The 54094-nt window shown below is 39.8% G+C and overlaps 2 pseudogenes; both read left to right on the forward strand.

Moving 5' to 3' along the window:
* Nucleotides 1–4714: 4714 nt before the first annotated feature.
* Nucleotides 4715–6107, forward strand: LOC132226491 (polycomb group RING finger protein 6-like; annotated as a pseudogene).
* Nucleotides 6108–14431: 8324 nt separating this feature from the next.
* LOC132226492 (polycomb group RING finger protein 6-like) lies at nt 14432–50306 on the forward strand (annotated as a pseudogene).
* Nucleotides 50307–54094: the final 3788 nt, after the last annotated feature.

Consider the following 54094-nt stretch of genomic DNA (forward strand, 5'->3'; position numbering starts at 1 on the left):
ATATTACAGAAGTTGCACTACATATGTACAAACATACCCAAACACTACACTAAATATGTATTTTTGCTTTTACAAATTGATCTTTCTATGTCTCTGTCTTTTTTCTCCATCAAGGAACTAAGAAATTTATAGGTCTTATTTGTTCATTTTCATTTTTGTGTTGTATTCTATTGTGTCCATATGCAATGATTTATTTGTCCATTTTATAACTAATGGGCATTTATATGATTCATCAAATTGAGCATTTATATGAATCCTCAATTTCAGCTACTAAGAACAGTAGTAACGTCATATTTTTGCATGTATATTCTGTTAAACATGAACGAAAAATTCTCTAATATAACAAGAAGGAGTGCAATTAATGGGTCTTAGGATATCCATCTTCACCTTAAATGCATATAGCCATACTCTTGAACAAAGTTGTTTTACCAACAAATACCAGTAATCCAAGAAATATAGTATGAAAATTCCTATTATTTCAGAACGTTTACAACATTAGAAGCATCACACTAATATTATCACTTTTATATTTATATAATATATTATTACACTTAACCTTTACAATTCTTTTTGAATTCTACTTTCAAACTTATATTTAGTTCGAAAAACTTCTGTTACTTTTTCCCTTTCAGTGACTGTACTTCTATATACAGTTATTCATATTGCATTGTACATTGTTTATACATTTTTCAATATTTCACTATAGACTTTTATAACCACACTTCTTCAGGTGTAAAATACTCTACTGTGACCAGAAATTGTTAATAAACTGGAGACATGTCCTTTAGTCAAATATTATGTCATATCACTTTAAGAAAATATAATTACTTAAAGGCGTGTTGTAGGGAACTTTTAGCGCTGTTTAACAAACCCTGATATAAAGAAATGATGAAAGGTTAATATTAAAGTATTTTCCCATAAAATGCACAAGGTTATTTCAAATTCTGCCAATAATGTTAATGTTTCGCTTTTCTCAGAGAATTTAAGTGCCAGAGTAGTCTCAAGGCGATCTGTCTTAGCTTGCTGTTTCCAAAAATTATAAAAAAAGAGTGGCCTGAGGGAAAGGTAGCTGAAATCATCATGACAAGCATCTTGACCTGAAATGTCAGTACCTTAATGGAGATCCAACTTGCTGTTACAATAGAAATAATGTAAATTATAAAGAGGAGGAGGAACGCTGTCACCATTTTCATGGCCCTTCTATGGGCCTCTGTGTTTGAGTCTCCTGAGCCTGCCAGGTTGAGCTGAAAATTCTTGGTGTGTCTCACCAAGGAAAGAAATAAAAGAAGCAAAGAGATCAGGGATAGGAATAAGGGGATAACATAGGTCAAACTAAGAGGAAGAAGACTTTTAAGATAGAAAATTTCATTTACCTCTAACTGTAAACTCATATTTATTCCATATACCCTGTAGGTATTCAACGAATATTTACTAGCAGCATTATGCATAAAGATATTAAAGGAGAATAGGAAGAGAGACCCCAGGAAAAGCAGAAGAACCACCCTATTGACTCTCCACTTCAGCCACATGAAAAAGGAGTGGGAGAAATTGGCTATCTTAAGGAAGTAGAAAATGCTGAGGCAGGTGGCAAACCAGATAGTTAGGTGGTTAGTTAGTGCCCAAAGAATAGTAACCACCTTTGCTAGTTTACCAGTAGCATAGAGATGTGGAGCCAGCCCTACTATAAATGAATCCAATAGTGTTAGCAACAGATGGATGATTCTGGCCAGAGCCAAGTTGGTGAGGATGAAATCAGCTGAGGAAACTTTCCCAGTCTTGACCCACTCAGTGCAGTTCACCAGTCCGATGAATCCATTTCCTAGCACTCCTAAGATGAGTATTCCTGTTGCCACAACCAGAAAGGCGACTTTTATTCCAATGGACATCTGTAAAAGACTGCTTCTGATGTTGAGCCTCAATGAAAGCTTTATAGTGAAACAGTTGCAGATGGACATCCATTTATGATGCTTTCTATAAATATTTTCATCATAATTCCATAAAGTACATCCAAAATTCTGCTTTGAGATATAGTTCCAGAGACCTTCACTAAAGAATAGTGCATTCTATTTGTATTGTAATTCCAGTGCTAAACCGAACATTTCTGTTAAGACACACACATTTCCTGAATAACTGTAGTTTCCTTACAGTCAGCTATCATATAAACGCAAATATTGTGCACTTATCTTGATACCAGCTGCAAATTTTCATTTGTGCCACTGACTAAATGGTGAAGTAAAGTAAACATGCAAAACTGAGAGAGATTATTTTCCACCAGTGTGTATTTTTATCTCCTTGGAGCATACACCTAAATGCAAATATTTTAAATTTTGAATAGCAATTGCTAGTGTGAAAACTTTTATATAATTCTGTTATTATTTGTTGCATATCAATAAGATTCTTGTACATATCAAGTATTTTTGTTGATGCAATTTAATTTATATAATTTCTAGTTAAAAACCACACCCAAGTACTAGAAAAAAAATAACTAAAAATAATCATGGAGAAATATTATAAAAACTAAATCAGAACTTACCAGCAAAGTATACCAGGAATACACACAAGGCAGCTACAAATGCTACAATGCAAAATCAATGATAGTTTTGTGAAGACAGAAATATTTAGTGGGAACTTGAATCATTTAGAATTTTTGAAGAAATACAGAAACAAATTCAAGAATGATGTAATGGCATGTGAAATTATCAGTAGCTTAAACAAGTATGACTCCCTTTTAAACAGAGGACATTTTTGTTTTACATTCTATTGGCTTTTCAATTGAAAGGTTCCTAAGTGCCCTCTAATATCCATGTCCTAAATGAAATGCCTTCATCTTTCTGAGCAATAGAGTGACTATGTTTTTCTTTACAGATGGTGTGGCAAAGTGAATAATGTTGATCAATGATTTGTGAGTGACAATTAAGTCACCAGAGCACCATTTACAGGCTGACCCCTAAAATGCTCCCCCATATATCTACCTTCTCCCTGCTGTCTGGAATGGCCATGATTCCAAGGCGATCTTGGAAGCCACATGTTTAAGGTGGCATACTTGTCATCAGCCTTCTTCACTGGATAACAGTATAGAGGAGGCTCTTCAAACACATCAAGACTGCTAAAAAGCAGCACAAAATTTAGATTATGTATGGAGCACTTTATGTTTTGGAGCCTATCGGTGACCGATGTTCATTCGCCCACTCTAAGGCAATAGTTGGAAACAACTACTTGCGGATTTGTTAAGAGCTATTTGAATGTTGAAGAAACAGAACCAGGAAGTCTATGCCATTTGCAGATTTTGTGATAGGCTTTGATTTCATTGGTTTTCCAGTTCTAATGTGGTTTATTCATTCATTTATTTAGTATTTAGAATGTCATTTTCTCCAACTATCCCATGGGCTGGGTTTTATGTACTGGGGACTTCGCAGGAAACAGGAAAAACATCATCCCAAATTATATTTTTTATATTCTACTGGGGCAGACAGGCAATGCAATGCAAAACAAATAACTAAATCAGATCTATGAAATATATACATTAAGGTATAAGTAATATTGTGAATATTTCATAATATTAAACTTTTAGTTGTTAAACAAGGTTATACATTTCATTATTATAATAGAACTTGCTACCAAAGGTCCATCAACACTCTTTTAGTTTCATCATTTTGCATAAAATTATAATAAAAACAGATCTTAAAGACAATTTTAATGATTATTACATAGACATCATGGATATCAATTTTCATGTGTGCATAAAGGTCATTGACTTATATGTACTATAATTATATACTACACTTATTGTCAGCATATATTTAAGATCAGAAAATTTTGACTCCTTTTCTGTGAAATTTAAAGGGAATGTTTACTAGCAGGTAGCAAGGTAGAGAAGATGATTAGCAGTTCAGAGACCCAAACATGGTTTAGGGTCAACTAAATAAATTGACATTATTTTTGTATTTTTGTCGTTGTTGTTGTTAATCTTTGCTGAAGATATTTTTTCCTTGATTTTTAAAAAGTATGGAAACATGGAAAGGAGACAGAGAGCAAGAAATATCAATCTGAGAGAGAGAGATCCAGACCCAAGTAAGGCCAGGGAATGAGCCTGCAACCGAGGTACCAGCCTGCAACCTAGGTACGTGCCCTTGGGATCAGTATGCAATAAATGGTGCTGTCTCTCCAGTAACCAGGATTCACAAGGGCAGGAATCAAGGGGTGAAAATGTGTCACCACTCACTATGGCCCCTAGGAACCCAATAGCAAAATTTGTTTCCTCCTCCTATGACCTTATGTTCTGCTGGCCTAGCAGTCGTTGTACAAAGTGAGGAACTGTTCTACCAGGAGATACAACAATGATTTTATCAAACTGGAAATAAGGCTGCCATCCAGCCATTTTGTACTCCTTGGGCCTCTGAATCAACAGGAAAGAAGGGAGATACTGTGCTGTCTGGGGTAACTGATCTTGGCTCCCAAGAGGAAATTGAACACCATTCCCTTAGGAGTCCTAGGATTCATATTGGAAACAATCTTTGGTTCTTCTTCTATAAATCATCCTCTATGGGGAAAATAAATACAACACATAACAACAAACACTTCAAGAAAGCATTTTCATTTTTATTAGTGTCAATAAGGAAATGTGTCCACACCCTTCTCTTCCCAACTCTGGTCACAAAATAGTTATATTCATGAACTAGTCAACCTCCAGCAATTTGAACGAAACTGGTCATGGATGTCTCATGGTGACATTTTCCTTGATGGCAGCCTGTCTATTGCTGTGCCATTACCACAGGCTTTCATTATAGGGAAAGTTAAGGAGCAGAATTTGATCTCAAAATATATTCAAGAACACAGGTACTGCCAAGGAGGAGGGACCACAGCCATGCTCCCCCATCCTCCACCCCTCTCCTCCACACACACAGCTCATTTTCTCTTCTGCCCTCACCCTGGTGAGGATCCACCACCTTTGCCAAAGGCAAGAGCTCCTGGCTGCTCATGCTCTTGGCCCCCTGAGGTGGACTAAAGTACAACCTGGGCCGCTTGAGGGTCCCCTTCTAGGAGGAGGAGGAGGAGTTGGAAGAAGATGAGGAACTGGAGGAAAAAGAAAAGGAAGAGGAGGAAGAGGTAGAAATGAGCCACTTCTCGCTGAGGCGGGAGGGGTACGGGCCACATCAAAGGTTAAGAAAGAGCACTTAAGAGCAGATTAATCCCTCTGAAGTGACGCCATACATCTTGTGTTCCATTTGCAAAGGTTACTTAACAGTTGCAACTACAATTAAAGAATGTCTTAGTACATGTTGAAAAAGCTGCATTGTAAGACATTTTTCCTACAGCAACAGATGTCCAAAATGCAACATCGTAGTTATTGAGACACAAGTTCTTTATAACATAAGGTTGGACTAACAGTTACAAGACATAGTGTACAAATTAGTAATCAATCTAGAAGAAAGAGGGAAAAAGCAAATGCATGAGTTTTTAAAGAAAGAGGTATAGAAGTAGCTCAACCTGCTTTTCTACAACCAGTCCCTTCAAGCAAAGGATCTAAGAAAACCTTAGAATCGGTGTTTCAGATTCCACCTGACCTTAATATGTCTTTATTACTAAAATTCATTGGTGCTAATGAAGGCAGGGGATACTTTAAGTGATTGGAAAATAAGTTTCTCCAAGTTTCTGGAAAAGCTCCTGGGACTGACCAGCAGACCCTGAGCTATAGATGCATGGATTACTCTGATACACTTTTTTGTGAAAGAGAAAGCTAAGGGGCTATTTTGCTTTAGGGACTAAGCAGCCTCAGTTGCCTGCCTCCTTAGGCTTTTATTGTAACAACAGCTTGAACTAAAATTAACCTCTAGATACAATCAGCAGGGTAAGCACCCCTGAGAAAACACATGTGTCTGTAGTGTCCCTTAAGGAAGGGCGTGTCTAAGTAAACTCCCAGGGCTCAGACTTGTTTGGAAATGTCATGGCAGGGGCAGGTGCCTTCAGTAACTCCTGTCCCATGCCTCCCCACAAAAAGAAACTATTGGGCACGTAGAAAACTTTCTGAGAAGAAAAATGGGTCTTGACCTAGTTTGTCAGGTAAAATCATTTCTGACCATCACTTGTTGGAGCGATACAAACTCTAAGGGAATTTCCACATGCAAAGGTGATGCAGCAATGCAGGCTAATTGGCCTAGAGCAGATCTGATGGTCCATGGGCTAAACATAGACGGTCTTTGCTCATTCATTCTGGTCTTGTGGCTTCTCCTCTGAAAATTACTTGAAGATTCTGAGAGTATCAGGAGGGAGGAGAGAAAGAAAATAAGGTGGTTTTTCAATGTTATTTTGCATCTCACCAAAGAGTGCATCTCACTAAAATCATTTACCAGAAGTAACTGCTGCCATTTTGTGCTAAGACATAATATCTATTTTCAGCACCAAGCATCATATTTATAAGTACAACTTGAAATGATAGAAAGCATTTGTTTTACTAGCAACTATGTACAAAATGCATCAATATCTCAGGAGGGAAATTTCAAAGTACTGAATTTTTAAAGTTCTTGTGATTTCAAATACTTTGATAATGATTTTGCTTCCTAATCTTTGATGTGAATCAGTAACTACTTTCTTCATTGAGCCATAGTGTATTTAACTTGGAGGTGTGGATTCTACTCTCTGAGATGGTATCAGTATGGCAGAAGAGAAGTATGCTTTTGAAATGAAGAGTCAAAGCCAGACTTTGTTAAACTGTGCAACTATACTGCTCTGACAAAGACAAATACGATTGACCACTTTTGTGTGTTGCCATCATATTTTAAATTTGCATCATTTTTTTGTTATTGTTGTTGTTTACTTCTAAAAGAGATAAATTATCATTATTCTGCATGACAAGACTGTCTCCTATATGCTTTATGGTCAGTACCATAAGCCTTCAGTACAATAAAGACTTTACTGACATAAATATATCCTATCTAATAAAAGAGAAACATGGTAATTAGCATACGACCGCTACCCTTCCCATTGGCTGATCAGGGCAATATGCAAATGAACTGCCAGCCAAGATGGCGGCCGGCAGCCAGGCAGCTTGAAGCTAACATGAGTCTTGCTTGCTTCAGTGACAGAGGAATCCAACGTTCCCCGCCTGCCGCTGCTGGCCTCTGAGCTTGCAGTTTGAAACATTGTTACAAATATAGAAGCTAAACAAAACCCCAGAAACCTGCTTTCAGCCAGCTGGGATCTCAGACCTGGAGTTGAAACAGTGTTTCGATTATAGAACCCAAACAAACCAGATACCTGCTTTCAGAAGCAGAGGCCTCAGAGCTGGAGCCAGAGCTAAAGCTGGTCCAGAATAAAAAAAAGAAAAATGAAAAAAGGAGCAGTTGGGAGCTTCCGTCACCTGCCAGCTTGAAAACAGCCCTCAGCCCCTCACCCAGACTGGCCAGGCACCCCAGTGGGGACCCCCACCCTGAAGGGTGTGTGACCAGCTGCAAACAGCCATCAGCCCCTCATACAGGCTGGCCAGGCACCCAAGCGGGACCCCCACCCTGATCCAGGACACCCTTCAGGGCAAACCAGCCGGCCTCCACCCGTACACCAGGCCTCTATCCTATATAGCAAAAGGTAATATGCCTCCCAGCACCAGGATCAGCGGAGCTGAGAGGCCTCCCGGCACCGGGATCAGCGTGACAGGGGCCAGCGCTCAAACCCCCTGATCGCCCTGTGGCTCTGTGTGTGACAGAGGGTGGGGCCACAACCTTTCTATCCGCCCTGCTCTGTTCGTGACAGGGGAAGGCGCCCCAACCCCCAGATCAGCTCTGCTCTGTGCCTGATAGGGGTTAGCTCCCCAACCTCCTGATCGCCCTGCGGCTCTGTGTGCGACAGGGTGCGGCACCCCAACCCCCTGATCGGCCCTGTTCTGTGTGTGACAGGGTGCGGCGCCCCAACCACGCCCCCCCCCCCACAGGCCCTGCTCTGTGTATGACGGGGTAGAGCCATAACCTTCCCATTGGCCCTGCCCTGAGTGTGAGAGTAGTGGCGCCCCAACCCCCTGATCCGCCCTGCTCTGTGGGTGATAGAGGGCGGCGACCAACCCCCTGATCAACCCTGCTCTGTGGGTGATAGAGGGCAGCGCCCCAACCCCCTGATCGACCCTGCTCTGTGTGTGACAGGGTACGGAGCCCCAACCCCCTGATGGGCTCTGCTCTGTGCATGACAGTGGGCAGTGCCCCAACCCCCTGATTGCCCCTGCTCTGTGCGTGACAGGGGGTGGCATCGCAACCTCCCAATCCGCCCTGCTCTGTGCATGACAGGGGGCGGCGCCCCAACTCCCCAATCCGCCCTGCTCTGAGCCTGACCAGGGGCTGCACCTAGGGATTAGGCCTGCCCTCTGCCACCCGGGAGCAGGCCTAAGCCAGCAGGTCGATATCAACCGAGGGTTCCCAGACTGTGAGAGGGCACAGGCCGGGCTGAGGGACCCCCCCTCTCCCCCAAGTGCACAAATTTTTGTGCACCGGGCCTCTAGTCCTATATAATAAAAGGCTAATATGCAAATGACTCAATAGCGGAATGACCGGTTGCTATGACATGCACTGACCACCAGGGGGCAGACTCTTAATGCAGGAGCTGCCTTTGGTGGTCAGTGCGCTCCCACAGGGGGAGGGCCACTCAGCCAGAAGCCAGGCTCACAACTGGAGAGCACAGTGTTGTTGGTGGGAGAGCTAAGGACATCCGAATGCCAGCTCGGGGCTCAGGCCAGGCTGAGAGACCCCTCCCCCCCTGCCCCCCCCCCGCTTCTCCCAGTGCACGAATCTCGTGCACCAGGCCTCTAATATATATATATATATATATATATATATATATATATATATATATATATATATATATATATATATATATATATATTTGAATATATATATTTGAATATATATATTCAAATATTCAAAATATAAATACATCAATCAAAGAGACACAATGCTATTCCATGAGTTATTTTTTACGAGTCATTTTTCATTTACTTCATTTCTAATGTTAGAAATGGATCTCAATTGCTTAATTCCATGATTTTAAGATCATCCGTGAATTATTTGCTCAAGTAATACATTTAAAATGAAAGAACAGTCCATTTCTAAAGCTTTTCACTTGATTTTAACTTTGCTCATTACTAACATAATTTAGATACAATGATCATTAAGAAATAATTTACACATTGCCCAAATTATGTGTGTAAACATTTGAAATATAAGTCATTTAATAAGATAACAGGATGATGAAGAAGAAGAAGAAGAAGAAGAAGAAGAAGAAGAAGAAGAAGAAGAAGAAGAAGAAGAAGAAGAAGAAGAAGAAGACAGTTAAATGGGAGATCTCTAAATATTGTGACTTCATCCAGTTTTCTAAGAAACAGAATTCACTCTAATGAAAGAACATTACTGATATATTTCATGGCCTTATGACACATAACTTTCAGTACCAGGTCTAACTTGAAAGAATAACATCACCTAAAACTTCATCAAGAGTAAGTTACAAACAAAATATTTCTGATACTATATTTGCTATTTTTTACTGCATTATAAAATTTAGGCACTGTGAATCAAACAAAAAGAACTTTGCTGTTATAGAATTTTCATATGGAATACATATGACTTTTATATAAAAATATAGCATATAAACTGTATTTCATATTTTAATAGCATCATTACCAAGCAAACTTCTCTTCTCTGCTTATTACATGCACAGCTATTGTTATTAATCAGAATCATTATATTACAGAAGTTGCACTACATATGTACAAACATACCCAAACACTACACTAAATATGTATTTTTGCTTTTACAAATTGATCTTTCTATGTCTCTGTCTTTTTTCTCCATCAAGGAACTAAGAAATTTATAGGTCTTATTTGTTCATTTTCATTTTTGTGTTGTATTCTATTGTGTCCATATGCAATGATTTATTTGTCCATTTTATAACTAATGGGCATTTATATGATTCATCAAATTGAGCATTTATATGAATCCTCAATTTCAGCTACTAAGAACAGTAGTAACGTCATATTTTTGCATGTATATTCTGTTAAACATGAACGAAAAATTCTCTAATATAACAAGAAGGAGTGCAATTAATGGGTCTTAGGATATCCATCTTCACCTTAAATGCATATAGCCATACTCTTGAACAAAGTTGTTTTACCAACAAATACCAGTAATCCAAGAAATATAGTATGAAAATTCCTATTATTTCAGAACGTTTACAACATTAGAAGCATCACACTAATATTATCACTTTTATATTTATATAATATATTATTACACTTAACCTTTACAATTCTTTTTGAATTCTACTTTCAAACTTATATTTAGTTCGAAAAACTTCTGTTACTTTTTCCCTTTCAGTGACTGTACTTCTATATACAGTTATTCATATTGCATTGTACATTGTTTATACATTTTTCAATATTTCACTATAGACTTTTATAACCACACTTCTTCAGGTGTAAAATACTCTACTGTGACCAGAAATTGTTAATAAACTGGAGACATGTCCTTTAGTCAAATATTATGTCATATCACTTTAAGAAAATATAATTACTTAAAGGCGTGTTGTAGGGAACTTTTAGCGCTGTTTAACAAACCCTGATATAAAGAAATGATGAAAGGTTAATATTAAAGTATTTTCCCATAAAATGCACAAGGTTATTTCAAATTCTGCCAATAATGTTAATGTTTCGCTTTTCTCAGAGAATTTAAGTGCCAGAGTAGTCTCAAGGCGATCTGTCTTAGCTTGCTGTTTCCAAAAATTATAAAAAAAGAGTGGCCTGAGGGAAAGGTAGCTGAAATCATCATGACAAGCATCTTGACCTGAAATGTCAGTACCTTAATGGAGATCCAACTTGCTGTTACAATAGAAATAATGTAAATTATAAAGAGGAGGAGGAACGCTGTCACCATTTTCATGGCCCTTCTATGGGCCTCTGTGTTTGAGTCTCCTGAGCCTGCCAGGTTGAGCTGAAAATTCTTGGTGTGTCTCACCAAGGAAAGAAATAAAAGAAGCAAAGAGATCAGGGATAGGAATAAGGGGATAACATAGGTCAAACTAAGAGGAAGAAGACTTTTAAGATAGAAAATTTCATTTACCTCTAACTGTAAACTCATATTTATTCCATATACCCTGTAGGTATTCAACGAATATTTACTAGCAGCATTATGCATAAAGATATTAAAGGAGAATAGGAAGAGAGACCCCAGGAAAAGCAGAAGAACCACCCTATTGACTCTCCACTTCAGCCACATGAAAAAGGAGTGGGAGAAATTGGCTATCTTAAGGAAGTAGAAAATGCTGAGGCAGGTGGCAAACCAGATAGTTAGGTGGTTAGTTAGTGCCCAAAGAATAGTAACCACCTTTGCTAGTTTACCAGTAGCATAGAGATGTGGAGCCAGCCCTACTATAAATGAATCCAATAGTGTTAGCAACAGATGGATGATTCTGGCCAGAGCCAAGTTGGTGAGGATGAAATCAGCTGAGGAAACTTTCCCAGTCTTGACCCACTCAGTGCAGTTCACCAGTCCGATGAATCCATTTCCTAGCACTCCTAAGATGAGTATTCCTGTTGCCACAACCAGAAAGGCGACTTTTATTCCAATGGACATCTGTAAAAGACTGCTTCTGATGTTGAGCCTCAATGAAAGCTTTATAGTGAAACAGTTGCAGATGGACATCCATTTATGATGCTTTCTATAAATATTTTCATCATAATTCCATAAAGTACATCCAAAATTCTGCTTTGAGATATAGTTCCAGAGACCTTCACTAAAGAATAGTGCATTCTATTTGTATTGTAATTCCAGTGCTAAACCGAACATTTCTGTTAAGACACACACATTTCCTGAATAACTGTAGTTTCCTTACAGTCAGCTATCATATAAACGCAAATATTGTGCACTTATCTTGATACCAGCTGCAAATTTTCATTTGTGCCACTGACTAAATGGTGAAGTAAAGTAAACATGCAAAACTGAGAGAGATTATTTTCCACCAGTGTGTATTTTTATCTCCTTGGAGCATACACCTAAATGCAAATATTTTAAATTTTGAATAGCAATTGCTAGTGTGAAAACTTTTATATAATTCTGTTATTATTTGTTGCATATCAATAAGATTCTTGTACATATCAAGTATTTTTGTTGATGCAATTTAATTTATATAATTTCTAGTTAAAAACCACACCCAAGTACTAGAAAAAAAATAACTAAAAATAATCATGGAGAAATATTATAAAAACTAAATCAGAACTTACCAGCAAAGTATACCAGGAATACACACAAGGCAGCTACAAATGCTACAATGCAAAATCAATGATAGTTTTGTGAAGACAGAAATATTTAGTGGGAACTTGAATCATTTAGAATTTTTGAAGAAATACAGAAACAAATTCAAGAATGATGTAATGGCATGTGAAATTATCAGTAGCTTAAACAAGTATGACTCCCTTTTAAACAGAGGACATTTTTGTTTTACATTCTATTGGCTTTTCAATTGAAAGGTTCCTAAGTGCCCTCTAATATCCATGTCCTAAATGAAATGCCTTCATCTTTCTGAGCAATAGAGTGACTATGTTTTTCTTTACAGATGGTGTGGCAAAGTGAATAATGTTGATCAATGATTTGTGAGTGACAATTAAGTCACCAGAGCACCATTTACAGGCTGACCCCTAAAATGCTCCCCCATATATCTACCTTCTCCCTGCTGTCTGGAATGGCCATGATTCCAAGGCGATCTTGGAAGCCACATGTTTAAGGTGGCATACTTGTCATCAGCCTTCTTCACTGGATAACAGTATAGAGGAGGCTCTTCAAACACATCAAGACTGCTAAAAAGCAGCACAAAATTTAGATTATGTATGGAGCACTTTATGTTTTGGAGCCTATCGGTGACCGATGTTCATTCGCCCACTCTAAGGCAATAGTTGGAAACAACTACTTGCGGATTTGTTAAGAGCTATTTGAATGTTGAAGAAACAGAACCAGGAAGTCTATGCCATTTGCAGATTTTGTGATAGGCTTTGATTTCATTGGTTTTCCAGTTCTAATGTGGTTTATTCATTCATTTATTTAGTATTTAGAATGTCATTTTCTCCAACTATCCCATGGGCTGGGTTTTATGTACTGGGGACTTCGCAGGAAACAGGAAAAACATCATCCCAAATTATATTTTTTATATTCTACTGGGGCAGACAGGCAATGCAATGCAAAACAAATAACTAAATCAGATCTATGAAATATATACATTAAGGTATAAGTAATATTGTGAATATTTCATAATATTAAACTTTTAGTTGTTAAACAAGGTTATACATTTCATTATTATAATAGAACTTGCTACCAAAGGTCCATCAACACTCTTTTAGTTTCATCATTTTGCATAAAATTATAATAAAAACAGATCTTAAAGACAATTTTAATGATTATTACATAGACATCATGGATATCAATTTTCATGTGTGCATAAAGGTCATTGACTTATATGTACTATAATTATATACTACACTTATTGTCAGCATATATTTAAGATCAGAAAATTTTGACTCCTTTTCTGTGAAATTTAAAGGGAATGTTTACTAGCAGGTAGCAAGGTAGAGAAGATGATTAGCAGTTCAGAGACCCAAACATGGTTTAGGGTCAACTAAATAAATTGACATTATTTTTGTATTTTTGTCGTTGTTGTTGTTAATCTTTGCTGAAGATATTTTTTCCTTGATTTTTAAAAAGTATGGAAACATGGAAAGGAGACAGAGAGCAAGAAATATCAATCTGAGAGAGAGAGATCCAGACCCAAGTAAGGCCAGGGAATGAGCCTGCAACCGAGGTACCAGCCTGCAACCTAGGTACGTGCCCTTGGGATCAGTATGCAATAAATGGTGCTGTCTCTCCAGTAACCAGGATTCACAAGGGCAGGAATCAAGGGGTGAAAATGTGTCACCACTCACTATGGCCCCTAGGAACCCAATAGCAAAATTTGTTTCCTCCTCCTATGACCTTATGTTCTGCTGGCCTAGCAGTCGTTGTACAAAGTGAGGAACTGTTCTACCAGGAGATACAACAATGATTTTATCAAACTGGAAATAAGACTGCCATCCAGCCATTTTGTACTCCTTGGGCCTCTGAATCAACAGGAAAGAAGGGAGATACTGTGCTGTCTGGGGTAACTGATCTTGGCTCCCAAGAGGAAATTGAACACCATTCCCTTAGGAGTCCTAGGATTCATATTGGAAACAATCTTTGGTTCTTCTTCTATAAATCATCCTCTATGGGGAAATTAAATACAACACATAACAACAAACACTTCAAGAAAGCATTTTCATTTTTATTAGTGTCAATAAGGAAATGTGTCCACACCCTTCTCTTCCCAACTCTGGTCACAAAATAGTTATATTCATGAACTAGTCAACCTCCAGCAATTTGAACGAAACTGGTCATGGATGTCTCATGGTGACATTTTCCTTGATGGCAGCCTGTCTATTGCTGTGCCATTACCACAGGCTTTCATTATAGGGAAAGTTAAGGAGCAGAATTTGATCTCAAAATATATTCAAGAACACAGGTACTGCCAAGGAGGAGGGACCACAGCCATGCTCCCCCATCCTCCACCCCTCTCCTCCACACACACAGCTCATTTTCTCTTCTGCCCTCACCCTGGTGAGGATCCACCACCTTTGCCAAAGGCAAGAGCTCCTGGCTGCTCATGCTCTTGGCCCCCTGAGGTGGACTAAAGTACAACCTGGGCTGCTTGAGGGTCCCCTTCTAGGAGGAGGAGGAGGAGTTGGAAGAAGATGAGGAACTGGAGGAAAAAGAAAAGGAAGAGGAGGAAGAGGTAGAAATGAGCCACTTCTCGCTGAGGCGGGAGGGGTACGGGCCACATCAAAGGTTAAGAAAGAGCACTTAAGAGCAGATTAATCCCTCTGAAGTGACGCCATACATCTTGTGTTCCATTTGCAAAGGTTACTTAACAGTTGCAACTACAATTAAAGAATGTCTTAGTACATGTTGAAAAAGCTGCATTGTAAGACATTTTTCCTACAGCAACAGATGTCCAAAATGCAACACAGTAGTTCATCAGACACAACCTCTTTATAACCTAAGGTTGGACCGACAGTTATAAGACATATGGTACAAATTAGTAATCAATCTAGAAGAAAGAGGGAAAAAGAAAATGCATGAGTTTATAAAGAAAGAGTTTTAGAAGTTCCTCAACCTGCTCTTCTACAGCCAGTCCCTTCAAGCAAAAGAAGATCTAAGAAAGCCTTAGAATCAGTGTTTCAGATTCCACCTGAACTTGATGTGTCTTCATTACTAGAATTCATTGGTGCTAATGAAGGCACGGGATACCTTAAGCCAGTGGTTCTCAACTTTGGCTGAACATTAAAATCACCTCGGAATCTTTTTAAAATCCTGATTTCTGAGCTTCATCTTCCGGAAATTCTGTTTCTTTGTTATGGGTTGAGGCCACAACATTAGTAACAAAGAAACAGAATTTCTGGAGAATGAGGCCCAGAAATCAGGATTTTAAAAAGATTCCCAGGTAATTCTAATGTGCAGCCAAGGTTGAGAACCACTGAGTTAAGCAACTGGGAAAAAAAGTTTCTCCAAGTTTCAGGAAAAGCTGCTGGGACTGACCAAAAGACCCTGAGCGATGAATGAATAGATTACCCTGACACACATTTTTGTGAAAGAGAAGGCTAAGGGGATATTGGCTTCAGTGACTATGCAGCCTTGATTGCCAGCCTCCTTAGGCTTTTACTGTAACAACAGCTTGAACTAAAATTAACCTATAGATACAATCAGCAGGGTAAGCATCCTTGAGAAAACACATGCATCTGTAGTGTCTTTTAAGCAAGGATGTGTCTAAGTTAACACCTGGGGGCTCAGACTTGTTTGGAAAGTCAAGGCAGGGGCAGCCACCTTCAGCTAACTCCTGCCTCATGCCTCCCCACATCTCCCCCAACCCCCTTTTTTTCTGGCTGCAGAAGACAGAGGAAGCTGGTGAACTTTCTGCTTTGAAATGCTGTGTCGGCAAAGCGTGTTTATTGCTCAAGGTCCAATTTTGTAGATTATAAGAAAAACAAAGAGAATTATAATGACAGCAATGGTTAGCCTAATTAAGAAGACGGGTTAGTCTAATTAAGAAAAAATATATATTTACAAGTATTAAATCTATACTTCTAGCAAGGTGTAAGGGACAGGATTATAAAGGGGAGGGGACTAGGGTGAGGAATGTAGCTATGTGAAGGCCTGGGGTCTGTAGACATCAGCTATTGTCTGGTGATAAGATGATGTTGACAAGATAAGGCTTTGACTCCTGGTGGGCCAGTTTGACCATACTTACCGGTTCCACTTGCTGGACTCACTCACAGCTGAGTTATCTCACTAATTACTTCGTAGAGGCCTTGAAAAGAAAACTTTAAAAAAAAGTTAACGCCATACTCACATAAATATATGAGTTCTATGATTTAAGATAATACGATTACTTTTCAGATTAATTCCTGTGCTCCATCTATTAAATTTATGATTCAGTATATTTAAAATTCCTTTTAAGATTTCTCTTTGCAAATCTTCTATGACTTTTATAAACATTCTTCTAACGTTTACAATTATTCTTAACTATTCCTACTCTATTTTCTTTTCTTCCAGTTATATTCCTTTCTTTATATCCCTTCTTACAATTTTTACTTCCTCAACTCTTGTTCTTCTTTACTTGTGCAAACCCACTTCAACTTATACATACCTTCTGGAACTTACACATACCCTTTTAGATTCTTATTTCACTTTTTTTTTCTTGATCTCTATACCTTCTATTACATGAAAACTATAAATTCCTTCTAATTAGTTTGAATAAAGGTTAGTTCTACACAGGCTCCTCTATTCCCAGCTTCAGAGCAGTTGGAGTGGTGAAAAGTATGTCTCAGAGTTCTATTTCTCCTCTAGTTGGCCTAGCATCTTTGCTCTGCTCATGTCTGTCTAACTGCCTACTATATTCCTTCAAGGATCTTGGCTCTGAATTCTTTCAGGGAAAGGGGATGCTGGATTTCTTCTGTAACTGCTTCGTGCTGAGGCAGGTTGAAGGTTTCTCTCAGAGCTCTCTTTCAGAGGGAAAATGAGGCCTGGGTGCAGAAAGAGTTGGCAATGGTGCCTAGAGGTAGTATTCCCTAGGTGAATGTAGGGCTTGTAATCTGGTATAGAAAACTATGATATAAAATTCAGTATTATTGGGCAAAACTTAGAACAGTGTCTAATAATTTCCTGTTGAAGCAATTTTTCTCCCTAAAATCACCGTATTTTTATGAAAGACTAATTTACCTACTATAGTAAGTCTAGTTGTAATTTGGCTGGATTGTTTGCATAAACACAACAAGAATAACAGTTGATTACATAGGCTATTTTTGTTTTTAAAAGTATGCTTTGCTGGAATCTCATGGGAAAGTTTACTCCCAGGGCAAAGAAGCCAAGCCACACAGTTGCATCAGGCTTTGCCTGAAATACCTATAGAATTGGGGTGCATTCCTCAAGTTGAGGTTCATACAAGTGTCCTGGGGTTTCTTTCATGCCATCTCTCAGGAAAGCAACCATCATTCCTTTCCTGGAAAGACTGCCATGAACCACATGACCAAGCCAGGTACCAGGCTATTTACCTAAGGGGCTTATCAGCTCCAAAGTCCATCTTATTCCTTAGAGCTTCTGGTGACATCCAGAGTCCTGGCATGTCTCTCTTTCAGACATGATATTTCAGCAAAGTTTTGGTTAATAAAACTATAATTGGAAACTGACTTATGTCCTGTTATGAAGAAATCAGACTTTTATTGGATTCATGCAAACAAACATATTACTATGAGAATAATAACTACAAAAACTATAATTATTTTTTATTCATCTAGTCCTATAATCAACTTCTTTTCTTCCTGATTTTTCTTGCCAGCATTTCTGTACATTTAGATACTCTGTAGAGTTCTAATAATTTTTATCCAATTTGAGGGGATGATCTGAGAGTTTATTCTTAGAGATACGTAGCTTAAAATAAATCAAAGTCCTTTACATGGATCCCTCAGGAGATGTAACTTTTTTAAATGTATTATAACAAAACAGTGACTGTCTCCAAATAAGAAAAAATTTAAAATGATATGGTTATTGATTTGATTATAATGTAAATAACATGGCATCCTGTCCTTTCTGAAAAACACAATATTTCACAATATTATAACTTATAACAGTTATAAATGAAAGCATATTGGAATATATTTAATATGCATATGTAAATAGAATATAATTATTATTTCTTTATTTGACAGAGCTTCCCATATACCTTAAGTAGAAAATATCCTTCATAAAGAGAGAAAGCAAATCTTAAATTTTAAACCCTGCGGAGGTAGTCAAACACATTCTATTATTATATTTTACTAGAGCCAGGTGCACAAAAATTTGTGCATTCAGGGGAGAGAGGGGTCCCTCAGCCTGGCCTGTGCCCTCTCACAGTCTGGGACCCCTCGGGAGATAATGACCTGCTGGCTTAGGCCTGCTCCCGGTGGCAGAGGGCAGGCCCAATCCCTAGGTGCAGCCCCTGGTCGGGCTCAGAGCAGGGCAGATTGGGGAGTTGGGGTGCCGCCCTCTGTCATGCACAGAGCAGGGCCAATCAGGGGGTTGGGGCGCTGCCCCCTGTCACGCACAGAGCAGGGCCCGTCAGGGGGTTGGGGCACCGCCCACTATCACCCAGAGAGCAGGGCCGATCAGGGGGTTGGGGTGCCGCCCCTCTCACACTCAGGGCAGGGCCAATGGGGAGGTTAGGGCTCTACCCTGTCACACACAGAGCAGGGCCCATGGTGGGGGGGGTGGTTTGGGGCGCCTCACCCTGTCACACACAGCAGGGCCGATCAGGGGGTTGGGGCGCCGCACCCTGTCACACACAGAGCCACAGGGTGATCAGGGGGTTGGGGAGCTCCCCCCTATTAGGCACAAGCAAGGGCTGATCAGGGGGTTGGGGCGCCTTCCCCTGTCACAAACAGAGCAGGGCAGATAGGGAGGTTGTGGCTCCACCCCCTCTCACCCACAGAGCCGCAGGGCGATCCGGGGGTTTGGGTGCTGCCCCGTGTCACGCTGATCCCGGTGCCGGGAGGCATCGCGGCTCCGCTGATCCTGGTGCTGGGAGGCATATTACCCTTTTACTATATAGGGTAGAGGCCTGGTGCATGGGTGGGTGCCGGCTGGTTTGCCCTGAAGGGTGTCCTGGATCAGGGTGGGGGTCCCCACTGGGGTGCCAGGCCAGCCTGGGTGAGGGGATGATGGCTGTTTGCAACTGGTCACACATCCTTCATAGTGGGGGTCCCCACTGGGGTGCCTGGCCAGCCTGGGTGAGGGGATGATGGCTGTTTGCAGCTGGTCACACACCCTTCAGGGTTGGGGTCCCCACTGGGGTGCCTGTCCAGTCTAGGTGAGGGGCTGAGGGCTGTTTTCAGGCTGGGGGTGACTGAAGCTCCCAACCGTTCCTTTTTTTCTTTTCTTTTTTTTTTTATTCTGGGCCAGCTTTAGCTTTGAGGCTTGGCTTCAGTTCTTAGGCCTCTGTTGCTGAAAGTAGGTTTCTGGCCTTTGCATACAATGTTGCAATCCTGCTGGCTGAAGCCCGTCAGACTAAAGGAGGTTTCTGGGGTTTTGTTTAGCTTCTATATTTGTTACATAGTTGCTTAGAGTTGCAGCTCAGAGGCCTGCAGCGGCAGGCGGGGAATGTTGGAGTCCTCCGTCACTGAAGCAAGCAAGCCTCATGTTAGTTTCAAGCTGCCTGGCTGCCGGCTGCCATCTTGGCTGCCAGTTAATTTGCATATTGCCCTGATTAGCCAATGGGAAGGGTAGCGGTCGTATGCCAATTACCATGTTTCTCTTTTATTAGATAGGATTATTATTAAACTAGTGACCCAGTGTATAAAATTCATGTACAGGGGTCCAGAGGGAGGGTCCCTCAGCCCGGCCTGAATGCTCTTGCAATCCAGGACCACTAGATTCTAACCACTCGCCTGCCTGCCTGCCTGATTGTCCCTAACCACTCTGCATGCCTGCCTCATAGCCCCTAACCACTCACCTGCCTGCCTCATCACTGCTAACCACTCTGCCTACCTGCCTGATCACCCCTAACCACTTCTGCCTTGGCCTCTGCTGCCACAGCTACATCCAGAAGGATGTCTGTAATGATGTCTGGAAGGTCCCTTGGTTATCTGGTCTAATTAGCATATTATGCTTTTATTATTACAGACAGTATTAAGTAATTTATTCATTTAAGATAATCAAGTTCCTGATTAACGTAACTGTTTTAGTAATATATATAAAACCTTTACTTTCTAGGTAAATTGGCTTATTTTTCCAATGGAAAACATACTCACATTCTCAAGAAGTATAACAGAGATAGTGAATTCCTTAGCTGAGAAATAGTTCCCTTGAACTTGGAAATCCCAAGAGTGCTCCAATGAATTATTGCACAGTTACTTTCATTTTCTTACTTGTAGTTTTTGAGGGTTCCATCATGTTTTGTTGCATTTCTGGTTCCTCACACAGGGAACCACTTGCTGGGACTGACCAGCAGACCCTGAGTGATGGATGAATAGATTACCCAGTGGTTCTCAATCTTCTGGCCCTTTAAATACAGTTCCTCATGTTGTGACCCAACCATAAAATTATTTTTGTTGCTACTTTATAACTGTAATGTTGCTACTGTTATGAATCGTAATGTAAATATCTGATATGCTGGATGGTCTTGGGCGACCCCTCTGAGAGGGTCATTCTACCACCAAAGGGGTCGAGATCCACAGATTGAGAACCGCTGGATTACTCTCACACACGTTTTTGTGAAAGAGAAGGCTAAGGGGCTATTTGGATTTAGGGACTAAGCAGCCTCGATTGTCTGCCTTCTTAGACTTTTACTGTAACAACAGTTTGAACTAAAATTAACTATTAGATACAATCAGCAGGGTAAGCATCCCTGAGCAAACACATGTGTCTGTAGTGTCCTTTAAGCAAGGACGTGACTAAGTAAACACCCAGGGCTCAATCTTGTTTGAAAAAGCCAAGGCAGGGGCAGGTGCCTTCAGCAACTCCCGTCCCATTCCTCCCCACAAAAAGCAACTATTGGGCACGTAGAAAACTTTCTGAGAAGAAAAATGGGTCTTGACCTAGCTTGTCAGGTAGAAATCATTAGTGGTGATCACTTGCTGGAGCGATACAAACTCTAAGGGAAATTCCCCGTGCAACAGGTGATGCAGCAATGCAGGCTAGTTGGCCTACAGTAGATATGACAGTCCATGGGCTAAATATAGATGGTCTTTACTCATTCATTCTGGTCTTGTGGTTTCTCCCCTGAAATTATTTGAATATTCTGAGAGTATCAGGAGGTTGGAGAGAGAAAATAAAGTGGCTTCTCAATGTTATTTTGCGTCTCACCACAGAGTGCATTTCACCAAAGATATTTACTAGAAGTAATTGCTGCCATTTTGTGCTAAGACATAATATCTATTTTCAACACCAAGCAACATATTTACAAGTACAACTTGGAATGATAGAATGCATCAGTTTTACTAGCAACTATGTACTAAAAGCCGAGATACCTCAGGCGGGAAATTTCAAAGTACTGAATTTTTAAATTTCTTGTGATTTCAAATACTTTGATAATGATTTTGCTTCCTAACTTTTTATGTGAATCAGTAACTACTTTCTTCATTGAGCCATAGCCTATTTAAGTTGGAGGTGTGGATTCACTCTCTGGGATGGTATCAGTATGGCAGGAGAGAAGTATGCTTTTAAATGAAGAGTCAAAGCCAGACTTTGTTAAACTGTACAGACTGTGCCCCTCCGACAAAGACCAAACTATTGACCACTTTTGTGTGTTGCCTTCGTATTTCAAACTTGCACCTTTTTTTTTCTTTTTTGTTGTTTACTTCTAAAAGACATAAATTATCATTATTCTGTGTGGAGAGACAGCCTCCTCTATGGTTTATGGGTAGTACCATAAGCCTTCAGTACAATAAAGACTTCATTGACTATATATATATATATATCAAAATATAAATAATCAAATAATCAAAATATAAATACATCAATCAAAGAGACACAATCCTATTCCGTGAGGTATATTTTAGTAGTCATGTTACAGAAAAACCGGAGAAGAACCAAGCAACGCTTAGAGAGATGGAGTTACATTTATTACGCGCAGGCCCAGAGGAAAATGTCTCTCAAATTTTGCGTGAAATCACACAGGAAGTTTCCAATATTAATACTATCTTAGCCTCTTTGTCTCCCAAATATGAGGTTTTTCCGGTTCCCTTTGCAAGTTCTTGAAGAGCCCTATGTGCTGGGGCTTTGAGACCTCAACCAAAGGATTGGCCTGGTGCCAGCACTGATAACTTTGTCTGGGGAAGTTTTAATGGCCTCTCTGAAATGGGAGTAGTCTTATTTTCCTTATTATTTAAGCCAGCAAGCATTTACAGGAGCCAGAAATAGCAGGGTTAAAATTTCAAACAGCAGTTTTTATATAAAATGGATGCTTCAGTCATTTTGCCTTTACTTTATTTCTAATATTAGAAATGGGTCTCATTAGCTTAATTCCATGATTTTAAGATCATCCATGAATAATTTGCTCAAGTAATACATTTAAAATGAAAGAACATTCCATTTCTAAAGCTTTTCACTTGATTTTAACTTTGCTCATTACTAACAATGATCATTAAGAAATAATTTACACATTGCCTAAAATATGTGTGTAAACATTTGAAATAAACATCATTAAAGAAGATAACAGGATGATTATAATGAAGATGATATGATGATGGAGGCAGCTAAATGGGAGATTTCTTACTGATCGTTGTGATGTCATCCAGTTTTCTAAGAAACAGAATTCACTGTAATGAAAGAACATTACTGATGTATTCCATGGCCTTATGATACATAATTCTCAGCATCAGGGCTAACGTGAAAGAACAACTTCACCTAAAACTTCATCAAGAGTAAGTTAAAACATAATGTTTCTGATAATATATTTGCTATTTTTACTGCATTATAAAATTAAAGCACTGTGAATGAAACAAATAATACTTTGCTGTTATGGAATTTTCATATGGAATGCATATAACCGTTATGTAAAAATACAGTGTATAAACTTTCTTTCATATTTTAATTGCATCATAACCAAGCAAACTTCTGTTCTCTGCTGATTACAGGCCCAGCTATTGTCAATAATCTGAATGATTTTATTACAGAAGTTACACTATATATGTACAAACATACCCAAACACTGCAATAAATATGTATTTTGCTTTTACAAATTTACCTCTCTATGTCTCTGTCTTTTTTCTCCATCAAGGAACTTAGAAATTTATGTCTAATTTGTTCATTTTCATTTTTGTGTTGTATTCTATTTGTATTATATTCTATTGCCATGATTTATTTGTCCGTTTTATAACTAATGGGCATTTATATGATGCCTCAATTTGAGCATTTACATGACTCCTCAATTTCAGCTATTAAGGACATTAGTAATGTATACATTATTGCATGTATATTCTGTCACACATGTATGAAAAGTTCTCTAGTATAGCAAGGAGAAGTACAATTAATGGGTCTTAGGATATACATCTTCACCTTAAATGCATAATGCCATACTCTTGAACAAGGTTGTTTTACCAATACATACCAGTAATCTAAGAAATATAGTATGAAAATTTCTATTATTTCAGATCAGTTCCAACATTAGAAGAATCACACTAATATTAACACTATTATATTTGTACAAGTGGCCCGGTGCATGAAATTTATGCATGCGGGGGATGGGGAGTTGTTCCTCAGTCTGGCCAGCACCCTCTCCAATCTGAGATCCCTCTCATAATCCAGGACTGCTGGCTCCTAACTGCTCACCTGCCTGCCCGCCTTCACCCCTAACCACTCTGCCTGCCGGCCTGCTCACCTCTAACTGCCTCCCCCTGCTGGTCTGCTCGCCTGCAACTGCCCTTCCCTGCTGGCCTGCTCGCCCCCAACTGCTCTCCCTGCAAGCCTGTTCACCCCTCTTACTCCCCCGCCGTCCTGATCATCCACAACTACACCCCTGACAGCCTGCTTGCCCTCAAATATAGACCCCCACCCCTCCTGGCCTGATCACCCTAACTGCCTCTGCCTTGGGCCCGCCACCAAAGCTTTGTCTGGAAGGATGTCCAGAAGGTCTCCTGGTCTAATTAGCATATTACCCTTTTATTAGAACAGGTAAATTGTTATTACATTTAAACTTTACAATTCTTTTTTTATTCTACTTTCAAATGTACCTTTAGTGAGAAAAATTTGTGTTACATTTTCCCTTTCGGTGACTGTAATTTTATATACAGTCGTTCACATTGCATTATATATTGTTTATACATTTATCAGTATTTAATTATACACTTTTATAATCATACTTCATCAGATATAAAATACTCCACTGTTACCAGAAACTGTTAATATACTGGAGACATGCCCCTTAGTAAAACATTATGTCATATAACTTTTAAGAAAATATAATTACTTAAGGGCATGTTGTAAGGAAATTTTAGTGCCATTTAACAAACCCTGATATACACAAATGCTGAAAGTTTTCTATTAAGTTATTTTCCCATAGAATGCACAAGTTTTTTAAAATTCTATCAATAAAGTTAAACTTGTGCTTTTCTCAGAGAATGTACGCGCCACAGTAGCCTCAAGGCGATCTGTCTTAGTTTGCTGTTTCCCAAAATTATAATAAAAGAGTGGCCTGAGAGAAAGGTAGTTGAAATCATCATGACAAGCATCTTGACCTGAAACGTCAGTACCTTAGTGGAGATCCAACTTGCTGTTAGAATAGAAATAATGTAAATGATGAAGAGGAGGAGGAACGCTGTCACCATTTTCATGGCCCTTCTATGGGCCTCTGTGTTTGAGTCGCCTGACACTGTCAGGTTGAGCTGAAAATTCTTGGTGTGTCTCACCAAAGAAAGAAATAAAAGGAGCAAAGAAATTAGGGATAGAAAGAATGGAATAATATAGGACAAACTAAAAGAAAGAAGATTTTTAAGATAGAGCATTTCATTTACTTCTAACTGCAAACTCATATTCATTTCATGTACCGCATGGGTATTCAACCACAATTCACTAGCAGCATCATGCATTAAGAGGTTAAGAGACAGTAGGAAGAAAGACCCCAGGAAAAGCAGAAGAACCACCCTGTTGACTCTCCACTTCAGCCACATGAAAAAGGAGTGGGAGAAATTGGCTATCTTAAGGAAGTAGAAAATGCTGAGGCAGGTGGCAATCCAAGTACTTAGGTGATTAGTTAGTACCCAAAGAATACTAACCACCTTTGCTAGTTTAAAAGTAGCATAGAGATGTGGAGCTAGCCCCATTATAAATGACTCCAATAGTGTTAGCAACAGTTGAATGATTCTTGCCAGAGCCAAGCTGGTGAGGATGAAATCAGCTGAGGAAACGTTCCCAGTCCTGAACCATTCGATGCAGTTCACCAGTCCGATGAACCCATTTCCTAGCACTCCTAAGATGAGTGTTCCTGTTGCCACAACCAGAATGGAGACCTTCATTCCAATGGACATCTGTAAAAGACTGCTTCTAATGGTGTGCCTCAGTGAACGCTTTTTAGTGAATCCGTTGCAGATGGACATCCATCTATGATGCTTTCCATAAATATTTTCACCATAATTCCAGAAAATACATCCAAAATTCTGCTTTGTGATATAGTTCCAGAGACCTTCACAAAAGCATAGTGCGTTCTATTTGTATTGTAATTCCAATGCTAAAACTAACAGTTCTGTTAAGACATATACGTTTCATGAATACCCATAGTTTCCTTACAGTCAGCTACTATATAAATGCAAATTATGTCCTCTTATCTTGACACCAGCTGTAAATTTTCATTTGTGCCACTGACTAAATGGTGATGTAAAGTAAACATGCAAATCTGAGAGAGATTATTTTACACCAGTGTGTATTTTATCTCCTTGGAACATAAACCTAAATGCAAATATTTTAAATTTTGAATAGTAATTGCTAGGAGGAACACTTTTATATAATTCTGTTATTATTAGTTACTTATCAATAAGATTCTTGTACATATCAAGTATTTTTGTTGATGCAATTCAATTTACATAAATAATTTATTACAATTATTTCTAGTTGAAAAACCACACCCAAGTCCTAGAACAAATAACTAAAAATAATCCCAGAGAAATATTATAGAAGCTAAATCAGAACTTACCAGCAAAGTGTACCAGGAATATACACAAGGCAGCTACAAATGGTATAATGCAAATCAATGATAGTTTTATGAAGACAGAAATATTTAGTGGGAACTTGAATTATTTAGAATTTATGAATAAATACAGAAACAAACTCAAGACTAATGTAAAGGCATGTAGAATTATCAGTGACATGAACAACTATGACTCCTTTCTAAACAGAGGATATTTTTGTTTTACAATACTTTATTGGCTTTTCCACTGAAAGGTTTCTAAGTGCTCTCCATGTCCTAAATGTAATGTCTTCATCTTTCTGGGCAATAGAGTGACTATGTATTTCAGACTCCCTTACAGATGGTGTGGCAAAGTGAATAATGTTGATCAATGATTTGTGAGTGACAATTAAGTCACCAGAGCACCATTTATAGGCCCACCTCCCAAATATCCCACACACATGCTCCCCCATATATCTACCTTCTCCCTGCTGTCTGGAATGGCCATGATTCCAAGGCGATCTTGGAAGCCACATGTTTAAGGTGGCATACTTGTCATCAGCCTTCTTCACTGGATAACAGTATAGAGGAGGCTCTTCAAACACATCAAGACTGCTAAAAAGCAGCACAAAATTTAGATTATGTATGGAGCACTTTACATTTTGGAGCCTTTTGGTGACTGCTGTTCATTCACCCAGTCTAAGGCAATAGTTGGAAACAACTACTTGGAGGTTTGTTAAGAGGCATTTGAACGTTGAAGAAGCAGAACCAGGAAGTCTATGCCATCTGCTGATTTTGTGAGAGGGTTTGATTTCATTTGTTTTCCAGATCTAATGTGGTTTATTCATGCATTTATTTAGTATTTAGAACATCGTTTTCTCCAACTATCCCATGGGCTGGGTTTTATGTCCTGGGGACTTAGCAGGAAATAGGAAAGACATCATCCCAAATTATATTTTTTATATTCTACTGGAGCAGACAGGCAATGCAATGCAAAACAAATGAATAAATCAGTTCTATGCAAGACATACATTCAGGTATAAATAATATTGTGAAGATTTCATAATATTAAACTATTAGTTGCTAAACAAGGTTATACATTTCATTATTATAATAGAACTTGCTATCAAAGTTCCGTCAACACTCTTTTAGTTTCATCATTTTGCATAAGATTATAATAAAAACAGATTATGAAGACAATTTTAATAATTATTACATAGACATCATGGATATCAATTTTCATGTGTGCATAAAGGTCATTGACTTATATGTACTACATTATATACTACACTTATTGTCATCATATACTTATGATCAGAAAATTTTGACTCCCTTTTTCCGAAATTTAAAGGGAATGTTTAAGTAGCAAGGTTGAGAAGAATACTAGCAGTTCAGAGACCCAAACATGGTTTAGAGTAAACTAAATTGACATTATTTTTTTATTTTTGTCATTGTTGTTGTTGTTAATCTTAGATGCAGATATTTTTTCCTTGAGTTTTAGAAAGTGTGGAAGGATGGAAAGGAGACAGAGAGTGAGAAACAATGATTTGAGAGGGACACATCAATTGGTTGCCTCCAGCATGCACCCGGACCCAAGCTAGGCCAGGGAATGAGCCTGCAACCTAGGTATGTGCCCTTGGAATCGGCATGCAATAAACGGTGCTGTCTCTCCAGAAACCAGGATTCACAAGTGCAGGAAGCAAGGGGTGAAAATGTGTCACCACTCACTATGGCCCCTAGGAACCCAGTAGCAAAATTTGTTTCCTCTTCCTATGATCTTATGTTCTGCTGGCCTGGAAGTCATTGTACAAAGTGAGGAGCTATTCTACCAGGAGATACAACAATGATTTTATCAAACTGGAAATAAGACTGCCATCCAGCCATTTTGTACTCCTTGAGTCTCTGAATAAACAGGAAAAAGGGAGATACTGTATGGGCTGGGGTCATTGATCTTGGTTCCCAAGGTGAAACTGAACACCATTCCCTTAGGTGTCCTAGGATTCATATTGGAAAACAATCTTTAATTTGTCTTCTATCAATCATTCTCTATGGGGAAACTCAATAAAACACATAACAGCAAGCACTTCAAGAAAGCATTTTTATTTTTATTAGTGTCAATAAGGAAATGTATCCACACCCTTCTCTTCTCAAACTTTGGTCACAAAATAGATATATTCATGAACTAGTCACTCCCCAGTAATTTGAAAGAAACTGGTCATGGATGTCTCATGGTGACATTTTCGTTGATGGCAGCCTGTCCATTGCTTTGCCTTTACCACAGGCTTTCATTATAGGGAAAGTTAAGGAGCAGAATTTGATTACAAAATATATTGAAGAACGCAGCCACTGCCTAGGAGGAGGGCACCACAGCGATGCTCTCCCATCCCCCACCCCACTCCTCCACACACACACATCTCATTTTCTCTTCTGCCTTTGCCCCGGTGCCCACAGAGGATGAGGGTCCACCACCTTTGCCAGAGGCAGGAGCTCCTGGCTCCTCATGTTCTTGGTCCCCTGAGGTGGAGTCAGGCACAACCTGGGCCACTTGAGGGTTCCCTTCTGGGAGGAGGATGAGGAGGTGGAAGAGGATGAGGAGCTGGAGGAAAAAGAGAAGTAGGAGGAGAAGGAAGAGATGAGCCACATCCCGCTGAGGCTGGAGGAGCATGGGAAAGAATCAAAAGATAAGGAAGAACACTTAAGAGCAGATTAATCCCTCTGAACTGATCCTATTCATCTTGTGTTCTATTTTCAAAGTTTCCTTAACAGATGCAACTACATTTAAAGAATGCGTTAGTACATGTTGTATAACCTGCCTTGTAAGACATTTTTAATATAGTAACAAATGTCCTAAATGCAGCACAGTAGTTCATGAGACACAACCTCTTTATAACATAAGGTTGTATTTACAGTTACAAGACATAGTGTACCAATTAGTAATCAATCTAGAAGAAAAAAAAAAAAGCAAATGCATGAGTTTATAAAGAAAGAGGTTTAGAAGTTCCTCAACCTGCTTTTCTACAACCAGTCCCTTCAAGCAAAAGAAGATATAAGAAAACCTTAGAATCAGTGTTTCAGATTTCACCTGACCTTGATATGCCTTTATTACTAGAATTCATTGGTGCTAATGAAGGCACGGGATTCTTTAAGTCAGTGGTTCTTAACCTGTGGGTCATGACCCCTTTGGCGGTCAAATGACCCTTTCACAGGTCGCCTAAGACCATCCTGCATATCAGATATTTACATTATGATTTACAACAGTAGCAACAGTACAGTTATGAAGTAGCAACGAAAATAATTTTATGGTTGGGTCACAACATGATGATCTGTATTTAAAGGGCCAGAAGGTTGAGAACCACTGCTTTAAGTGATTAGAAATAAAGTTTCTCCAAGTTTCATGAAAAGCTGCTTGGACTGACCAGAAGACCCTGAGCGATGGATGAATATATTGCTCTGACACACATTTTTGTGGAAGAGAAGGAAAAGGGGATATTGGCTTTAGCGGCTACGCAACCTGGATTGCCTGCCTCCTTAGGCTTTCATTGTAACAACAGCTTGAACTAAAATGAACCTCTAGATACAATCACCAGGGTAAGCATTTTTGAGAAATCACATGTGTTTGTAGTTTCCTTTAAAGAAGGACGAGTCTAAGTAAGCACTTGGGGGCTCAGACTTGTTTGGAAAGTCAAGGCACGGGCAGCCACCATCTCCCAACTCCTGCCCCAAGGGCCCCCCCGCCTCTACCGCCCTTCTCACACACATCTCCCCCTTTTTGTTTTGCTGGCTGCAAAAGACAGATGAAGGTGGTGAACTTTCTTGTTTGGAATGGTGGGTCAGCAAAGCGCATTTACTGCTCGAGTTCCAATTTTGTAGACTAATAAGAAAAACAAAGGGAATTATAATGACAGCAATGGTTAATCTAATTAAGAAGACAGGGTATTTACAAGTATTAAATCTATACTTCTAGCAAGATGTAGGGACAGGATTATAAAGGGGAGGGGACTAGGGTGAGGAATGTAGCTATGTGAAGGCCTGGGGTCTGTAGACATCAGCTATTGTCTGGTGATGAGATGATGTTGACAAGATAAGGCTTTGACACCTGGTGGGCCAGTTTGACCATACTTACCGGTTCTGCTTGTTGGACTCACAGCTGAATTATCTCACTAATTACTTCATAGAGGCCTTGAAAAGAAAACTTTAAGAAAAAGTTAACCACATATGTGTGTGTGTATGTGTGTGTGTGTGTGTGTTCTAAGATTTAAAATAATGATTACTTTTCAGATTAATTCATGTGCTCTATCTATTAGATTTATTATTCAGCATACTTATACCATAGGTCCTTGGGTTATGTGGAAGATCCATTTCTACAGTGCGATGTAATGCAATTTTTTATGTAAGTCGGAACCAACCTACATAAGCATCTACATCACACACATGGAGCACACACAGCAGAAATAAAGTGAAACAGTAAAAAAAAAATTCCGGACCTTTACTTGTGTTAAATAAATAATAAAAAACATAAAGCATATGTATATACGTTAAAATGATGGAACTTTTTATATAAATAAATGGTAGATGGCTATGTAACCATGAAACGAGGTACGTCGAGTCCAATGTACCACAAGGACAGCCTGTAATGCTTTTTTTGATTTCTCTTCATAAACCTTCTATGACTTTTATAAACATTCTTATAACTTTTACAATTATTCTTTATTCCTACTCTATTTTCTTTTCTTGATTTTATATTCATTATTTACATCCCTTCTTACAATTTTTACTTCCTCAACTCTAGTTCTTCTTTACTTGTACAGACCCTCTGCAAGTTATACATACCTTCTGTAACATACACATACCCTTATAGTTTGTCTACTTCACTTTCTTTTCCCTTGATCTCCATACCTTCTATTACATGAAAACTATGAATTCCTTCTAATTAGCTTGAGGAAAGGTTAGTTCTACTCAGGCTCCTCTATTCCCAGCTTCAGAGCACTTGGAGTGGTGAAAAGTATGTCTCAGAGTTCTACCTATTTCTCCTCTAGTTGGCCTAGAATCCTTGCTCTGCTCACGTCTGTCTAACTGCCTACTGTATTCCCTCAAGGATCTTGGCTCTGAATTCTTTCAGGGAAAGGGTATGCTGGATTCCTTCTGTAACTGCTTCGTGCTGAAGCAGGTTGAAGGTTTCTCTCAGAGCCAAGAGATGCTTGCTCTCTGTCAGAGGGACAATGAGGCCTGGTCACAGAGGGGGTGGCAATGGTGCCTAGAGGTAGTATTCCCTAGGTGCATGTAGGGCTTGTAATCAGGTGGAGACAAACTGTGATAAAAAATTCAGTATTTTGGGGCAAAAGTTAGAACAGTTTCTAATAATTTCCTGTTGAAGCATTTTTTCTCCCTAAAACCACCCATATTTTTATTAAAGACTAATTTACCTACTATAGTAAGTCTAGTTGTAATTTGGCTGGATTGTTTGCATAAACACAACAAGAATAACAGTTGATTACGTAGGCTATTTTTGTTTTTAAAAGTATGCTTTGCTGGAATCTCATGGGAAAGTTTACTCCCAGGGCAAAGAAGCCAAGCCACACAGTTGCATCAGGCTTTGCCTGCAATTCCTATAGAATTGGGGTGCATTCCTCAAGTTGAGGTCCCTACAGGTGTCCTGGGGTTTCTTTCATGCCATCTCTCAGGAAAGCAACCTTCGTTCCTTTCCTGGAAAGATTGTCATGAACCACATGACCAAGCCAGGTACCAGGCTATTTATCTAAGGGGCTTATCAGCTCCAAAGTGATCTTTAATCCTTCGAGCTCTCTGGTGACATCCAGAGTCCTGGCATGTCTCTCTTTCAGACATGATATTTCAGCAAAGTTTTGGTTAATAAAGCTAAAATTGAAAACTGACTTATGTTCTATTATGAAGAAATCAGATTTTGATTGCATTCATGCAAACATAATTACTATGAGAATAATAATAACCAAAACTGTAATTATTTTTCAATCATCTACTCCTATAATCAACTTCTTTTTCTCTTGATGTTTCTTGCCAGCATTCTGTACATGTAGATACTCTGTAGAGTTATAATAATTTTTAACCAATTTGAGGGGATGACCTGAAAGTTTATTCTTAGAGATACGTAGCTTAAAATAAATCAGAGTCTTTCTATGGATCCCTCAGAAGATGTAACTTTTTTAAATGTATTATAACAAAACAGTGACTGTCTCCAAATGAGAAGAAATATAACATGATATGGTTATTGATTTGATTATAATGTAAATAACATGGCATCCTGTCCTTTCTGCAAAACACAATATTTCACAATATTATAACTTATAACAATTAGTTGTAAATGAAAGCATATTAGAATATATTTAATATGCATATGTAAATAGAATATAATTATTATTTCTTTATTTGACAGAACTTCCCATATACCTTAAGTATAAAATTTCCATCATAAGAAGTGAAAGCACATCTTATATTTTGCACCCAGGGGAGGTAGTCAAACACATTATATTATTATTAAACAGTATTAAGTAATTTAGTCCTTTAAAGTAATCAAGTTCCTGATTAACATAACATAACTTTTAATAATATATATAAAAACTTTGCTTTTGGGAAAATACAGGAAAAACCTTTTTTCCTCCTTACTTTCAGAAGTTGGCTTATTTTTCCACTGGAAAATATACTCACATTCCTAAGAAGCATAACTGAGATAGTGAATTCCTTAGCTGAGAAATAGTTCCCTTGAACTTGGAAATCCCAAGAGTGCTCCAATGAATTATTGCACAGTTACTTTCATTTTCTTACCCTTAGTTTTCAAGGGTTCCATTGTGTTTTGTTACATTCCTGGTTCCTCACAGAGGGAACCACTTGCTGGGACTGACCAGCTGACTTTGAGTGATGGATGAATAGATTACTGCCGGGAGCTGGTCCATCCTTGCTGTTTCAAGGGACCTGGCATATATGGCATACGGTTCTTAATATGTTTGCTCACCTTCTTGGCGCTGTGTTTTAACCAAGGTCACCTCTCCGAGAAAGGTTGAATCCCCAGGTAGGGATTTTCCCCTGAAGTTAAGGAGGGAATAAAACCCCTCAACTAAGTGCCAGGCGGGTAATTAATCCCTTTAACTACGAACAATCATGCTTAAACTACATAATCTTTTCTCCCTGGAATGGAGATAAGAAACGCCCTAACCTTTGTAATAGAGATTGATAGGATTGAATCAACTGGTATAAATACAGTTGTAACAAGACAGAAACACTCAGAACTTAGAACACAGAACTCATGAGACAGAATTCAGAAGACAGAAAGACACAGAACTTATAAGACAGAACTGAGAACACAGGGCTTGGAAGACAGGACCAAGAGAGACAGAGCCTAGGCACAGAACCTACACAGAACGTTCTCTAGGGACAGAAGAACTTCGCTGGCGAGAGCATGCCGGAGGATCCTGGACAGGGACTGGCCTCGGAGCCTGGAGGCGGAGCCTGGCGAGAGAGCATGGCAGGGGATCCTGGACTGAACCTGACCGGAGATTGGCAGGAGAGCCTGACTAGAACCTGGCTACCGAACCTGGCTGGAGATCTCAGACAGAACCTGGCTGGAGAACCTAGCGAGGGAACATGGCTACAGAACCTGGCTGGAGACCCTGACAAGCGAACCCGGCTATGATGATCAACTGAACGCTGCCTCTGTGACATTCCTTCTTCGCCGACTCCGTCCACACCTTTGGGGACCCCTGGACCCGCTGGGGTTGGACCCCGGCAGATTACTCTGACACATGTTTTTTGAAAGAGAAGGCTAAGGGGTTATTTGGCTTTAGGGACTACGCAGCCTTGATTGCCTGACTCGCTTAGGCCTGTATTGTAACAACAGCTTGAACTAAAATTAACTATTAGATACAATCAGCAGAGTAAGCATCCCTGAGAAAACACATGTGTCTGTAGTGTCCTTTAAGCAAGGACGTGTCTACGTAAACTCCCCGGGGCTCAGACTTGTTTCGAAATGTCAAGGCAGGGGCAGGTGCCTTCAGCAACTCCTGTCCCATGCCTCCCCACAACTATTGGGCATGTAGAAAACTTTCTGAGAAGAAAAATGGGTCTTGACCTAGTTTGTCAGGTAAAATCATTTCTGACCATCACTTGTTGGAGCGATACAAACTCTAAGGGAAATTCCACGTGCAACATGTGATACAGCAATGCAGGCTAATTGGCCTAGAGTAGATATGATGGTCTATTGGTCAAACATAGACAGTCTTTATTTATTCATTCTGGTCTTGTGTTTTTGCTGGGGTCCAACCCCAGCGGGTCCAGGGGTCCCCAAAGGTGTGGACGGAGTCGGCGAAGAAGGAAGGACACGGAGACAGTGTTCAGTTGATCAGCAGCCTAGCCAGGATCTCCAGCCAGGATCTCCAGCCAAGTTCTGGTCTGGATCTCCAGAGAGGTTCTGCTTAGGATCTCCAGCCAGGTTCTGTGTCCATGTTGTCTTGCTAGGTTCTCCAGCCAGGTTCTGTCTGAGATCTCCAGCCAGGTTCGGTCACCAGGTTCTAGTCAGGTTCTCTTGCCGTATTTCTGCAGTCAGGCTCAGTCCAGGATCTTTTGCCATGCTCTCTCCAGCGAAGTTCTTCTGTCTCTAGAGAATGTTCTGTGTAGGTTCTGTCTTCTTAATTCTGTGTTCTGAGTTCTGTCTCTTTCTGTCTGGTTACATCTGTATTTATACCAGTTGATTCAATCCTATCAATCTCTATTACAAAGGTTAGGGCGTTTCTTATCTCCATTCCAGGGAGTAAAGATTATGTAGCTTAAGCATGATTGTTCGTAGTTAAAATGATTAATTACCCGCCTGGCACTTAGTTAAGAGGTTTTATTCCCTCCCTAACTTCAGGGGAAAATCCCTACCTGGGGATTCAACCTTTCTCGGAGAGGTGGCCTTGGTTAAAACACAGCGCCAAGAAGATGAGCAAACATATTAAGAACCGTATGCCATATATGCCAGGTCCCTTGAAACAGCAAGGATGGACCGGCTCCCGGCATGTTTTCTCCTCTGAAAACTACTTGAAGATTCTGAGAGTATCAGGAGGGAGGAGAGAAAGAAAATAAAGTGGCTTTTCAATGTTATTTTGCATCTCACCAAAAATATTTACCCAACGTAATTGCTGCCATTTTGTGCTAAGACATAATATCTATTTTCAGCACCAAGCAACATATTTATAAGTACAACTTGGAATTACAGAATGCATCTGTTTTAGGAGCGATTATGTACAAAAAGCAGAGATACCTCAGGAGGGAAATTTCAAAGTACTGAATTTTTAAAGTTCTTGTGATTTCAAATACTTTGATAATGATTTTGCTTCCTAATCTTTGATGTGAATCAGTAACTACTTTCTTCATTGAGCCATAGCCTATTTAAGTTGGAGGTGTGGATTCTACTCTCTGGGGTGCTATCAGTATGGCAGGAGAGAAGTATGCTTTTGAAATGAAGAGTCAAAGCCAGACTTTGTTAAACTGTACAGACTGTGCCCCTCTGGCAAATTCCCAAACTATCGACCACTTTTGTGTGTTACCTTCATATTTTAAACTTGCATCGTTTTTTGTTGTTGTTTACTTCTAAAAGAGATGTTATCATTATTCTGGGTGAAGAGACTGTCTCCTATATGGTTAATGGTCAGTACCAAAAACCTTCAGTACAATAAAGACTTTATTAACATAAAAATTGTGTGTGTGTGTGTGTGTGTGTGTGTGTGTGTGTGTGTATATATATATATATATATATATATATATATATATATATATATATATATATTCAAATAATTAAAATATAAATACATCAATCAAAGAGACACAATCTATTCATGAGTTATTTTTTAGGAGTCATTTTGCATTTACTTTATTTCTAATGTTAGAAATGGATCTCAGTAGCTCAATTCCATGAGTTTAAGATCATCTATGAATAATTTGCTCAAGAAATACATTTAAAATGAAAGAACATTCCATTTCTAAAGCTTTTCACTTGATTTTAACTTTGCTCATTATTAACATAATTTAGATACAATGATCATTAAGGAATAATCTACACATTGCCCAATATATGTCAATATATGTGTGTAAACATTTGAAATATAAATCATTAAAGAAGATAACAGGATGATGATGATGATGATGATGATGGCGGTGGTGGTGATGATGATGAAGCAGTTAAATGGGAGATCTCTGATGGTTGTGACTTCATCAAGTTTTCTAAGAGAGAATTCACTCCAATGAAAGAACATTACCATGGTCTTATGAAATATAATTTTCAGCATCAGGTCTAACTTGAAAGAACAAAATCACCTAAAACTTCATCAAGAGTAAGTTACAAATAAAATTTTTCTGATTACATATTTGCTATTTTTTACTGCATTATAAAATTAAGGCACTGTGAATCAAACAAAAAGAACTTTGCTGGTAAAGAATTTTTATATAAAATGCATATAACCTTTATATAAAAATACAGTATAGAAACTGTATTTAATATTTTAATAGCATTATTAGCAAGCTAACTTCTCTACTCTGCTTATTCCATGCCCAGCTACTGTCATTAATATGAATCGTTTTATTACAGAAATTGCACTACATGTGTACATTTTCAAACACTATACTAAATATGTATTTAGTTTTTACAAATTCACCTTTCTATGTCTCTATATATTTTCTCCATCACAGAACTAAAAAATTTATAGGTCTAAATTGTTCATTTTCATTTTTGTGCTGTGTTCTATTTTGTCCGGATTCCATGATTTATTTGTCCATTTTATAACTAGTGGGCTTTTATATAATTCCTCAATTGGAGCGTTTACATGACTTCTCAATTTCAGCTATTAAGAACAGTAGTAACATTCACATTTTTGCGTGTATATTCTTCCACACATGTATGAATAATTCTCCAGTATAACAAGAAGGATTACAATTAACTGGTCTTAGGATATGCATCTTCACCTTAAATGCATAATGCCATACTCCTGAACAAAGTTGTTTTACCAATATATACCAGTAATCCAAGAAATATAGTATGAAAATTCCTATTATTTAGATCCTTTCCAATATTAGAAGCATCACAAAATATTAACACTTTTATATTTACATAACATATTATTACCCTTAACCTTTACAATTATTTTTCAATTATAATTTCAAACTTCTCTTTAGTTAGAAAAATTTGTGTTACCTTTTCCATTTTGGTAATTGTAATTATATATACAGTTATTCATATTGCATTGTATCTTATTTATACATTTATTAATATTTTATTTTAGACTTTTATAACCATATTTTATCAGTTGTCAAGTACTCTACTGTTACCAAAAATTATTAATACACTGGAGACATGCCTTTAGTCAAATATTATGTCATATCACTTTAAGAAAATATAATTACTTAGAGCATGTTGTACGGAAATGCTAGTGCTATTTAACAAACCCTGATATAAAGAAATATTGAAGGTTTTCTATTAAGATATTTTCCAATAGAATGTACAAGCTTTTTTAAAATTCTGTCTATAAAGTTAAACTTGTGATTTTCTCAGGGATTGTAAGTGCACAGTAGTCTCAAGGCGATCTGTCTTAGCTTGCTGTTTCCAAAAATTATAAGAAAAGAGTGGCCTGAGGGAAAGGTAGCTGACAACACTGTGACAAGCATTATGAACTGATATGTCTGTACCTTAGTGTAGATCCAAATTGCAGTTAGAATAGAAATAATGTTAATGATGAAGAGGAGAAGGAACGTTGTCACCATTTTCATGGCCCTTCTATGGGCCTCTGTGCTTGAGTCCACCGAGCCCGTCAGGTTGAGCTGAAAATTCTTGGTGTGTCTCACCAAGGACAGAAATAAAAGAAGCAAAGAGATCAGAGACAGGAAAAAGGGGATAATATAGGTCAAAGTAATAATAAGAAGAGATTTAACAGAAAACATTTCATTTGCCTCTAACTGTAAAGTGATATTTATTTCATGTACCCTGTAAGTATTCAACCACAAATCACTAGAAACAACACGCATTAAGAGGTTAAGAGACAGTAGGAAGAGAGACCCCAGGAAAAGCAGAAGAACCACCTTGTTGACTCTCCACTTCAGCCACATGAAAAAGGAGTGGGAGAAATTGGCTATCTTAAGGAAGTAGAAAATGCTGAGGCAGGTGGCAAACCAGATAGTTAGGTGGTTAGTTAGTGCCCAAAGAATAGGAACCACCTTTGCTAGTTTGCCAGTAGCATACAGATGTGGAGCTAGCCCCATTATAAATAAATCCAATAGTGTTACCAACAGTTGAATGATTCTGGCCATAGCCAAGCTGGTGAGGATGAAATCAGCTGAGGAAACGTTCCCAGTGCTGAACCATTCAATGCAGTTCACCAGTCCGATGAATCCATTTCCTAGCACTCCTAAGATGAATATTCCTGTTGCCGCAACTAGAATGGAGACCTTTATTGCAATTGACATTGTTATAAGATTGTGTCTAATGTTGTGCCTCAATGAAAGCTTTACAGTGAAACAGTTGCAGATGGACATCCATTTACGATGCTTTCCATAAATATTTTTACCATTATTCCAAAAAGTACTTCCAAAATTCTGCTTTGTGATACAGTCCAAGAGATCTTCATGAAAGAATAGTTCATTCCAATTGTATTGTAATTCCAGTGCTAAACTGAAAAGTTCTCTTAAGACATGCACATATCATGAATACCTGTAGCATTCCTTATAGTCAGCTACTATATAAACATAAGTGTTGTCCACTTATCTAGACATCAGCTGCAAATTTTCATTTGTGTCATTGACTAAGTGGATGAAGTAAAATATGTAAACATGTAAATATGAGAGAGATTATTTCCCTCCTATTTGTATTTATATCTCCTTGGAACATAAACCTAAATGCAAATATTTAAAATTTTGAATAGTAATTGCTAGGAGGAAGCTTTTATATAATTCTGTTATTATTAGTTACTTATCAAAAAGATTCTTGTATATATCAAGTATTTGTGTTGATGCAATTTAATTTACATAAATAATTTATTGTAATTATTTCTCGTTCAAAGACCACATCTAAGTCCTAGAACAAATAACTTAAAATAATCACGGAGAAATATTATAGAAGTTAAATCAGAACTTACCAGCAACGTATACCAGGAATATACACAAGACTTTCATAACCATACTTTATCAGGTCTCAAAACTCTACTGTTACCAGAAACTGTTAATTCAGTGGAGACTTGTCCTTTAGTCAAATATTATGTCATATCACTTTAAGAAAATATAACTATTTTAAGACATGTTGTAAGGAAACTTTGGTGCTGTTTTACAAACCCTGATATAAAGAAATGCTGAAGGTTTCTATTAAGTTATTTTCCCATAGAATGCAAAAGGTTATTTTAAATTCTGTCTATAAAGGCAAAGGTTTTGCTTTTCTCAGGGACTTTAAGTGCCACAGTGGCCTCAAGAAAATCTGTCTTAGCTTGCTGTTTCCAAAAATTATAAGAAAAGAGTGACCTGAGGGAAAGGTAGTTGAAATTACTAAGAAAAGCATCATGACTTGGTATGTCTGTACCTTAGTGAAGATCCAAGTTGCGGTTAGAATAGAAATAATGTTAATGATGAAAAGGAGGAGGAACGTTGTCACCACTTTCATGGCCCTTCTATGGGCCTCTGTGCTTGAGTCCCTCAAGCCCGTCATGTTGAGCTGAAAATTCTTGGTGTGTCTCACCAAAGACAGAAATAAAAGAAGCAAAGAGATCAGGGACAGGAAAAAGGGGATGAGTCAAACTAAGAAGAAGAAGACATTTAATATAGAACATTTCATTTGCCTCTAACTGCAAAGTCATATTTATTTCATGTACCCTGTAAGTATTCAACCACAATGCATTAATAGCATCACGCATTAAGAGGTTAAGAAACAGTAGGAAGAAAGACCCCAGGAAAAGCAGAAGAACCACCCTGTTGACTCTCCACTTCAGCCACATGAAAAAGGAGTGGGAGAAATTGGCTATCTTAAGGAAGTAGAAAATGCTGAGGCAGGTGGCAAACCAGATAGTTAGGTGGTTAGTTAGTGCCCAAAGAATAGGAACCACCTTTGCTAGTTTACCAGTAGCATACAGATGTGGAGCTAGCCCCATTATAAATAAATCCAAGAGTATTACCAACAGTTGAATGATTCTGGCCATAGCCAAGCTGGTGAGAATGAAATCAGCTGAGGAAACTGTCCCAGTGCTGAACCATTCAATGCAGTTCACCAGTCCGATGAATCCATTTCCTAGCACTCCTAAGATGAATATTCCTGTTGCCACAACTAAAATGGAGACCTTTATTTCAATTGACATCGTTATAAGAATGTTTCTAATGTTTTGCCTCAATGAAAGCTTTATAGTGTAACAGTTGCAGATGGACATCCATTTAGGATGCTTTCCAGAAATATTTTTACTATAATTCCAGAAAGTACTTCCAAAATTCTGCTTAGCGATACAGTTCCAGAGTCCTTCATGAAAGAATAGTTCCTTCCAATTGTATTGTAATTCCAGTGCTAAACTGAACAGGTCTGTTAAGACACACACATTTCATGAATACCAGTAGCATTCCTTACAGTCAGCTACTATATAAACATAAGTGTTGTCAACTTATCTAGATACCGGCTGCAAATTTTCATTTGTGCCACTGACTAAAAGGGTGAGGTAAAATATGTAAACATGCAAATATGAGAGAGATTATTTTCCACCTATTTGTATTTATATCTCCTTGGAACATAAACCTAAATGCAAATATTTAAAATTTTGAATAGTAATTGCTAGGAGGAAAGCTTTTATATAATTCTGTTATTGTTTGTTACTTAACAACAAGATCCTTGTGTATATGAAGCATTTTTGTTGATGCAATTTAATTTACATAAATAATTTATTGTAATTATTTCTATTTTAAAGACCACACCCATGTCCTAGAACATAGAACTAAAAATAATCATGGAGAAACATTATAAAAGCTTAATCAGAAGTTATAAGCAAAATATACCAGGAATATACATAAAGCAGCTACATATGCTACAATGCAAAATTGACTATGGCTTTATGAAGACTGGAATATTTAGTGGGAACTTGAATTATTTAGAAGTTAAGAAGAAATACAGAAATAAATTCAAGACTGATGTAAGGGCATGTGAAATTTTCAGTGACATGAACAAATATGACACCCTTCTAAGCAGAGGAACTTATTTTGTTTTACAATATCTTATTTGCTTTTTAACTGAAAGGTTTCTAAGTGCTCTCCAATATTCGTGTTCTAAACGAAATGTCTTGATCTACTTTCTAGCCAATAGAGTGACTATGTTCTTCAGACTCTCTTACAGATGGTGTATCACCGTGAATGATGTGGATCAATGTTTTGCGAATGAAAATTAAGTGCACCATTTACAGGCCCGCACCCAAATTACCTCCCACACATCCCCCCCCCCCCCATACATCTTTCTCCTCCCTGCTGTCTGCAATGGCCGTGATTTCAAGACAATCATGGAAGCCACATGTGTAAGATGGCATATTTGTGATCAGCCTTCTTCCCTGGATAACAGCATAGAGGAGGCTCCTCAGACATATCAGGACTGTTTAAAAAGCAATTGGAAATTTAGACTATGTATGAGTCACTGTATTTTTGGAGCTTATTGACGACTGCTGTTCATTCACCCAGTCTAAGGCAGTAATTGGAACCAAGCACATGCAGATTAGTTAAGAAGCACTTGAATGGTGAAGAAACAGAACCAGGAAATCTATGCCACCTGCTGATTTTGTGATGGTTTTGATATCATTGGTTTTCTAGATCTAATGTGGTTTATTCATGTATTTATTGAATAATTAGAACATCATTTTCTCCAACTATTCCATGAGCTGGGTTTTATTTCCTTGCGACTTAGCAGGAAACAGGAAAGACATTATCCCAACTAATAGGCCCAGGGCATGAAAATCGTGCACATGGGGGGGGGGGCAGGGGTTCCTCAGCCTGGCCTGCACCCTCTCCAATCTGGGACCTCTTAGGGGATGTCTGACTGCCAGTTTAGGCCTGATTGGGCCTAAACTGGTTGTTGAACATCTCTCTTACAATCTGGGTCTGCTGGCTCCTAACCACCACCCTCCTGCCTGCCTGATCGCCCCTAACCACTCTGCCTGCCTGCCTGATCGCCCCCAACTGCCTCTACCCCAACCCCGCCACTGTGGTTTTGTCCAGAAGGACGTCCGGAAGACATCCAGTCTATATGGTCTAATTAGCATATTACTCTTTTATTAATATAGATCTTCTACTGGGCAGAAAGGTGATAAAAAAATGAATAAATCAGATGTTTCATATATATACATGAAGGTATAGATATTATTGTTAAAATATCATAATACTACCATTTCAGGTTTTGAACAAGGTTACATTTTTCTTTCTTTTTTAACTTTTTTTTCTTTTTTTATTGATTAAAGTATTACATATGTCTCCTTTTCCCCCGATTAATCCCCCCCAGCCACTTCCACTTCCCACGACAAGCCCCCCACCCCAGTGTCCGTGTCCATTGATTATGCTAATATGCATGCAGGGGAGGGGGACGGGTAAGAGATCAAACAAAGGACTTAAACATTTCTTTCTTATAATAGAACTTGCTACCAATATGTCAACATACTTTCAGTTTCATCATTTTCCACAAGATTATAATAATGACAGATATGAAAGGAATTTTTAATAATTATTACATGGACATCATATTTATCAATTTTCATGTGTGCACAAAGGTCATTTACTTATTTACCACAATTATATACTACATTTATTTTGAGTATATATTTAATATAGGAAAAATTTGACCCTTTTTCTCTGAAATTTAAAAGGAATGTTTAGTTAGCAAGATGGAGAAGAACTGGCAATTCAGAAACCAAAAAATGGTTTAGGGTAAACTAAATAAATTAACACCAGTTTTCCATTTGTTGTTGTTAATCCTCACCAAAGATATCTTTCCATTGATTTTTAGAGACAGAGGAAATGTGGGAAGGAGTCAGAGAGAAAGAAGCATCTCTGTAAGAGAGATACATCAATTGCTTGCCTCTGACACACACCCCAACCGGGGCTGGGGATCGAGCCTCCAACGTGGCCTTGGAATCAGCATGTTTGGAAACAGCATAGAATAAATGGTGCTGTCTCTCTGGTAACCAGGATTTACAAGTGCAGGAATCAAGGGGTGAAAATGTGAGCATCACCAATCACTATTGCCCTAATAACACTGGAGCAAAATGTCTTTTTCATTTTTTTAATGGCCTTATGTTTTGCTGGCCTGTAAGTCATGGTACCAAGGAAGAAACATTTCTACTAGGGGAAATAGCATTGATTTTATCAAATGGGATTTTAAGATTGCCATCCAGCCACTTTGTACTCCTTAGGCCACTGAGTCAACAGGAAAGAAGGGAGATACTGTGCTGGCTGGGGTAATTGATCTTGGCTACTAAGGGGAAATTGAACACCATTCCCTTAGGTGTCCTATGATTCGTGTTGGAAACAATCACTTGTTCTTCTTCTGTAAATCAGCTTCTATGGGGAAACTAAATAAAATACATAACATGTTCATGAATTGATAGAATTAACATCATTAAAATATCCATACTACCCAAAGCAATTTATAGATTCAATGCAATACCCATTAAAATAATAATGGCATATTTCACAGACCTAGAAAAAACTCTCCAAAAATTTATCTGGAATAAAAACAGACCCTGAATAGCCACAACAATCCTGAGAAAGAAGAACAAAGTTGGAGGGATCACAATACCAGATATCAAACTATATTACAAGGCCATGGTTCTCAAAACTGCCTGGTACTGGCACAATACCAGACATATAGACCATGGAACAGAACAGAGAACCCAGAAATAGACCCAAGTCATTATGCTCAATTAATATTTGACAAAGGAGGCAAGAGCATACAATGGAGTCAAGACAGTCTCTTCTAATATAGGAAAAATATAGGAAAATTTAATATAGGAAAAATTTGACCCCTTTTCCTGCCTGCCTGATTGCCCCCAAATGCCTCTACCTCAGCTTGGCCACTGTGGCTTTGTCCAGAAGGACATCCGGAAGACATCAAGTCTATATGGGCTAATTAGCATATTACCCTTTTATTAATATAGATAGTCTACTGGGCAGACAGGTGATAAAAAAAAAAAACACAAAACAATGGTACTGGGGAAATTGGTCAAATACAATGCAAAAAAATGAAACTAGATCACCAACTTAACCCATGCACAAAAATAAACTCAAAATGTTTAAAGAACTTAAATGTAAGACTAGAAACCATAAAAATCTTAGAAGACTCCATAGCAGCAAAATATCAGACACTTGTCATAGCAATATCTTTACCAATACAGCTCCTAGAGCAATGGAAACTAAGGAGAAAGTAAACAAATGGGACTACATCAAAATAAAAAGCTTCTGCACAGCAAAAGAAACTATCAACAAAACAATAATAAAGCCCACTGCATGGGAGAACACATTTTCCAAAGCTATCTCCAATAGGGGTTTAATCTCCAAAATTACAGAAAACTCATACAACTCAACAAAAGTAAAAAAAACAATCCAATCAAAAAATGTGCAAAGGACCTAAATTGATACTTTTTGAAAGAGGACATACAGAAGGCCTAGAAACATATGAAAACATGCTCAAAGTCACTAATCATCGGAGAGATGCAAATCAAAACAACAATGAGGTACCATCTCAAACCTGTCAGAATGACTATCACCAACAAATCAACAAACAAGTGCTGGCAAGGATGTGGAGAAAAAAGAACCCTCATGCACTGCTGGTGGGAATGCAGATTGGTACAGCCACTGTAGACCACAGTATGGAGTTTCCTTGATAAAGTTAAAAATGGAACTTCCATTTGACCCAGTAATTCTACTTCTAGGACTATATCCCAAGAAACCAGAAACACCAATCAGAAAGGATATATGCACCCCTATGTTCATAGCAGCACAATTTCCTAAGATTAGGAAACAATCTAAGTGGCCATCAGCAGATGAGTGGATTAAAAAACTGTGGTACACCTACACAAATGAATACTATGCTGCTGTAAAAAAGGAACTTTTACCATTTGCAACAGCATGGATGGAACTGGAGAGCATTATGTTAAGTGAAATAAACCCGTCAGAGAAAGATAAATATCACATGATCTCATTCAAATGTGGGATATAATGAACAACATAAGCTGATGAACAAACATAGATCCAGAGACAAGGTAACACTGAACAGACCGTCCAACCTCTGAGAGAAGGCAGGGGGAAGGGGGCGAAGTTAGAGATCAACCAAAGGACTTCTATGCATGCATATTAGCATAACCAATGGACACAGACACTGGGGCAGTGGGGACTTGTCCTGGGGGGTGGGGGTGAGTGCCTGGGGGAGGCTTATTAGGGGGAAAAAGGAGACATATGTAATACTTTAAACAATCCTATCTAATAAAAGAGAAACATGGTAATTAGCCAAACCTCCGCTACCCTTCCCATTGGCTAATCAGGGTGATATGCAAATTAACTGCCAGCCACGATGGCAGCCGGCAGCCAGGCAGCTTGAAGCGAACATGAGGCTTGCTTGCTTCAGTGATGGAGGAAACCAACGTTCCGCGCCTGCCTTGCCGGCCTCTGAGCTTGCAATTTGAAACATTGTTACAAATATAGAAGCTAAACAAAACCCCAGAAACCTGCTTTCAGCCAGCTGGGATATCAGAGCTGGAGTTGATACAGTGTTTCGATTATAGAACCCAAACAAACCAGATACCTGCTTTCAGCAGCCGGGGACTCAGAGCTGGAACCAAGCCTCAGAGCTAAAGCTGGCCCAGAACAAAAAGAAAAAAAGAAGAAAAGGAGTGGTTGGGAGCTTCAGTCACCCGCCAGCCTGAAAACAGCCCTCAGCCCCTCACCCAGAATGGCCAGGAACTCCAGTGGGAACCCCCACCCTGAAGGGTGTGTGACCGGCTGCAAACAGCCATCATCCCCTCATCCAGGCTGGCCAGGCACCCAAGCGGGACCCCCACCCTGATCCAGGACACCCTTCAGGGCAAACCAGCCGGCCCCAACCCGTGCACCAGGCCTCTATCCTATGTAGTAAAAGGGTAATATGCCTCCCAGCAGCGGGATCAGCGGAGCCGCGATGCCTCCCGGCACCGGCACTGGGATCAGCATGACAGGGGGCAGCTCCCAAACGTCCTGATTGCCCTGTGGCTGTGTGTGACAGGAGGAGGGGGCCACAACCTCCCTATCTGCCCTGCTCTGTTCGTGCCAGGGGAAGGCACCCCAACCCCCTGATCAGCCCTGCTCTGTGCCTGATAGGGGAGAGCTCCCCAACCCGCTGATTGTCCTGCGGCTCTGTGTGTGACAGGGTGTGGCACCCCAACCCCCTGATCAGCCCTGCTCTGTGTGTGACAGGGTGCGGCGCCCCAACCCCCTGATCGGCCCTGCTCTGTGTGTGACAGGGTGCAGCGCCCCAACCCCCACTCCCCACGGGCTCTGCTCTGTGTGTGATGGGGTAGAGCCATAACCTCCCCATCGGCCCTGCCCTGAGTGTGACAGTGGTGGAGCCACAACCCCCTGATCAGCCCTGTTCTGTGGGTGATAGAGGGCAGTGCCCCAACTCCCCCACCCCCATGGGCCCTGCTCTGTGTGTGAGGGGGTAGAGTCATAACCTCCCCATCGGCCCTGCCCTGAGTGTGACAGGGTACGGCGCCTCAACCCCCTGATCCGCCCTGCTCTGTGTGTGACAGGGGGCGGTGCCCCAATTCCCCTATCAGCCCTACTCTGTGAGTGACAGGGGGGAGCTCCTCAACCCCCTGATCGGTCCTGCTCTGTGCGTGACAGAGGGGAGCTCCCCAACCCCCTGATTGACCCTGCTCTGTGCATGACAGGGTACGGAGCCCCAACCCCCCTGATTGGCCCTGCTCTGTGCATGACAGGGGGTGGCGCCACAACCTGCCCATCGACCCTTCCTTGAGTGTGACAGGGGGCGGTGCCCCAACCCCCCAATCGGCCCTACCCTGAGCGTGACTGAGGGTGGCATCGCAACCTCCCGATCCGCCCTGCTCTGTGCATGACAGGGGCGGCACCCCAACTCCCCAATTGGCCCTGCTCTGAGCCTGACCAGGGGCTGCACCTAGAGATTGGGCCTGCCCTCTGCCACCTGGGAGGAGGCCTAAGCCAGCAGGTCGTTATCTCCCGAGGGGTCCCAGACTGCGAGAGGGCACAGGCCGGGCTGGGGGACCTCTTCTCCCCCCCAAGCGCACAAATTTTTGTGCACTGGGCCTCTAGTATATATATAAAGAGGTAATGTGCAAATTAGGCCGGGACACCGTATCGGTTCATGACCTGACAGGAGGAGTTTGCGCACGCAGGTGAGGCTCTGAGCAGAGACAGACACAGAAATGGGGGCTGGCCTAGCCACTGGGCAGCAGCTTGGTCCAGCCTTCTGGAGCTGGAGCAGACACGGACAGGGACATAAGGGCCAGCCCACAGCCTCCGCATTTGATCGCAGGCTGGGAGAGGAGAGGGCGAGCCCTCCCGCAGCCTCCATGGCTGATCACAGGTCCAGAGAGGAAAGGGCAGGCTGCCCAATCCTCCCTGGCCAATCACAGGCCCTGAGAGAAAAGGGTGGGCCCACCTACAGCCTCCATGGCTGAGCACAGGCTCGGAGTAAAATACTGACAGTAAGTCCTTTCAGTACAATTGGGACATTAGAGGCCCACAGAATAATATTTCCTTTTCTGTGAAACACATAACTCTGACATACTATTTACAATTAAATAAGTTCCATATATTTTTACATTTTACAGCCCTGGAAAGTTACATATAATGATCAGCAAAGTGAGAAGATGAAAAGAATTCTTAGGCTTTTATTTTTTTTATTATTATTTTTTTAAAATATATTTTATTGAATTTTTACAGAGAGGAAGGGAGAGAGATAGAGAGTTAGAAACATCAATGAGAGAGAAACATCGATCAGCTGCCTCCGGCACATCTCCTACTGGGGATGTGCCCGCAACCCAGGTACATGCCCTTGACCGGAATCGAACCTGGGACCTTTCAGTCCGCAGGCCGACGCTCTATCCGCTGAGCCAAACCGGTTTCGGCTAAAGAATTCTTAGGCTTTTAAAGATGTAACTAATTTCTGTCTAGAAGTACTTCAGGCTTTCATCTTTGGCAATCTCCTTTGAACAGCATTATCATCCTGCCAGTCCCTTCACTGAGTTAAACAGAACTTTTACGTCTGCTATTATATATTTGAGTAAGAATTATGTATTTAGCCCTAACCAGTTTGGCTCAGTGGATAGAGCGTCGGCTTGCAGACTGAAGGGTCCCGGGTTCGATTCCAGTCAAAGACATGTACCTTGGTTGGAGCACATCCCCAATAAGGGCGTGTGCAGGAGGCAGCTGATCTATGTTTCTCTCTCATCGATGTTTCTAACTCTCTATTTCTCTCCCTTCCTCTCTGTAAGAAAATCAGTAAAATATATATATTTTTTAAAAAATTATGTATTTAACACATGCAAAATTTTGTTTTGACACAATAAAACAAAAGATCATTTGATTCTTCCCTGGAATACAGAAAAGCACAAATTTGAATCATTGGTGTGGCTTAGGCTAATTTTCCAAATATTGTTAATAAATTTCATGTAGAGATCTTCACAGAGCCAAGAAATCTCTCTTTCAGGACTACATATTCAGCATCTCCAAGGAGGAGGCCTGTTATCCTGTGTTTTGTTTTGTTTTGTTTTTTAATACTCACCAGAGGATATTTTTTCACTGATTTTTAGAAAGAGTGGACCAGAGGGAGAGGGAGAAGGAGAGGGAGAGAGGGCCCGCTCACAACCGAGGGCAGGCCCTCGCCAGCAGGCCCGCCTCTCCACATGAGCTGCAGAGGAAACACCTTTGCTGACCGCTCACTGGCTAAACTCCCCTTACGATACTCATAGTGCTCTTGATAACTTGCTTAATAAGAATGCAAGAAGGTGATCTAGGGTTTTTTTTTTACCTCACTCCTGAAGGAAAAAACAAAGGTCTGCTGCTACAGGGGCTAAGAAATGTCATATCCTGCCCTAGCCAGTTTTCCTCAGTGGATAGAGCCTCAGCCTGTGGACCGCAGGGTCCGAGTTCAATTCTGATCAAGGGAATGTACCTAGGTTTCAGGCTCCTCCCTGGCTGGGGCCCAGGTCAGGGCTCATGCAGGAGGTAATCAATCAAAGTGTACCTCTCACATTGATGTTTCTCTCTGTCTTCCCCTCTCTCTTCCATGCTCTCTAAAAATCAATGGAAAAATATCCTCTGGTGAGGAAAAGAAAGAAAGAAAGAAAAAGAAAGGAAGGAAGGAAGGAAGGAAGGAAGGAAGGAAGGAAGGAAGGAAGGAAGGAAGGAAGGAAGGAAGAAAGGTCATATCCTATGCAAGAGACATCTTGAAAATGCCTAAAGAAAGTTGTTATTTTTTTGTGGTGAAGGGACTGGAACCCGTGTTGATGAAAACACCTTGGTGGCTGTGGTGGCAGGCAGTGGCACCAGCAGTGTTGTGATGGGGGTGGCACCTTCTCCTGACCAGCCAGGTTGCCTCCTGCAGAGGGAGGCCTACTGACAGCTTAGGCCTGCAGGGAACGGGCCTAAGCCGTCAATAGGACATCCCCTGAGGGCTCCCAGACTGTGAGAGGGGCAGAGTGGCCTGAGGTAATTTGTGCACTGGGCCTATAGTAAAGAAAGAAGTATAGACGTACCTAAACCTGCTGTTTCACAAACAGCCCCTTCAAGCAAAGGAGGTCTAAGAAAGCCTTAGAATCAGTGTTTGAGATTCAACCCAAACTGATAGATCTTTATTACTAGAATTCATTGGTGCTAATGAAGGCACAGGATATTTTTAGCCATTGGAAAAGAAGTTTGTCCAAGTTTCAGGAGAAGCAACTCTTGGGCATGTAGAATAATTTCTTAGAAGAAAAATAGGTCTTGATCCGGCTTGTCAGGTAGAAATCATTTCTGGCCATCACTTGTTGGAGCGATATCAAACTCTAAGGGAAATTCCATGTACAACAGGTGATGCTGCAATGTAAGCTAATTGGTCTAGAGCAGATCTGATGGTCCATGGGCCAAAAATGAATGGTCTTCTAGTCCTTCATTCTGGTCTTGCGGTTTCTCCTCTGAAAATTACTTAAAGAGAGTATCAGGAGGGAGGAGAGAAACAAAATAAGGTGGCTTCTGCAGAACTGTGCTAAGACATAACATCTATTTTAGCACCAAGTATCATAATATTTATAAATACAATTTGGAATGATGGAATGCATCTGTTTTATTATCAACTATATATAAATAGCATCTATAGCTCAGAGGGAAATTTCAAAGTACTGAATTTTTAAAGTTCTTGTGATTTCAAATACTTTGATAATGATTTTGCTTCCTAATCTTTGATGTAAATCACTTACTACTTTCTTCATTGAGCCATATCCTTTTTAAGTTGGTGATGTGGATTCTGCTCTGAGATGGCATCAGTATGGCAGGAAAGAAGTATGCTTTTGAGATGAAGAGTCAAAGCCAGACTTGTTAAACTGTACCCTTCCGACAAAGATCAGAAGTGTTGGCCACTTTTGTGTGTTGCCATCATATTTTAAATTTGCATTGTTTTTTGTTGTTTACTTCTAAAAGAGATAAATTATTATTATTCTGTGTAAAGAGACTTTCTCCTGTATGGTATATGGTCTGTACCATGAGCCTTCAGTGTAATAAAGACTTCATTAACATAAAAATACATATATGTATAACCACAATATAAATACATCAATCAAAGAGACATAATCCTATTCCACGAGTTATTTTTTAGGAGTCATTTTGCATTTGCTTTATTTTTACTGTTAGAAATAGGTCTCAGTAGCTTAATTCCATGATTTTAAGGTCATCCATGAATAATTTGCTCAATTAATACATTTAAAATGAAAGAAGCCCTAACCGGTTTGGCTCAGTGGATAGAGCGTCGGCCTGCGGACTGAAAGGTCCCAGGTTCGATTCCGGTCAAGGGCATGTACCTTGGTTGTGGGCACATCCCCAGTGTGGAGTGTGCAAGAGGCAGCTGACTGATGTTTCTCTCTCATCGATGTTTTTGACTCTCTAACTCTCTTCCTTCCTCTCTGTAAAAAAATCAATAAAATATATTTTTTAAAAAATGAAAGAATACCCCATATCTAAAGGTATTCACTTGACATTAACTTTGCTATTTACTAAGACAATTTAGATACAATGATCTTTGAGAAATTATATACACATTGTCCAACTTATGTATATAAACATTTGAAATATAAATCACTAAATAAGAAACAGGATGATGCAGCTGCTGCTACTGATGATGATGATGATGACAATGATGATATGATGGCAGCTTAATGGGAGATCTCCAACTAATAGTTGTGACTTCATCCAGTTTTCTAAGACACAGAATTAACTGTAATGAAAGATCATTACCTATATGTCCTACAACCTTATGATTCATCATTCTCAGCATCCAGGCTAGCTTGAAAGAACAACTTCAGCTAAAACTCCATCAAGAATAACTTAAAAACAATATATCTGCTATTTTTTACTGCATTATAAAACTTACCCACTATGAATCAAACAAATAGTACTTTGCTGTTAAAGAATTTTCATATGGAATGTATGTAACCTCTATATAAAAATAAAGTATGTAAACTTATTTATATATTTTGATAACATCATTAACAAGCAAAATTTTCTTGTCTTCATATTTATATGCACTGCTACTGTGATTAGTCGGGATCATTTTATTACAGAAGTCAAAGTAGCACTACATATGTACAAACATCAAACACTACATTAAATGTGTATTTTGCTTTTACAAATTTACCTTTCTATGTCTCTGTCTTTTTTTCTTTACTAAGAAACTAAGAAATTTAAAGATTTAATCTGTTCATTTTTGAATTGTATTCTATTGTGTACATATGCCATGATTTATTTCTCCATTTTATAACTGATGAACATTTATATGACTCCTCAATTTTAGCATTTACATGACTCCTCAATTTTGGCTATTAAGAACAGTAGTAACATGCACATTTTTGCATATAGATTCTGTTACACATGTACAAAAAAATCTCTGGTATTAAAAAGAGGAATACAATTAGTGGGTCTTAGGGTATGCATCTTCACCTTAAATGCACAATTCCATATTCGTGTACAAAGTTGTTTTACCAATGCATAATCCAAAAATATAATACAAAAATATCCGTTGTTTCAGATCCTTTTCAACCTTAGAAGCATCACACTAATATAAATGGTTTTATCCTAGCCCTAGCTGGTTTGGCTTACTGGATAGCGTGTCGGACTGCAGACTGAAGGGTCCCAAGTTCGATTCCGGTCAAGGGCATGTGCCTTGGTTGCAGGCACATCCCCAGCAGGGGATGTGCAGGAGGCAGCTGATCAATGCTTCTCTCTCATTGATGCTTCTAACTCTCTATCCCTCTCCCTTCCTTTCTGTAAAAAATCAATAAAATACATTTTTTAAAAAATGGGTTTATACTACACTAGATGCCCGGTGCACAAAAATTCATGCACGGGGGAGGGGAGTCCTTCAGCCAGGCCTACCCCCATTCACAGTCCAGGAAACCTCAGGGTATGTCCTACTGAGCCCTGATGGAAAGGGGGCCTAAGCAACAGTCTAGCCCAGCCATGGGCAAACTTCGGCCCGCGGGCCGGATCTGGCCCGTTTGGCTGTTCTATCCTCTGGCCCGCGGAGCCGAAAGAGCGGAGGATTCTCTTACTCTCCCCTCCGCTCCTTCACCAGCAGCAGTGTTAACATGGCAACGTCGGGAAACACGGCCGCAGCTCCTTCTTCTGTCCAGTTTAAGAACCCATTGTGGCCCTCTAGTCAAAAAGTTTGCCCACCCCTGGTCTAGCCTCCCTCTGTGGGAGGCAACAGGGCCAATCAGGGGAAGGCGCTGCCCCCATCACCCCACCGCTGACGCTGCTGCCAGCACTGCGGCTGCCTGCCCTCAGCCCTCGCAGCCGCTGCAGCTTTGTCCACAAGGACATCCGGAATTACGTCTGGAAGGACGTTCAGCTGTCCTGTCTAATTAGCATATTATGCTTTTATTATTTTTTAATATATTTTATTGGTTTTTTACAGAGAGGAAGGGAGAGGGATAGAGAGTTAGAAACATCAATGAGAGGGAAACATCAATCAGCTGCCCCCTGCACACCCCCTACTGTGGAAGTGCCCACAACCAAGGTACATGCCCTTGACCGAAATCAAACCTGGGACCCTTCAGTCTGCAGGCCGACGCTCTATCCACATAGCCAGAGAGTCAGCCTGCAGACTGAAGGCTTGGGGAGTAGGCTTTTATTATTATAGACTAGAGGCCTGATGCACAAATTCTTGAACAGGTGAGGTCCCGGTGGATAAGGGGAGGCTGTGATGCAATCGGCCCTCAAGGCAGGCGGTGGGATGCCCTTGCCAGCCTGGGATCAAGATGCATCATGCTGACGTTCATGACAGCTGTTGAGGAGCCACCTGGTGGCTGCTTTTATATTGTTTCTTCCTTGCTGAGCATCTCGGGAGGGGAAGCAACCACAGTGCCCAAAGCTGACTTCCAGGAGTCAGTGGCACTGGTTCATTGGTGCCTGGCCCATTCTCCAGAGTTTGGACCTGCAGGACTACTGAGGGAGTGAGTGGCTGCTGCTGGGCTGGTGGGCTGCCAGGATGGGTCCGTCAGCTGAGTGGTGGTCCACTGTGGGAGCACACTGACTACAAGGGAGCAGCTCCTGCATTGAGCATCTGCCCCCTGGTGGTCAATGTGCATTATATTGACCAGTCATTATGGTCGTTACTATCGTTATG

The sequence above is a fragment of the Myotis daubentonii genome, chromosome 2 (assembly GCF_963259705.1).
Source record: "Myotis daubentonii chromosome 2, mMyoDau2.1, whole genome shotgun sequence".
Classification (NCBI taxonomy): domain Eukaryota; kingdom Metazoa; phylum Chordata; class Mammalia; order Chiroptera; family Vespertilionidae; genus Myotis; species Myotis daubentonii.